We start from the raw sequence: 72089 nt of genomic DNA, 5'->3' as shown, positions 1-72089 counted from the left end.
ACTCTTGTAACGACCACTGGCCTTGTACCTGCAACGTATCCAGATGAGCTCCCCATCCGCTCAACGATGCATCCGTCACCACCGTCTTCTGGAACTCCGGTTCCACCAGAGGCATTCCTTTCGTTAGGTGAGAAGACGCTTTCCACCAGCAGAGTGCTTGTACTAGTTGCTCGTCGACGACCAGTCTGTCGGACCAGCGACCTTGACTCTGCGCCCAACGGTCTGCTAGAAATTCCTGGCAAGGCCTCATAAACAGACGGCAGTTGTTTATCAACGGAATGCAGGATGACATAGTCCCTAGCAGGGACATGTATTTGCGCAACGATACCCTGGTACCGCATTGCCATTCCGACGCCTTGCTTTGTAATTTCTGTACTCTCTCGCTGGATGGTCTTACAAGGTTTGTTTGCGTATGAAACTCCGCTCCTAGAAAAACCAAAGTCCTCGAAGGCTCTAAGGAGGATTTGCTGAAGTTTATCGAGAAGCCCAGTTTCTGTAAGAGGGACAACGTGGCCCCCAGACTGTTTCGTGTTTGTTCCGTGGACGAACCTCTGACCAGCCAGTCGTCTAGATAGGGATAGACGTGGTGACCTTCCTTTCTTAAATGGGCCGCTATAGGGGCCAGACACTTGGTGAACGTCCTGGGGGAGGACTTGAGACCGAACGGGAGGACCTTGAACTGGAAATGCTTTCGTCCGACGACGAACCTTAAATATCTCCTGTGTCGTGGACGTATTGGGATGTGAAAATAGGCGTCTTGAAGGTCCAGTGACGACAGATAATCCTTGGGTTGCACCGACCTGATAACCTCCTGGAGCTTTAGCATTTTGAATTTTAAGCTCTTTAGCCATTTGTTGAGTACCCTCAGGTCGAGAATGGGCCTCCATTTTCCATTTGGCTTCTTGACAACGAAGAACCGGGAATAAACTCTGTTTCCTTCCTGTGCCACAGGAACCTTTTCTACCGCTCCATTTTTTAGCATAAGCTCCATCTCTTGTCGTAGGACCCGAAGGTGGGGCTGGGCCGAAAACACCGGCGGAAGACGTGGAGGCTTGTCTTTGAATTGTAGCGCATGACCCATGCGAATCGTGTCCAGAACCCATCGATCTGTGGTGATGCATTTCCATTGGTCGATATGATGAGAGACTCGGCCCCCCAGGACGTTCCGAAGGCTGTCATTGGTTGCCGGTTTGCTTGCCCTTCGTCGAAGAGGAACCCGAGCCACGTCTTCTGGAGGCTTGATAATCTCTACCTCTTCGTGCCGACTGGGATGCACGTCTGAAACCTTGTGAAGAGTACGAGGACCTGTTAAATCCACGGTCCCTAGAGGCTCCAAAGCGGGAGTTTCCAGAAGCACCCCTGAATGGGCGAAAGGAGCGAAAATTTCTACCTGTCTGGAGGGCTCCCAGAGACCTAGCAGTATCCGTGTCTTCCTTCATCCCCTTCAAGGCTTCATCTACCTTTTCTCCGAACAGATGTTCTCCTTCACATGGCATGTCAAGGACTTTGTATTGGACTTCGGGACGGAAAGTAGTACATTTGAGCCACGCTTGTCGACGAAGTACTACGCCATGATTGATCTGTTTGAAACCAGACTCTGCTAGGTCAACTGCAATATTAATTGCGTGGTTCGAAGCCTCTTCGCCATCTCGTACAAGTAACATGGCTGCTTTTCGGTGTTCTTCTGGCAGATGTTCTAGGATAGGTGCTAGTTTGTGCCACATTTCTCTATCGTAGCTTGATACGATAGCCAAAGAATTGGCTGCCCTTACCGTCGTCACGCCAACCGAGAGCACCTTTTTTCCAAAGGCGTCCTGCCTCCTGGCCTCGCTTTCTGGTGGGGTCGAACATTTTTGCTGTACTCTGGCCTTCCTAGCCGCTGCCGCCGACACCACGGAGTCTGACAGAGGTTGTGCCGTTAGACATTTTGGAGTGGACTCCGGAGCTTTAAACTTTTTCTCAATACGCCCCTTGATAGCCGGCTCCGAGAACGGATGGCGCATCGTCTTGAGGCCTTCTTGCCACACGTGGCCCAGAATTCGGATGGCAAAAACCGATTTCCTCCTTTGACCCATATGATCAAAGAGAAAACAGTCTTTCTTTTGTTCCTCAGGAATCAAGCCGAACTCGGAACACGCCTTTCCCATCATGGCGTGGAAGGCTCCCACATCATCCGGAGGAGACGGTTGTGCCTGGCTCCTCGTAGACTCTACCTCCACATCCGAATTCCATGTTGGGTCTCTCGACGGTGACAGGGAAATGTCTGACCCTGAGTCACCCTGGATAGAATCAGACTCCGATAGCTCACCCTCCTCCTGCGCTCGAGGACGATCCTTCGCCACCTGGGAGGCCGATGGGCTTTTGGTCGTCGAGCGGGCTGTTTGAGCTTGTTCGTCGACGGAAGGTACAGGAAATAGCGACGATGAGGTCCCAGGTTGAGGGATCTGCGTATCCAGACGCTGTAGGAGCTTCTGCAGCGTATTAAGCACATCCAGAGACAAGACCGTCTGGGGGGTCAGCAACGTCGAGGATAGAGGGACCATACCCCCACTCGCCGTCGTCGTCGTCGAAGTGGAAGGCCGTAAGCCCAAATCCGACGGCTGTAAAACCATGCCACATTCCCCTTCCGCCGACAGCGACGACAAGGCCGTGTCCGGCTGCAGTAAGACTTCAGGGGGTACCGGGTCGTAGACCTCTGGTTACCAAGCCATAGACTGAGTCGCCGTCGACGAAGGAATCCCCACCGCTGCAGCCTGAACAGTAATAGGCATCGTCAACGACACCGGTGTCGACGAGCAAGTAGCCAGCGCCGAGACTTTAGACTTGGAAGCCGATTTCGATGCCGATTTCCCGGCTGAAGAATCCCGACTCACGGAAGACCTATGACGGTCCCCTGAGGATTTTGACGTCGCTTGCCTCACCGTCTTAGATAATGAGGGGGAGGAGGACTTTTTGTGTGATGAGGAAGACCCAGCATGCTTCCCCGTATGCTTGTCATCAGGGAGGTTGTCGACCGGCCGTACCTTCTTCGAGGGAGGTTCCGACTTGCTCCTGGAGGCCGTTGAGCCAACTTCTGATGCCGGATAGGCACCCGCTCCATCGTTAAGCCAGTCGACCAACCTTCTTTTTCTGTCTTTAAGGGTTTTTTGGGAGAAACCCTGGCATATCTCACATGTATCCGCGGTGTGGTGCGGGTGGAGACAGTAGATACAATCCATGTGGGCATCACCTTCATAGACTTTTTTTAGTCTACATGTCGCACAAGGGCGAAATAACGCTTTTCCGGACATAATTCTCCAGAATATAACGTCGCTGAAGCGAAAGAAAAAACAACCTAATTTCTACTAGTAGTAACCACGAGGATCCCAATACTTTGAAAGACGGTTGAAATCTGAGGGAGCGCGGGGGAGGGTCCTGTATTTATATCATGGCGTCCTGACGCTGCGGGCACGCATGATACAAAACGAGGCGGATAGGACGCATAAGCGTCGAAAAAGTTTTCCTACGGGAAAGGGTCTATATAACCTGACGACGGGGAATATTCTAAGCATGTGAATCCATGAAAGATCCAATGCTGGAGAAGGGAAGGTTAGTAAGAAGCTAATCCCGAACGGAACGAGGGCCGTACTAGTGTCGGGTTGGTGCACTCTGGATAGCGTTTGTTAGTTCAATGCACAAAACATAATCCTGAATTCTTCAAAATGATGAGCTTTAAAGTTTTCACTGGAGTGCAGTACGTTATTCACCCTGAAGTATTTATCAAGTCTCAAAGATAAATATCCTCTGATGAGGAATTCACCATCAAAAAAACTCACCCCGCTTGGGATGAAGTGTTACATCAGACAATTGAATTGGAAACAAACAGCAACTAATAGCACTTCCGTACTTCCAGAAGTATAGTGGATTCAATTTCTTTCAATGGAATGAGTCTTGTACCTTTGTATTCAGTGTCCGTCCGTAACAGCAGAGACTCAGCCCCTGGGAATCCACAGTAGACACAGCTTCTGGCTATGGGAGTCGCAGTGTAGAACAACCTGCAGCTGGAGGTCAATGCGGGAGTAAGTGAAGCTGAAGCCGTCTCGCGTAAGAATGCAGCAGACGTGAAAACGCTGATGAACAACGTGGCCGGCAGGGAAGCCGCCGAGGGAATGAGCGTATGCTAGAAATGCACACAGCCGGCTGGGAAGCCGTAGCGTGAAACAGCGTACCTCGTGGAAATGGTGTAGATGAAAGCCCTCGGAGGAAAGACCTCAGGAATATCCAAAAGTGAGCGAGGCGTCCGGAATGGCATGAAACAGAAGGGCAGCAGTTCGAGCGTGACCGCACTGCCCGAAATAACTTCAATCAGAAGCACTGAGCGTTCTGAAGAAAGGACCTAAGTACGTGTCACCGCCACGTGACTGGTCCTGTGATCAACACAGAATCGACACAGAATCAATATCTTTTGGCCGGGAGTTTGGAGAACAGTCTCCATTTATTGTAAAATGGTTTGGCTGCCGTTCGAAAAGCATATGGATTCCGCCCCACAGGTGAGTGCATGACACCTGCATGCACGAAGTCATAACCAGAGTGCTTTGCAATAGAAAAGGTAAAGGGGTGAAAGCATGTCATATAATGTGCAACCCATCGTCTTGTCTGTTGTGGATCAAAGAGTCTCCCTGGTTAATTGTAAATGAGCTCTTTCTGGTTCCTGATTAAAGCGGCAGGTTTCCCTTGAAGCTGCGGCATGACCAGACGTCCTGGCTTTTGCAAACCATTTCTTGTTCCTTCTGAATGGGGTCCCCCTGTGGGGATGACTACTGTAAATGGCTGTCCCAGACATGACAGTTCACTGTCCTTGATACTGAGCGGCGGGAGCTGGCTTCAGGTTGATACAGATTAATATCAATGGTTGTTTGGGATTCCTGTCTCCTTTGTTAACCTCTGCAGCCAGGCCCCACGTGGGCCTGTTTAAAGTATACTTTATTAGCATGCTAATTATGTTAATTGCTGCCACCATTCTGCAGGGCTGAACAAAAAGACAGGGCACATCCATGGATGGTGCACTTCGATGGTTAATTAAGCTGGCCATGGCAGGAGGAAGGTTTTGCCCTCCCCCTTCTGAGAGGACGGGATGTACTCTTGGCTGTCATATCCCAACTAAATATGACCGGGGGGATGGCACCTGTAGGCAGTGTCCACCCAAAGTACACAGGTCTATGTGCATGTCGTGCAGTGAGCATAGGAAAATGAGTACAGATTAGCGCCACACATTTTACAGTGGCTGGTGTACCATCATTCAATGTCATATAAAATTTCAAAAAAGCGAGGTCGCGCACAACCCACCGTGTGAATGGTCGAATTCCTCAAAATGGTGTGGTCAAAAGGCACGCCCCACACAGAGGGCACAGTTGGTAGCATAATGTCAGTAAAAAACAAACGTATTCACAGAAGAACAAGTTACTTACCCATGGATTGGATGTTCCTCTCACGTATTCCTCATCTTATGATAATATGTCTCTGTAGCTTCGCTGCTTAGGAATTCTTTTTTCAACAGAGGGTGCTGTATGCAGAGTCACTGCGTCGATGTACCTTGGGGAGCTCTGTCGACCGCCGATGTCATCATCAGCATAAATAGGACATGCGGCGCCCGTTGGCTTCAGTCCTGTTTTCTCAATCGAATGAACGTTACCAGGGGTAAGTAACTTGTTCTTCGAATGGATTGTGTCCTCCCACGTATTGCTCATCTTATGAGACTCCCAAAGCAGTAACAATTTGGAGGTGGGAGTGCCAATTAATTTAGATTCAATGATGGACCGAATGGAGGACGGCTTATGCAAAATGTTCTCCCAGACTGGAGGAAGAATCCAGACAGTAATGTTTTACAAATGTATGGATAGACGACCAAGTGGCCGTTGAACAAATATAATTTATTGGGACACCCCTTTGAAGAGCCGCAGAGGTTGCCATATCCCTTGTGGAATGAGCCCTTAGGCCCTCCTGCGGGTCCTTACCTGCTAGTCTTAAACATTTGCCAATAGCCAGGTTAATCCATCTGGATATTGTTTGTTTGGTGACTGCAAGGCCCAATTTGGGACCAATATATCCAATAAAAAGTTGATCAACCTGGCGAAATGTTGCCATTCTTGAAATATAGAAGCTTAGAACCCTTTTTGGGTCTAGTCTATGTAGTATCTCCTCTTCTTTACCTGAATGAGGAGGTGGATCGAATGTCGGCAAGGTTATTTTTTAGTGACAACTGGAAGTCACAGACTACCTTCGGTAAAAAAAGAGGTTTTACCCTGCGAATGACTATCTTTATAGAAAGTGGTATGAGGAGGTTTGCAAGAAAGAGCCTGCCACTTGCTTACCCTACGGGCTGATGTTATTGCGATAAGCAAAACAGTCTTTAATGTCAAGAGCCTTAAAGGGCATGAATGTAAAGGCTCAAATGGGATACAAGTCAAGAACTTTAATACAAGGTTTAGGTTCCAAACAGGTATATTGAATGGAACTGGAGGGTATACATTAGTAGGTCGCTACAAGTCCCTGTACAATCAAAGGGATTTTAAAATACAAATCATTTTCTGAGGAGCGCTTGAAAATGGAAAGCGCTGCTAGGTATCCCTTAATGGTTCCAATCTGGAGCTCCAGATTGGCTAAGTGCAATAGAAAAGAGAGCACCATGGCTGTGTCACATTGAAATGGATCTATATCCGTATCCTTGCACTAGTTGCAGAACTTATTCCAATGGCAAGGGTACAAAGATGTATTTGCTGGCCTTCTGGCCAAAAGCAAAATCTCCATTACGTCATCCGGGAGGTCCCAATCCTTGTATCTCAGCCTTTCAGAAACCATGCGTGAAGGCTGAGTGTCTTGACCTCTGGATGGAGAACCTGACCTTCCTCTTGCGAGAGAAGATCCTCTCTTTGTGGAAGATGTATTGGAGGGTAGACGGACATGTCCAGAAGGTCCGGGTACCACGTCCTCCTACCCAATCCGAGGCAATTAGGATCATGGGTTACCCGAACTTTCTCAACTTCCTGATCACATGAGGAATGACGAGGACTGGAGGAAACGCGTACAGGAGTGGAAACTTCCAGTCCACTACGAATTTGTCTCCTAGAGCACCTCTTGGTAGAAAGTTCCTGGAGGAGTACTGTTCGCACTTCGGTTGACACCGGTCATGAACAGATCCACTTGAGGGGTTCCCCAAAGGGTGATCTCTTGAAGGACTTCCTGAGCTAGTTACCACTCGTGGGTGACTGTGCTCTGCCTGCACAGAGTAGCCACCGCTGTGTTCTGCTCTCCTGCTAGGTGAACTGCTGACAGAGAGATTCCTACTTGTGTTGCCCAGAACCAGAGCTGCATTGCCTCTCTCCACAGTGGTAGTGAGCGTACACCTCCTCCCTTTTGAGGTAGTACATAGCCACTGTGTTGTCTGTCATTATCAGGACATTATTTCCCTGTACAGAAGGCAGAAAGGCCTTCAGTGGTAGTCTGATTGCCCTCAGCTCCATAAGGTTGATGAGTAGTTTTGACTCAGACAGAGACCAACAAACGCTGATTGTCAGTTCGTTGGTGTGGGCACCCCACCCTGTGAGTGAGGCATCCATCACTACCATTATCTCCGCCCATGGTTGCAAAAAATATTCTCCCTCAGAATTTGCATTGACATTTTTCATCCGCAGTCAGGGCATTTTTTAAAACCCGACTTTGGTATCAAAGGAGTAGATGAAGAAGACATTTTCCTCACAAAAACCGAAGCGCGCTGTCATTATTTGTAGTGTAAGCTTGGAAAAACGGAACTGAAGCCAACGGGCGCTGCATGCGCTATTTATGCTGATGAGGACGTTGGTGGTCGACAGAGGCCCTTGGAGGGACATCGATGCTGCGCCTCTACATACAGCGCCCCCTGTCAAAAAAAATAATAATCCGAAGCACCGAAGCTGGAGAAATATATTATCATAAAATGAGGAATACGTGGGAGGTGACAATCCATTCGAAAGAATTTTTGTCATAGGACGTTTATGTTTAAGTAAATCTTTTTTAAAAAAAGAAATTAAGTGAACAAATGTTCTTAAACTTAAAACAAAAAAGCCCACAAATTTGCCAGCTATGGTTTCAAAAGGAACAATAGCTACTCAGTGCTATTGTAAAACAAATAAAATACGGCCACTGCCAAGCAAAACTCATGCCTCTATCTATGCCAACGGAAACAACATGGAAGCAAACCAGCAGTACCGCGCCTTGAAAGACTTGTGCATAGGCGCGTTATAAATGCCATATAATATCATGAAACGGAGCTAAAGGAGAACACATGGGACCACAAACTGGTTTGGGTGGTTTTAATGTAAGAAACAACACGTACACCGTAACAAGTACAGACATGATATTGAAACCCCAATTTCCGAGGGGAATGTCACAAAGGGCGATGTCACACGCAGTGCATGTTGGTGGCTGAGGGATGGTTGCGGCAAAGCTACGGTTCTTTTTGAAAGATAACTGATTATTTAATGTTTTTGTTATGTTGCAAGCATAATGTCCCTTTAAGAAAGATTATTCACTGAATGTCTATTTTTAAGAGAAACATAACTACAATTCTTTAACCAACGTCTGTTCACTAAAAAAATGACAGATCGAAGTTATGAAATATTTATCAAAGTCATGATGGGTTTATAAGACTTGAAATAAAACCCTTCGCCCTGAAATGTGAAAGCGGAATTGGCCATTTCAGCCAAGTTGGACACAGAACATAGCCACCTGGTAGCCATTACTGGAAGTTCACCTCCAATTCTGATCCAAATGGGCAATGCATTGTGGGTATGCAAATGAGCTCAAATGTCAAGTCTTTGAGCCAGGAAAATGTCTTTGTTTACAGGGCAGTGCTATTTTATACATAGCAATTGTTCCAAAACAGACAGCTGTCAATGATTCAACCCCCCTCCTTCCACTACCCCCCCCCCTCCAACACACACACACACACACAAGCATTATCATGGACCCCTACTACAGTACGGTCTGCACACGCGTGGGAATTATGTATTTTGCTGTTCACTGATTTTCAAGTTCTCAGGTCACCATTGTTGGACAGGTTCGCATCACAAGTACTTTTCACTCCTCAAAACCGCCAGGGATAGCGCAGAAGCAGCTCTTTCGAGGCGCCTGGTAAACCTTAGATCAGGTGCGCGCAGGGTTTCACTCAGGATTCAGACTGGAAGCGCTTAGAAACATTTGTGCTAGAAGGAGGTCTCGGCCAACTTGAAATAGGTTTTTGCATTTCCAAACCAAGGGTTAATTGCTTGTTGCCACTTAAACAGGAAGATGGAAGCTGAAATACGTCTTTATGGGTCAGAGAAGGCATAGTTTGTACCTAAACGTGTTTTCACTGTTATCAGATGTTCCGTTTTTGCGCTTGGCTTGTGTTTGCCTTTTGAAATGAAAGAAATCACAGAGGTGTCATAACCCGATTATGTATGTGGGATATAATTACCCCTCTGCAAATCAACTTAACCCCCCCCCCCCCCCCGGTCTCCTATCGGCCTCACGGAGGCCACCGGGGCGAGGTACCTATCTCCTGAAGCGGAGGGGTGGGGGCACGGCAATGGTCAGCGCGCCTCGTCTGCCCGCTCTCTGCACTAGACACGATATTCAATTATTAAAGCTGGCGGGGTTACGGGGTCGCTGCCCCCCCCCCCCCCCCCGTCCGTGGCAATGCGGCCGCAACATTCCCGCTGGAGAAGGTGCGCCAGATTTACTGCGGCCATTAGATAGCAGCGGCCGCGGTCCATAATTCATGCCGCGGTCCTATAATCTCCCCCTTCTATTATTTAACACTGGCGAGAGGGAAGGGGCTGTTTCTACGGCACCGGGGACTCTCGCCCTAACCCCCTGCCATTGCTGCGACATTTCAGGGGCATGTGGCCCCTTTCTTCCTGGCCTGGTAGCTTCCTCTGAGTTCAGTCCTAGGTGTCCTGAAAGCACTGCTCTGGTGCACGCTCTGTGAAGTCGCCTTGTGTCCGCAGCGGGCGCGGGGTGCATTTTAAAACAGTGCCGCGTTTAGCATGGCAGGATAAAAGAAGTGGTTTCATCGGATTCCGCGAAGATTTGCGCATGTTTGCTCCGGACAAAGGATGCTTTACCAACTTCGGGTGTGTAAAACGCTTTGGCGAAAGCGCTGTATAGAGAGCGCATGATTGTGGTCATGGAAGCGCGGCTTCTCTGCGGCCTCACTCTATGGCACTTTCCATGGGGTTTCATGAGGGAGGAAAGCGCAGCAGTTACGCCTCCGGGCACCTAGCGCCTGGATGGAAACCCGAGACGGGAACAGGTTGATAGGATGGATGGGTAGAACCAGACGAAGCGCTGTGAAAAGAGACCCCACCTATTATTTGAGATAAACCAGTGAGAATGCAGCAAAAGAGGCCGCACACTGAACGCCTTGAATTTAACGGGCCGGCATAAGGGACAATCCGACACGAACGCCACCGAAACAGGCGGCCTTGCAACCTCGCATTTATTTCACTGTTTGCTACAAGAGCTCCTTGACTCGCTAAACTAGGAGCTAAGTACAGATCCAGTAAACGACCGCCCTTGCCCTTCTTAATGTGTTGATTGATCCATATCCCCTTGTGCTAACATCAAAGGAAACCAACCGTTAGGCATAGCGCCAAGAGGCCGTGCAAGCAGCAGCGGGCGCTGCATAAACCCAATAACACACACATTACCCAAAGAACGGCTCTCAACGTGCCATGATGCGCTCTCTCCTTGCTGATATTGCCTTAAAGTCAATGCTCTCATCATCATGACCTTTGTGGCGTCATGAAGGTGATGCCCCCGATTCAGGGGTGGCACAAGCGGCTCCACTTTAAAAGCACAGGCGCGAACGGATCTGTGACACCCCTAAGACTCGGATAATGCCTGTCTCCAGGCAACGGCAGACTATGAGTGCTCTGGTTCTGTCCGGAGAATGGCGGGTAAATATTGAAGTCTGCATTTGTTTAAGCGTGCTGGGGTGGGGGGTCTAGGGGGATCGGGCTGGCGGCACAGTGAGCCCTGGGAGGGGGAGAAAGCTGGAATGAAGGCATGTCGGGTGTCAAGGCAGGGCTACGGGGTTGAAGTAAGGTCCCTGTTCCTTTGCCATGTGGATCATATGACCCTTCGGCCGCGGCAATAATAGGCCGCACTGCATTCACCCCTCCTGAGCTTTAAATAATTTAAAAGTGAAGCGTAATTACCGAAAAGAGCGTAATGAGCGCAGGGAGGGCGGGCATCGGCTGCAGCGGGGTCGCCTCTTGTCTGGGTCCTGGGGGCATTAGTTGGACCTCGAGTCCAGCCCCGGAGGGGGTCCATTCTGCACATGCTGTTAAGATGCCCCCCTTCCAGGACCGGGCGACTCTCTGAAGGAGAGGCCACCCTTCCAGAACGGTGATGCCACCCTTCCGGGGCAGGAATGCCGCCCTTCCTGGACGGTGATGCCACCCTTCCGGGGCGGGAATACCGCCCTTCCTGGACGGTGATGCCACTCTTCCGGGGCGGGAATGGCGCCCTTCCTGGACGGTGATGCCACCCTTCCAGGGCGGGAATGCCGCCCTTCCTGGACGGTGATGCCACCCTTCCGGGACGTGTGCTGCTAAATAGGCACTGCTGTGTGTCCACATACTTGGCAATCAGCACGACTGGCAGTATTTTGTGCATCACATGCTTGTGCGCGCAGTGCAGACACACACGAACACATGCACACGTGTACAAAGAGAGCAGCGTGCGCCCTTGCACACATGGGTGGGTATATGCAGACTAATCGGTATGCAAGTATCCGGTATGTTGATAAAGTGTGCTCGCAGGTAGGAAGGCCAATGGGACGAACTCCTCGCATATGACCCAGGAGGCAAGAATAACGCAAGGGACACCCGCAGCGCAAGCCTCGGCATCCAGGAGTGTCGTGACACACCTGTGCATATAAACACACACGCACACGCCGGACACCGATATTCTTCCGCACGGAACAGAGCGAGTACGTCGCAGATCGGAGCCCATAATTATTTACACCGCGGAATGAACGGGGGTTGGGGGGGTGGGGGGCATCGGGTTTGTTACACATTTTTAAAGAGCCTTCAGTCAGAACCGTGTGGACTTTGATGAAGCGGAATTAAACATGTCGGTGCCGAATAGTTCTCTATCCGGGTGGGATAAGACTCATTCATTTACATCGCTTTACAAATCGTCCCCAAATCAGAACGACGACTTAATTGTCAAAGTAAGACATCGCCCGTTACGCCGCCGATAATAAGCAGAACGAACATTGGCATTGGGGTGGCTGGCACTGCCGAAGGGTGATAAAGCGCGGCTCCCAGAATTTAGAAGGACGGAAAAGCCGTGAACGCCCTGAAATAAGCAAAGGCGAGAACGCAAAAAAAACCGAAAGATTTATGTCGGTAAATGTGCTTTCAAGGACAAATCGCCGAAGCCCCTGGGGCCCCTCTGATTGGAATAACAATGCTTGTTTTAATATGTAACACATATGTTGGGCCGGGGCAGGAGCCTGCTTAACAAAAGTGATAGCCCGGGGCCACCCCGGCCGTTATTAACTTCTGTTTGATTAGGGTAATTGTTCACATTTGGCCTGGACAGTATGATTAATTACAGTTTAATTAAGGTGTCCATAAAGAGCATTTGAAGCCATAAGGCGTTTATATGAAAGCGCCTGCGGAGCTGCGTTCGGTGGAAGCAAAGGTTGCGCGCTCAGACGCGCCCAATCCATCACTGCCCGACAAAGACCGCGCAGTGCGCGCAGTAGAACAGCGCTTTCCCGGGCACACGGGCTCCAAAAACGGGGCGCTGGCAACTACCCCCCATCTCCGCATCGTCCCAGCTGAGCGGTGCTGCCTCCCCCTCTTTATAGGCAGACAGAGCAAATTATATCAACTGTTATTACAGCGCTTTGATGCCCTAGAGGTGAGCTAGCGCTATATAAATACGGGTATTATTACATTCTGGGTTTTAATCCTCCCTCCATGGTCGATAGGAGCCGGTTTTAAAAAGGTCTGCACTGGGGGAGACGCAGCCCCCCCCCCCGCCCCCACCCATCCCTGGACCCCGACCAGGAGAAAGACAAATGCAGCGCTTCAATATTTCATGAGACTTTTTAAACATTCACTTAAAACGCCCACCTGGTCGCGCTTCGAGGCCACTGGTGCCCGTGTGTAATGCAACCTGCACCTGTCCTGACCCTGACCTGGGGGGCCTCGATAAAATAGCCACGTTTACCCAGCCATTTATAGGCCCCACTAAAATATTCATTCGTCCTTTCTTCTGCTCGTGAATACAGTTTAAGGCCCCGAGTCCGGGTCCTGCGAACCCGATGCGGCTCGGGGCCATGGATAGCTCCCAGAAGAGCCCGGGCTGGCCTATTGATCGGCGGCGCATTAATAGTTAATCCGGGGCGGCTCGTGTTCCACCACTTCCCAGGCAAGAGTGCACACACGGAACGCAGTGTTTGCACACAGAGCCGGAAACATATGGGGCCGGCACAACATATCCGGCCCCCTCGGACTGCAAAGTTTAAAAAAACAATCCGCCCCCCATTTGAAGCGCCTTGTAAGTATACCGCCTAGAAGACCATTAGCGGTACCAGGGAAGGCACTGCGGCATTGATTAGCGACCCCCCCACACTCCCACAACCCCCCCCACCCCCCAAACCCCGTCCACCGATAAATAATACATCGGGGCCTTCTTTCTCTCCCCATTGATTGCCTTGATGTTAGGGGTGGCATAGACCCGGCCAGTGGAGAGCGCTTTCTTCCAGCACCAGGCGCTTTGCAGATGGAAGGGGTGGTGGGACAGACTGGCAGCCGCAGAGCCCGCCCAAACCGAACGGAAATTGGTGTGAAACTGGCCCGCGGGTTCCTGCTCCGCAGCCCCAGGCCTGCTTTCTTTGGGGGGCAGGGCTGGCACTAACCCACCTCTATATTTGCAATGTTGTGGGCGCCAGAATATAGGGTATATGCAGGTATATGCTAGAAAGGCTTACACAAGGAGAGCTGCACACTGGCCGCCGTGGAGAGCCATGCTATCGGCCGATTCATGGCCTGTTTTGCACGGTTCAAAATGGCCTTGCACTGCTGAAAAGGGACTTTGCACTGGCGACACAAACCCCGATTCATGGAACTGGGCAAAGTGTATTTTTGCAGTGCAACGTCGGTGCATAGTCACTACATAGTCGTTTTGTACTGCAAAAATTACGTTGTACCGACGTTGCATTGCAAAAATATACTTTGCACAGTTCCGTGAATTAGGGTTTGTGTCGGCAGAGCAAAGCCACTTTTCAGCTGTGCAAAGTCACCTTGAACCGTGCAAAAAATGCCAGGACTCGAGCCCCATGGACCTCACAGACCGTTTTCCTATGGGATTGCGCCTTTATAAAAAAAAGCTTCTGTGAATCACAAGCAACAGTGCTTGGTATAAGAACTTTTAACCTGTCTGTAACCCACCCGATGTGTCCTCCCCAATGTAACTAGCGCCTAGATGCCATTGAGTTTTGTGCGCTTCAATAAAAACAAACAATAAATGTAAACATAAGATGACAGTTTTAGCCGAGAGCGTCACTGCACAGTTGATCAGGACCCACCACAGCCTGTGTGCACGCACCCCGTGCACGGCCCACATCCCTCCAGGTTCCACATTCCCAGGACACGGCGTCGCCACTCACCATCCGAGAGCCCCGTGCACTGGTGATGTCCCCTCCTTACACTTCCCCTGCTCTGAGATATCCCCCGCCCCCACCCTCTCCCCGAGCCGGCCCCCGCCTTCTTCTTAAAGAGAGCAGCCTGCATGGTGGCTGCCTCGCCGGCCCGGGATGAGTGACGTCCCAGAGGGCCCGGCAGGCAAAGAGTTAACGTGCATATGGCCGCGCTAAGTGGGAGCGCCTTCCCCATCCCTCGCCCTGTCACTGGATCATTGCAGACCATCCCGGGCACAGAACAGCTCCATCCCCAGCACCTGCCATGTGGCCGCTCTCAGGCTCGGACCCAGACTGCCCGGCCCGGTGCTAGCAACCGAGGATTGCTGCTGCCCGGACAGAACTTCTAGCGCCGTCTCCTGTGCCCTGCCGAGGGGCTGCCTCTCGTACCCGGGGGCACTAGCAAGGTAAGTGTCCGCCCCGCAGGCGTGCGTAGGGCGGCGCGGCACCTGCTGCCAGCGTGCGCCTCCGAAACCACTCTTTGGCGGGGTGAGACTTCAACGGCAACCTCGGCTTCCACCCCGACACCCAAAGCATTCCCGAAGGCCCCGCCGCACCCCCGTATCCGGGGGCCCCGCGTCTATTTCGCGTTATTGCCAGGAAAGCGCCTTAGCGCCTGATCCCTGGGAGATAAGCTCATTTCTGCGGCGGAAGGGTTAGAGGCTTAAGTGGCACCGTTAAGTAATCTTCCTGCCCAGTAATCTGCTCGAAGGGCATTATAAAGAGATGGACGTGGAGATGTTTACATTGCAAGACCGCAGGTTAGAGCAGCGAAATAAAAGTGCACGTGTAAGGCGCTTTACAACGAAACAAAGACGTGACTGAAAGCAGGTCCCCGCGGGTGGGGTCTGGAGCAAATGCCCCAGATGTCCCCGAGCCTCCGGCCGCCTGCCCCTCTGGGGGTTGGGGTGGTGGGGGGCTTCTGGCCTGATTTACAAGACGTGTGTCAAGGGGATTGCGCCATTGTAAAAGGCTTTGGTAAATCGGGCGCAGGGAGTTTAGTCAGGAGCGCGTTTCCGTGTTAGCCTCTTGGCGGCTATTCCGAGGGGGAAGTCCGTCTGCCATGGCGTTTATTTTGCGGACCCCCGCGAGTCTCCCCGGTCACCTCCTTGTTTCAAGCCTGCACTTATCAAAACAAACAAAAAACATATACCCTGACGGTCTTTTGGATAGCAAGCGCATGGCGCTGACGAAAACAGCAATAATAATTGCAGCTGTGTTACGACAGAGCCGGTTTCTAGGCGCTACTATAATGACACGAGGACTACCCAGCCGAGTGGTACCCCCGAAGATGAAATAGGAAGTGTGCAGAAATAAGCGATATTTGGAAAGCTGCGCTACTGCAAACAGTCCGTTCACGGGCAGAGAAGCATTACAAAAGGGTCCACGTTTGCCTATTCGCGAATGATTGTGAAACATGTAAATACATTTAAAAAATGAGTCGTTTTAGCATGCAATAATATAATTAAAAAATCGGAAATAAGAACGCCGTGTAGCGTCTCATTCTCCCAAGTTTTCGGAGCTGCTCTGGCGGGGTTGCTGCCAATGCGTGTAATGTTCTGTGGGAAGGGGAGGAGGCCTGGTTCGCGACCACTCTCGATTCTCGGAAAGCTGTCCTGTACCCAGGGAATCTACCATCAGCCTCTTTAAAGACCACCGCGACACACCTGAATGTGGGGTCGGGTCTGAGGGGCCACAGAGCCTCCTAGAATAATGATGTATTTCTTCGATAGCTCTCAGAGAAGAGGTTATTATCCCACAGAGGGTCTACTCGGTGTATAGGCCACGGGGCGAGCGCTTAGCTCACTGCCCTATCTGACAGGCTAACGGACCCGGTGGCCTTGTCGGTAAGGAAGGGAGACACCTCCCTAGCCAAGAACTCAGGAATATGGAGGCGGCACGGGAGGCTGCCCCGGGCCTGTACATATCTGCCCCCAGGATCCGGAATATTCCGATCACCCGTCCAACCCCCAACCGCCCGCCCCCTGGCCGCCATATTGAACACGGCCATTCTGATCCGCATGCTTTGTCACCTCGAATGCCCAAACACCCCGAGATTAATAAGAACAAGTCCCCCAATTGATACACTGCACCGGTTTTCCCGAGCTGGTCGTCTGGCGGACACCGGGTCATGTGCCCCCGGGACCCGCCTCACTTTAAGCCAGCGGGCGGCAGCGATTTATTGTCCCGGTCGATGTAGCCGAATTACCCACACTGAATTTCAGATTCTGGAATACTCGCAACGTCCGCGCCGCATTCCGTACATATATGACCCACCAGAACATTTAACTTGTGTCCAAATACTATAGCAAACCCAGAGACTTGAAGTTCGTGAATACGAACGCCTCAGATTCTCCAGGCCTACCCGTGGAGTGCCAATAACGAGCCCCCGCCCAGCCTTGGTTCCAAAGTGCTCACGTTGTCTCTCCTTCTCACAACTGGGGAGTGCGCCCGAAAGCGTGACCTAGTGGTGGGCACGGAGCTACCAGGGGCGCTGAACCCAGTTGCGCGCGCATCATTGAGCGTAGATGGCAATTTAAGGGAGGACACCAAAAAGTCTGGACTTCAGTGGTCGATGCCCTCTCAAGAGAGGCCCCGCCACCTGTACATGGGAGACACACAGCAAGCGATAGGCGCCTCACTGCAACATCCGGCACAGCACCGAGAATATGTAGGCTGCTTTAGCCTTAGGAATTAGGCCAAGACAAGTCTCTCACCAAACCATGAGGGGGGGTGGGGGCGTATCTCACATGTGATTCCCAGAATCTGAAACGGGGTTCACAGAAAGGGTGGAAGGGAGGGCCGCCAGCCCTAAAATGGATTTCACAGCCACCCTCGACGTAGGGAAGGCGCATTTGCCACACCTCGGCTAATGGTGCCCAACAATGAAGGGTGGCACCAGTCTGTAGCCTGCCATCTCTGCATGAGAAGAGCAACCCACTGAGCTATTTCCAAGACCTTGTAATCCCTGGTGCAGAGGAGAACATATAATGGATTTAAAGTAGAAATACACAACTATGACCGCATTATTTCTGGAACAATTTCTATGCAAATGACCGGAAACGTGTTGCCCTGCCTCGCGCAGAAGAGGGCGGCTATTCCTCAAGCCTGGCTCCTCAACCAATCAGCCCTCAACCCCACAGCGCGGGACTGGCCTTCCACTAGAGCCAACGTCTCAACCTCCACACTCTAGAAAAGAACGGGGGGCTTCTCTCGGACCACCGCAAGGAAGACGTATCCCCGGAAACCACCCGAATGCTGAACTCAGAGGCGCACATTAGCACGGATACTAATCCGAGGGCACCTTTCATACTCCCCCCACCCTTCATATGTCACCCCAACCAGCACACCCTCCACGACACCAGAGCACACCGCACGGTCGGCCCTCATAGGCTTAAACAACAGCATAAAAAGATCTCCCAACTATGAACAACACCCCCCCCCCCCCGCCCTCCTTTGAGCCCTACTTGACTCCCCCACATTAGGGGGGCAACACCGCACTGTCCGCTTTGCGATCTCCTGTCGAGGTAACACACGTCTAAACCACACAAAGGAACGTGGTACTTCCGACCTGCACCCGCCACACCGCAGTTTCTCATCTGTAGCCAGACCAAGAAAATGGCAGAGGGGTGCTTCACTATAAACTGGGGAGCAGTGTCTCTTTGCACTCTGAGAACTCGTGGCTGGCCTTCTTGGCCATGGTTGGTGTCTTACAGGGAGTACAGGGCAGAGCCCCGTGTCCTGTGCTGCCCCCCTGCCCCCCACAGAAAACTGAAAATCAGCCTCATTACCAATGATGGAGGCAGCCTCTTCAATGCTGCCCCCAGGATATGGCTCCATCGAGGGGGGCAACATATTAAGCTCGGTGCTCAGTAACTGGAAAGGGGGTGTGCTGCCATCACAAGAATGACATCTAAGAGCTGTCTTATACCCAGCACTTGAACACACAACACCCAAAGCCCGGGACGGAGGCTGTCAATATCAAGAGCTCCAGCCACGACATGGAACTGGGCACATTACAACTAACACGTATGGGCATGCAGTCTCTTGATCAGCAACCGGGCACGAGAGCTGCGCCTGTCAGCTGGACAGAGAGACGATGGCTCTGGCAGTATGGACTCCACAGCCAAGAATGCTATGGAGACCGTCTCACGGGTGCCAACAAGAGTCTAGACCTGGCCCCCTCACACCCATGAAACGGGCTGCCCTAAACTCTACCACCATGGAGCTTACACCCAATAGTGATGGGCATTGCGCTCGAGTTGGTCTGGACTTTTACCCCCACACGCCTAATAGTGAAGGGGGCGCCCTCTTCACCTCTCTAGCCTGGGCCAGGGTTTAGAGCTAGTCTTGCACCCAACAATGACCGAAGTGCCACTGGATGTGGTTAGCCGGGAAGTGCCCTGGAAAGAGGAGCAGGAAGGCGGGATGTGCAACTGCTGTCCTCTCACTCATGTGTGATGACTGCGTGTTGCCACGTGGATGATCCACGATGCGGAACTGGGGGCCCGCCAGATTAAGAATGGCAACGGAGTCCTAGACCCCTCCCTCCCTTTGGAATGCGCCTTCCATTATCTGGAAGTAGGGCGCACGAGCCACGCACGGGGTGAGATCGCTCGGGGTGCAAGTGGCTTAAGTCTGGGCAAAGCACTCGCCTAGAGGCGGCCGCAGCAACCATTCCACACTCTAGAACATCTCCTAGACACAGTTTGATTAGACAATGTCAAAATGCTGATTTCCAAAACCAAAGCACTCACAAACCGCCACACAACTCTTCAAATGTGAAGTCTTCCTAATGCATGTCTGTCAAACTGATAGCACCGTTTTTATTTTAAATTCTTAGCTTCTTTGTAGCGATGTGAAAATGCATGTATCCTTCAGCACGGCTGGGGCATTAAAATACACATTATACACAGACAATGATATTCTCTCCGATCGCCACTGTAAAAAAAAGCAATAGTAGCAATCAATTCTTTGGATAATAAAGCCAGTGTATGGGCTTCGATACAGCACGATAACTGCCAATGCTCTGATTAACAGCAAAACCGCCAATAACCGGGAGGAAAACGCAGCGCATTCACCGATAGTTGCTCGAGCATTGACTGGTAAAAGGGCTTTAGAGGATGTAGGACTGGGATGCCTTGAATGGGAAACCCAGTGGGTGAAGTCAACCTATATTATAAGACCATTGACCGGTAAAAGTATTTTACAGGCTGTAGGGCTGGGAGGGGCTTAGAATAGGAAAGCCAGTGACTCAAGTCAACCTATATTGATATGATATGATATTTTATGTATATCGCGCTCGTACACAAGTGTTTCAGAGCGCGACCAGGCGAAGGGAGAAGAGCAGGAGACAAAGAAAAAAAAGACAAAAAAACAACGATCTTACTAGGCCCAGTGACAATGAGAACGCGCAAGTGCATGGGAAAAGTGCATGGAAAGGGGGAGAAATTGGAAAGTGTGGAGCATAGGAGAGAACGAGAAAAAAATTATAATAATAAGTCAAATAAATAAATAAAGGTGATAAACAGTGGTAGTGCAGCTGGTAAATGACAAAGTGCTAGGTTAGTCAGATAGGGTGTATCTGATAAGTGCAGGAGTAGGGTGGCTGGGGGGCTGCATGGGTACAGATACAGGCCCCTAGTGCAGGGGGTGGCCCAGAGGCAGTGCAGGAGGGTGGCAGGGTGAGCAGGTACCTGGGCCCAGAAGACAAAGGGTGACCAGGTGCAGCATTGCTGAGAGAGAAAGCAGATCAGCAGGGGAGAAGAGGGGCAAAGGCAGAAGCGAAGAGGACGGTCTTGAGGACCTTCCGGAACCGTAGATGCTTCTCCTCCATTACTCGATCATTGACTGGTAAAAGTGCTTTACAGGATGTAGGACCAGGAGGCTTCGAATGGGAAACCCGGTGGGTGAAGTCAACCTGTATTTATGTTTTTCTCTAAAGATCATTATACCGTGCGAGGGTAGCTGGGTTTTTCAATGGGCCTCATTTAACAAAAATGTCCTCTAGTGCACCAGGGGTAAGGAGTCGAGTCATTGGTATCACACAGAAACAAGCTTCGTGTTTGAATAACAACTATTCTAAATATACTTTGTGATGCTTGCCTTGATGAGAACTATGACTTGTTGTGCTCCATGTCACCCGATGTTTCTTCAGTAAGTTGTGTATGTTTTCTCTTTGCAGGGTTTGCTGGGATGGAGGCCATCACCCCTCAGCTGGGAGCTGGCAGAGAGGTGGCACCGGGAGGCTCTCCTTCGTCCCCTGCCTCCAAGCAGGAGCTGCATCCATACTCCAGCAACCTGAAGCCAAACCAGGTGGGCGAGACCTCCCTGTACGGCGTCCCGATCGTGTCTCTGGTCATCGATGGGCAGGAGAGACTGTGTTTGGCCCAGATCTCCAACACTCTCCTCAAGAACTATAGCTACAACGAGATCCACAACCGGCGGGTGGCCCTGGGCATCACCTGCGTGCAGTGCACCCCCGTGCAGCTGGAGATCCTGCGGCGTGCCGGGGCCATGCCCATCTCCTCCCGCCGCTGCGGTATGATCACCAAGCGCGAGGCGGAGCGCCTCTGCAAGTCTTTCCTGGGGGAGCACCGGCCCCCCAAGCTGCCCGAGAACTTCGCCTTCGACGTGGTGCACGAGTGCGCCTGGGGCTCGCGAGGCAGCTTCATCCCCGCGCGCTACAACAGCTCCCGCGCCAAGTGCATCAAGTGCGCCTACTGCAGCCTCTACTTCTCGCCCAACAAGTTCATCTTCCACTCGCACCGCACGCCCGAGGCCAAGTACACGCAGCCGGACGCCGCAAACTTCAACAGCTGGCGGCGGCACCTGCGGCTCAGCGAGCGCACGGCCACGGAGGAGCTCAGCCACTCGTGGGAGGACGTCAAGGCCATGTTCAATGGTGGCACCAGGAAGCGCACCTTCTCCCTGCACGCGGGCAGTGCTGGCAGCGGCTCCAAGGGCGCAGGAGGGCACGCGCAGCACCACCACCACCACGCCCACCACCCACATCATGCTGCGCCGCAGCCACATCACCACCCAGCACACGGCCTGCACCCGCCGCCCACCTCTGGAGACCTTCCACCCCCCAAGACTCTGCGCTGCTCTTCCGCAGAGGATGAGCGGCCTGCCCCGGCCTCTGCCCCCGCACCGTCTTCCTCGGCTGGCCTGCGGCCTTACCCAGTCATACCCGTGCCCAGCAAAGGGGGCTTTGGTGTTTTGCAGAAGATCCCCCCTCCGCTCTTCCCGCACCCCTATGGCTTCCCAGCCTTCAGCCTCTGCCCGAAGAAAGACGAGGGCAGTGGACTTGGGGATCCTGGCAAAGCGAATGGGGGCAGTGGTGGGGGAGCTGGTCTGCCAGGCATGTTCTGGCCAGCAGCCACTGCCAAAGATGCGCTGTACCCGCCATTTCCAATGTTCTGGCCGGCAGCAGCGGGGGCCCTGCCCTATCCCATAAAGAGCGCTGTGGGGCGGGCCCCAGAGACAGCAGCAGGTGGGGAAGAGCCAAGTGGCCAAAATACCCCCAAGGAGGCTGGGGATGGCGACTCCAGAACAGAGGACGACCTGCAGCGCTCTGGAGATGAGGATGTGGGGAGTGGGCCCCCGCCACCTCTGACCCCACGCAGTAGACTGAGCTACATATCTGCCTTCCGGCCCGTGGTGAAGGACGCAGAGAGCATTGCCAAGCTCTATGGCAGCCGGGATCTGCCCCCGATGTACGGAGCCCGTGGCGGCTACCTATCCCCGGACCCTCTGCTCAGCGAGGGCGAGAGCCTCCGCTCGGCCTCGCCGGACCTGCGGTCTGCCTCCCCCAGCACCGACCTGCGCTCGGCCTCCCCTGGCACTGACGTGGACGTGGAGTCCAACCGCTTCCCGGACGAGGACGAGGAGGACGAGACTGAGGAGGAAGGCAAACTGGGCCGCAGAGACCAGGACGTGGCTGCTGAGGCGGAGGGGGACAACGCCTGCCCGGAGGAGCCCAGACCAAGCCCAGGATACCAGGTGAGGGGGCAGGGACGGGGGCACCACATGACCACACATGTGTGTGAAAAAAAACACTCGCTGCACTCAGCCGACCCACCAGAGATGTATGCGCCAGGTATTATAGCGCTGCGAAAAATGCAGCAAAAGCGTTATCTGTGCTTAAATAAACTAATGATTCAACGAGCACTTTGCTTCCAAAACAACCTCACAGCCAGGACCCACAGCAACATACAGCATTTCTTATTCGGTGTGCTTTTTAAAAAAATGTATTTAATGCATTTATTTTGTATTTAATTTTAGCTTTTGCTAACAATCTAGCCTTTGCATATATATAACAGATGAAAAAAATCGAGGTAAAATAATAATGTTGTATACCATAAAACAAGACCGTTTTTCTCTCATGTTACAAAACACAATGAATGATAAGGCAGTGGGTATGGCCGTAATAACTGGAAATGTGTGTTTGTTGTTTTGATTGTAATCGATAAGCACAAGATACTCTATGAGGAACTCTGCAGGCCACTTTAATGGGATGCACAAAAGGCCCACAGCTCCAATACAACCTTTAAGGCACGGTTTACAAAAATGGCTTCAATGGGACTTGCCCATTTGAAAACATTTGTGTAAGAGCGTATTTGGCTTCAGCGGAGAAACGCACTCCGCATCTGCACGCTGTGGAAAGCACCGTAAGTGGCATGGGTAGGCTGCCACCAAGGGCTGGCGTGGGTGTTTACAGAGTCACAGATTACCCGTGCCTATGTTTCAATATATTAACTATTGGAGATAATTGTCTGCCATTAACAGGTTGACATGATATATCTGTCATGTGAATATTGTCTTCTTGTATTAGTGTTCTGGTTTTAAAATAAATATTTCCACTACTTTCAAATTGTTAAATGAATTAATTTCAAAACACAACTATGTTGGTCAAAGCAAAAACTCATGGAAAAACTATTACCAGAAAAGGATAAACATCAGTTATACAAAGGCAACAGTTAGAGTTAGTCCCTTGCAATTAATAACAATGATACTAACACTTATCGGTGTATTTAAGAACATTCAGACTTTGAAGCTCATCTAAAAGCATCCAATAGAGAAGAAGAAGAAGGTTTGCCAAGTTGTCGCCTCGCACGACACTGGAAATGTGCTCGCTTTAGACGGGCAGTTGCTTCCCAGTGCAGAGCTGATTGGCTTCAGAACGGGTGCTCCGAAAAGCCGCTGGCGTTATAACACGGCGAAGGACACGTTTACTAGCGTGCACGCAACCGGCGGGGAACACGGCGTTTACATGTTGCTAGACTGGCCGCACTTTCCCCCGGATGCACACGCCCCTTCAAATGAACTCTGGGAAAACTGCAAACCGGGGTTCGCCGCTCGTTTAGGCTAGCATAAGCTGTTGCGTGCATTGCCTGCGCATGAAGTCACATCACAGCTAAGCAAGAGAAGGGGTCACAGCGGCCCTTCCTGTGTGGCAAGTGCCAGTGTTTGTGTTCTCCCGGGGTTGTAATCTGGGTCTGACATATTGCAGTTGCTATAAGGAGCGGGACCTGTGTCCACGAGCGCCTCGCAATAAGTAGAATAAAAGGAAGGCGCGGATAACACGACACCGAACGCGCACGAATTTCCGAGAGTCCGCGGATTGCCGGCGTGCAAACAGAATGAGGTGCGTGTGGGGTTATCCTTGTGATGCGATGGAGAATCTAAACGTATTCAGCTATAGCAAAAAAAAGTGTGCAGCACAAAGGATTATGGGAAAAGACATAACATGTGCTCGGATAAAATAAAAACAAGACCAAGTGGGGCCTGATTTACAAACTGGAATACGTTTTGGAAATCCAGCCCCGGGTCGTCATAGTGCACGCACGCCGTAGTCCTTCCATCTTCAAGCAATAACACCTGTATTTGCTGCACACTGTATGTACCGAGAAAGGGTGAAGGGTGAGCCGTCTTCTCTTGTTATGCGCAGGTAGGGGTGAGCGCGTAACCCTGGCTGGCTTGCAAAAGTGGCCTTCCATTGCTTCCTTCTCGCTTGACACAAGGATCCGGCGCCAAAGAAAGCTTGAAGGCAGACACGATAGGAAGCTATCGACTAGTCCCCGAAGAGAGCCTCCGCAAGGGCGTGCCTGGCACGTGTAGGATTGGGGGCAACAGCGAGCCCGAGCGAGGTGTTGCAAAGTGAGCTCCTTCTGCTGCATTGGATGGTGGGGGGGGGGGGGTATTAGATTACCCCCTAAACCCAGAGTAAAGAAACGCCGGCAATATCTACAGGAGCCAGGACAAGTATTTCCGGCCCGAGACAGCATGATGAACACGCAACTACAGGGACATCCTTTGGTCCAAACATGAGGGTCATTCCTTGTGCACTGTTGCGTGCAGCATCGCTCTTCACGTGTAAAGCCAAGACGTGTGTGAGGGAAGGCTCCTAATACTGACTGCCGCAGCCCACCTAGGCAAAAGTGCAGGAGCACCTGGGGTCAAGTGGCTCAAGACAAGACAGGGCAATGGGCCAAGCACAACCGATTATTTCATGACCTTTACTGAACGGCCTCGTCCGTCTAAATAAGGTCAGGGCTGCTGCTCACGGCAAACGCAGCTCTGGGCATGTGGGTTATGGCATGTAACTGGGTCATGATACCAACCTGCAAGTTACACGCGGATCTCTGCGGTGCTAGCCCGGGTTGCAGCCGGGTGACAGGCTGCACTATAAACACAAGGACCTTGCTGTATTAGTTGGACGCAAATGTCTGTGAAATCCCATTGAAGCGTGTTGACACTTATGTTGAGTAATGGGACACACGCGTCCGTCTGCTTTGATGCCCACCTGCGACTGGCCTTCACGGTCTCGGCTGCACACTGCTGTCTACAGGGCGATGCCCTGGCTCACGTGTGCCACCCTGGAGCCTGACTCTCACCCATGCGCGCGTAACTTCTCCGGAATACGGGAGCATTGAGTTCCACGCCCAGGAGTGGTGCCCCGGGGCACGTCCAATCTATCAGTGTGTGGGGCAGAGAGGAGCGCCGACCTTTGAAGCCTTGTCGATGAGCTATGTGCTTTATATCAGCAATAACCCAAAGTGCACGTAGACAGCCATCTGGATGCGCGAGTGGCAGGTGTTGGCACGTCGCAAGTGCCCGCGACGCTGCGCGTGGCACAGCAACTCGCTGCATTATCCAACTTACAAAGCAATCAAAAAGTCGCGCAAACATCAAAGGCCTGCCAATATTTGAAGTGTTATGTCATGTTTAATTAAAGGTGTATTCGCTGTGCAGGGGAGAGCACCCGGTGGGCCGGGCTAATATGAAAAGAGCGTTTCCAGGCAGGCAGTGCCACCGGGTCAGAGCAGAGGGCAGCGGGTACAGAAGCCCCTCCCAGCCAATAGCCCCTGTAGCCCCTGGTACGCTAGGTGCCCAGGCTGGGCGGGGGCCGTGGGGGCAATTTAACCCTAGCTTCTGCAATGCCCTTACCGCAGTTGGGGCCTGATTCGCGAACATGTTTTCAATGGGACACGTGTGTTAATCGGGACCTTAGGCCACGAGGGAAATATACAGAGCCTTCGGGCACACCGCTTCCCCGGCTCCACACCAGAACCCCTGGTGCCCGGAGAGGGCAAAGGTCAAAGTGCCCCAGCACCCCTCGGAAAATAGAAAGGACACGGCTCAAGAAATCCCAGGACGCTCTGCACCCTAGGCGGCCCCTTGCGCCCTAGTGGCAGAGTCGCGAAATAGCAGCGGTCAATACGCACCTCTCGGCGTGTGCAATGAAAACAACTTGCTGGACTCGTGAATGAAAATGAGGTGCAAGTTAGCGACAAACCTTCATTGGGGAATGGGGGTGGCACATTAAAAGCGACGTTTTTGGCAATTGGGAGGATTCGCTTTAGATCAAAGTGAACTCATTAATACGCCCTTACATTTTATACATGTATTCATGACTTATATCAACCTCTTCCAGTTCTTTCTGCCTATTCGGGAGTTGCGGGGCCGGGGGGGCGGAGGGTTCCCCGAACTTCACCGAACTACGAGGACAATTCACACATTTACAAACACCGTGTATTTTGCGCAAGCACCGCAATATTTAGATACGCATTAAAATATTATATTTACATTTTTAATAGTCTAAATGTGTGTGTATGGTTGCATTTTTTAGCCAGATATCCGTTTTTTATTTTTGTTATTTGTGTTATAATTTGTAAAGTAAGTCTCAACAATAACAGAATGTAAAATGTGTCATATATGAGCATTCATTTTATGGAAACCTTGGGAAACAGGTATTGCTGGGGAGGGCGAAACGACCCCCCAAGCCCCACGTGATGACGCCGGTCACACCTGCGGCGGCGGGGAGCTGAATGCCCAGGGTAAGCCCCGCATCGGAGACCCGTTGCCGAACGTTAAAGATATGCCCCATGAACACGTGGACGCAGCTGAACTGAAAGCCCGAAAGCGCGCAATTGTAGAGCGCGTTTGTAATGTTAAAATGCCGAGCGCAGGATAGTCCTAATTATTATCTTTAATCTCGGGGCTCCGGGTGTGCTGATAAATGATATGCTTAATCCTTTGTGCGCGCCGCTGGAAGGGGCTTGTGAATGGCGTCAATATGCAAGGGAAATATGGGGCAATTTGGACATGAAAGAAAGGCCCCCTGAACTGCGGGAACGGCTCCGAGTAAATATTTTCCCCGCCTGCGAGTTAACATCTCCAGGCGCAGAGTAGCGCCGCCACTTAACCTGATTAGAGTCGCGGCGCCCTTTCATGTGTCTGAAATTACCCGACTGGGGCTTTTACTGGGGCCGCCGCCTCTAAAAAGCTCCCGCTCTCATTTTAATAGGGGCAATTTTCGCTCAAGCACCAACAATTACATCTAATACACCGGTTGTACTGGAGTGCTACGCGGATGACAAAACCTACCCACAGAGCTTTCTCTGCACCCCCACAGAACCCACCCATACCACCCCCACCCTGCCACGTGTGCCCATTTGCTCTTTCCAGATAAACAGACGTGTTTCTGCAGACCTTGGTGCCGCCTGTACACTAACCCACCGCGCCTCCTTGTGCTTCCCTCTGCAGGTGTACCCCCAGGACAGAGATCCGGAGAACAGCATTACCAACAGGTCGCCCCCACCTCTGGGGGCCGCCGCTGCCGCCTACCTGGGAAACCCCGAGGCGACCGGTAAGTGCCCACAGCTTGCCAATCTGCGCTGCCAGAAATCCAAGGATTTAGGACAGTCTCGCCGCCTGCACAATTACGACTGGAGATGTTTATAGCGCCAACCCTAACGCGCCACCTCGCAATGACACGCATGCACGCGCGATTTCAGCCAGGAATGCGGGCAATAATTGCTCTTGTTGCAGGCAGTGTGGAATCGGAGGCGACAGGCCCTACTAGCGCTGGATGCTTTGCGGGGACTTTAGGGCCTGCTTTGCAATGCGGTTTTCAATGGGATTGGGTCATTGTAAAACGCTTTTGTAAATCAGTCCTGGTGGTTTGCTGCTCACCTTGCGCTTTTAGGCATGAAGTTGCGTATAGCGCTTACGCACCTCGAAGCACCGTAGCGCCCATTTCCATGAAATGAGTATGCATTTTGCAGCTCCCCTATTTTCCGTGCGCTGTGGTCTGGTTCCTGGCGCCGACATTAAGGCGCCGCACATGTCATACACATGTGTATTACAGCACAGCGTTCTAGGGTCTCTGGGCCTGTGGGGTCGGGTTCAGGCGCCGAAGTTAAGTATGAAATCCTGGGCAGTAACCTCGCCCAGACTCGGGGTCCCCAAAGCCCATGCAGGGGGTGCTTGCCCTTAATTCTGTATGCATGAATCGCACCATGGCCCCACTGAGAGCCGAACATCTGTGTGTTTCCCGCCAGAGACGGAGGACAGTCATTCGGCGGGAGAAGATGCGGAGCTGCGAAAGTCCTTTCAGGAGCAGCGGGGCCACGTTGCACAGCCGAGCCCCCGAAGCCCAGAGAGAGGTGAGCCACTCAAAAGCCCGCGACATGGAGCATGGCGCTTAGGCATAGGCCGCTCGCAATGCCATGCACTTTCTTTACCTGGCATCCACTCCACACTCCATCTCCACTGGTCTCCCTGCACCAGGACCCAGTTAACAGAGGAGTGGAGGGAGGGGGAGGGGGGGGCTGGAGGGAGTGTAGTGAAATGAACCTATATATAATACACGCTTGACAGCACTATTCACAAAGGAAAGCGTGTGAATTAAATCACCCATAAAAAGGGTGTCCCCTTTAGCTTGAAGATTTCTCCAAATGAATATTTCGCTCGTTTGCTGCCTTGCCGTTCCGCCGGCCTGCCGTTATTCTCGGCGTTTTGCTGTCGTTGGTAGGGGGTGGGGGTTTCCAGATATTTGAACAATTTCTCGTCCCTCCTTGTATAGTTTGTTTCCGCCTCATGGCGTAGGTTCGTTGGGTGGGTTACACTAACTCACGGCAGCAGCATCGTGCTTGAATAATGTAATAAACCAACAGCATTGCTTTTGTCTGAGGGACTCTCCTAATACTGTCTGCCCTCCGCCCCCTGCCCCCCTTCACAGGTGAGGATGGGGGTCGACTCGAGCATCCCGGCACCCACGTGGTGGAGAGAGACATCGAAAACATGGCAAAAGGTGAGATGCGCCCCCGTTTCCTTATGCAGATGGCGGCGTATTTATTTTCAGGATTTTGGGGGGGGCGGGGGGAGGGCTCTCTAAACTCGGCTGTTCTGCAGTCACGCGCCATTCGTGTTTTGTTATTGGGGCGTGTTTCAAGTTTACATGCATGTAATAATGTAAATAAACACGGATTAAAATATGCCAAACATACGGAAATACTGGCTAAAATACCCCCCCTAAGCAATGCACATGGGGAAAATTAACCCAACAAGTAAAGAATCTCCCGGCCCTGCATTTGAACCTATCAGTGCAGTTCTGAGTACACAGGGTCTGATTTACCAAGCGGGTTTCACTGGGAGTGAGCTATTGTTAAACGCGTGTGGAAATCCGGTCGATACTGTCCCTGGGGGCAACATATTCTTGGGGATGGGGTCCAGCTGGCCCCTACGCCCTGCACGCCACAGGGCACCTGCCTGCATCTTCCTGGGGATGGGGCTCGGCAGGCCCCTACGCCCCGCACCCCAGGGCGCCCCTGCCTGCATCTTCCTGGGTTGGGGCCCGGCAGGCCCCTACGTCCTGCACCCCACAGGGCCCCTGCCTGCATCTTCGCGGGGATGGGGTCCAGCAGACACCCACTCTGCCTGCATCTTCCTGGGGATGGGGTCCGGCAGGCCCCTGCACCCCACAGGGCCTTTGCCTGCATCTTCCCGGGGATGGGGTCCAGCAGACACCCACTCTGCCTGCATCTTCCTGGGGATGGGGTCCGGCAGGCCCCTGCACCCCACAGGGCCCCTGCCTGCATCTTCCCGGGGATGGGGTCCAGCAGACACCTACTCTGCCTGCAACTTCCTGGGGATGGGGTCTGGCAGGCCCCTACACCCTGCACCCCACGGGGCCTCTGCCTGCATCTTCCCGGGGATGGGGTCCGGCAGGTACCTATACCCTGTGCCCCACGGGGCCTCTCCCTGCATCTTCCTGCGGTTGGGCTCCGGCAGGCACATATACCCTCTGCCCCACGGGGCCTCTGCGGTCCGGCAGGCACCTATACTCTGTGCCCCACGGGGCCTCTGCCTGCATCTTCCTGAGGATGGGGTCCGGCAGGCCCCTACACCCTGCACCCCACGGGGCCTCTGCTTACATCTTCCTGGGGATGGGTCCGGCAGGCCCCTACACCCTGCACCCCACGGGGCCTCTGCCTGCATCTTCCCGGGGATGGGGTCCAGTAGACACCTACTCTGGCTGCAACTTCCTGGGGATGGGGTCTGGCAGGCCCCTACGCCCTGCACCCCACAGGGCCCCTGCCTGCATCTTCCTGGGGTTGGGCTCCGGCAGACACCTACTCTGTCTGCATCTTCCTGGGGTTGGGCTCCGGCAGACACCTACTCTGTCTGCATCTTCCTGGGGATGGGGTCCGGCAGGCCCCTACGCCCTGTGCCCCACAGGGCCTTTGCCTGCATCTTCCTGGGGATTGCATCTGGCAGGCCCCTACACCCTGCACCCCACGGGGCCTCTGCCTGCATCTTCCTGGGGATGGGGTCGGCAGGCCCCTGCACCCCACAGGGCCTTTGCCTGCATCTTCCTGGGGATTGCATCTGGCAGGCCCCTACACCCTGCACCCCACGGGGCCTCTGCCTGCATCTTCCTGAGGATGGGGTCCGGCAGGCCCCTACACCCTGCACCCCACAGGGCCTCTGCCTGCATCTTCCTGGGGAAGGGGTCCGGCAGGCCCCTGCACCCTGCACCCCACAGGGCCTTTGCCTGCATCTTCCTGGGGATTGCATCTGGCAGGCCCCTACACCCTGCACCCCACGGGGCCTCTGTCTGCATCTTCCTGGGGATGGGATCTGGCAGGCCCCTGCACCCGGCACCCCACAGGGCCTTTGCCTGCATCTTCCTGGGGATGGGGTCCGGCAGGCCCCTGCACCCTGCACCCCACAGGGCCTTTGCCTGCATCTTCCTGGGGATTGCATCTGGCAGGCCCCTACACCCTGCACCCCACGGGGCCTCTGTCTGCATCTTCCTGGGGATGGGGTCCGGCAGGCCCCTGCACCCTGCACCCCACAGGGCCTTTGCCTGCATCTTCCTGGGGATTGCATCTGGCAGGCCCCCACACCCTGCACCCCACTGGGCCTCTGCCTGCATCTTCCTGGAGATGGGGTCCGGCAGGCCCCTGGACCCCGCACCCCACAGGGCCTTTGCCTGCATCTTCCTGGGGATGGGGTCCGGCAGGCCCCTGCACATCTTCCTGGGGATGGGGTCCACTTTAGCCTTCAGGCGGACTGTGGCTGTTCCTAGAAAGGTACTCTCTCCCGCTTGCTATGCTAAAGTGCCCGCCACCTCCTGGGGCTGCCCCTTGAGGGGCGCTCTCCCCTTGCCAGGCTCAAGCGCCCGCCACCTCTTGGGGCTGCCCCTTGCGGGGCGCTCTCGCCAGGCTCAAGTGCCCGCCACCTCCAGGGGCCCTGCGGCTGCCCCTTGAGGGGCGCCCAGACCCCGTCCGCTGCTGCCTTGATGGATTTGTTATGGCTAATAAAGCGGAATAAACGACTCCATGAATACATCTGTCGCAGCCGCTGAGTCCTGCTAAACAGGAAGTGGCACATGTAATTGGCATGTAAGAATGGCCGGGCCCGTACACATGGAGGGCGGCTCTCTCGCCGCCCTACAGTAAACGGTGTGCCCCCGGCCAGCCCCAAGTGAAAGCCTGGTGGGCTCACGTTGTGTTTTATTTTTAGCGCGAGTGATGGAGCGCCTGCGGGCGCGCAGCGATAATTAATCTTCCCTCTGCTCTGCGCGCAGGCAGCAGCGGCTGCCACTCCAACGAGGGAGACTTGCCAGGGCATCTCCCCCTTCTGGGCGACAGCTTTGGTGTGGGGGCCCATTTTAATATGATCTCTGCCCCTCCCCCTTGCTTAAAGTGGAAATCAGGCACCCGTGGGGTGCATTTATTATAATTGAGACAAATAACTACAGCCGGGGGTAAATAGCCGCTGATTATCCGGGCTTGCCAGTAGAGAGCTGTAACACCAAGTGTCCATTGAGAAGCTATATAGCCTTCTTTGTATGGAAGGTGATAGATAACACGTCTGTATAGGCCGGGGAAATGAAGGCCTGAAGGGCTACAACAAACGTAGCTTGTAATGCAAGTGCTTCAAAGTGCACATTTAAAGCCCCAGAAAGTAAAATAGAAATGGCCGTGTTATAAGACTGGCTGAAAACATGGGGCAGTTCCTGGGGGCCCTCCTGAGACTGAGGCCCCTTTCACCTGAAAAATGTGATAGGCCCTGTCGCCGTCTCTGCTTCGGGGTGTTTCTTCTATGGACTGATATTAGAAGGCCATGTGCGTGCTGGAGGCTTTTTGCCAAGAGGGGGGGGGGGTAATTGGCCGTATTTCGCCCATGTTCCCAATTCTGACCACCAGTATTGGGAATTTGTGCCTATAACTGCAAAAAACAATAACTGCAAAACACATTAGTGCGGCTCGTTGTGTTATATGACGAGAAAGGAAACATTCCAAATCGATTACAAACGCAGTTGAAAGAATAATGTATGTGCATAGCAAGGTTAAATGAGAGCAAGGCACAGGCCGTGCCTGCAGGGCGCCTGCCCGATTTGCACTAACGCCTGTGTAATCTGCAAGCCTAGGCCTGATTTACTAAACCGTTCAAAATACGCGCAAAGTCCGCCCGATATCTGCGTGTCCTCCGGCAGGCGGTAAATGCACTGTCTCGGCGCTCGCGCGTGTACGCCCTCCTTACTGGGGCTCATTGTAACTTTCGTCTTTTGTCTTCCGTTTTTTCTCTGAGCAGACGAGTTGCAGAAACTCCTGGTGGAGCAAATGGACCTTCGGAAAAAACTAGAACGGGAATTCCAGAGTCTGAAAGGTACATATCTCGTGCTACCCCGGCCAGACACACGGAGCAGGGAAGTGACCCCAAACTAGTACTGGTTACCCCAAATTATTAAATGATTATAGTGTCGCAGGCAGAAACGACTTATTGCTGTCCAATCTGAAAAGGTAAAACGTATATCTTTTAATGTGTGCACCAATCGGGTGCAGAGAAATATGTATTACAAAAACATGTCTGCTTTATAGTGAAAATATATTGGACACCCTTATAAACAGGCTCCCACTGGGAATGGGGCTTACTTTTTTACTCCCACAACAATCATAGTACTCAAAAAAAAATAGTGAGTGAAATACTTGCACCTCCAAATCTTAACTAGAGCGCCAGTAATGATACTAATGATTGCAATCATTGAGGCCAGAGAAGCAGGCTCACCGCTGCCTTCACTCCCCGCAGATAACTTCCAGGACCAGATGAAGAGAGAGCTCGCGTACAGGGAGGAAATGGTCCAACAGCTGCAGATTGTCAGAGGTAAGTGAACCAAGCCAGGTTGGGTGGAGAAAGAGGGGGGCTGGCTTCCCTCTCTAATTTTGTCGATGTAACTGATAGTCGTTTAGGTTTAAATGGAAGGTAATTTAACAATTATTTGTTTATTTAATATCCTTTGTACACACTGCGATTAGCCCCAGAATGGCGAGTAAATCCGGCAAAGGGCTGCGAGGCATCGTTACCAAGGAGTGATTAGGCTCCCTCACACAGCTTTTTCCATGGGTTTCTAAATTAAAAACCGAGGCGTAAAATTACCTGAGTGGTAATGCCCAAGTTTGCTTTAATTTTGCTGCCTTCCATCTGCCTTAAAGCGCAAATCCACAGCATTTGCTTCCCACTGTAATTCAATCATAACAAATTGCACTCTCCTCCTTTCACTTGGAGTTGTTTTTTTTGTCGTTGCTTAAATGCTTCTGATTAAAACAGGATGCGTCCCTCAATATGAATAAAAGAAGACCTCTGGGTCTGCCCTGCTTTCTTTCTTTTTCTCGCAGACACTCTCTGCAACGAATTGGACCAGGAGAGGAAAGCTCGCTACGCCATCCAGCAGAAACTAAAAGGTATTTTCCTGCACTCCTCAAGGAAGCGCTATGATGTTTCGCTGACCAGAAATCACAGCGCACTTTGCATGTATAATAACTTCAGGGAGGGGCGGATGCACGCACCCAGTGCAAGGTTCCTGCTAGGGATTCACGCCCCCAATATTAGCCGTGTCGCCGATCCTTTAAGATCTATCGAACGCTTTCTGCTATGCTTAAAAACAAGGCTTCGTAGCGCTGTAAAGAAACTGTGTTTTTATTAACAAACATAAATAGTACTTATTTCTCTATATCGAAAGGAAGAGGCAGAGGGCCTGGTTCACAAAGCATTTATAAAAACGCGATGTGAATCAAGGCCACAATGTGACCTGCTAAAATTCAGCATGAGACGTGTAAGCTGCGGGGACATTTCTGCAGCCGGTGCTTTGACTCAATGAGACGCCTTACAGCAGCGAAGATGCTGACAAATACTCGAAAGTACGCGTTGGTTTACTGAGCTCTTCGAACTGATAAAACAGTAAAAAGTCAGAGAGATACAATAAGAGGGGTCCGCAAACTTTGTCTCTCCAGATGTGTTGCACTATCGTGGGCGCTGTAGTCCAAAAACCTCTGGAGAGCCACAGGCTGCAGACCCCTCCAACAGCAGATGGACACATCTTTATTTCTTGTAAAACCACATTTGGGACAAAGGAAAATTGGCATTACACACCGTAATAGAAACCTTGATCAAATTGCACATGGGCACGCTGCAGAGATTGTGCATAGGGGCGGACTGTGACAAGAAATAGGCCCGGACACCAAAGAAAAAGGGACCGACCTCTCGCCCAAACAAGTGGCCCACCCTTCGCCTCACGACCCTTGACCTCTGTTGACATCAATGGAAGTGATATCATTTGACCCCACCCGAAAGTGACATCCCGGGAAGCGATGAAACACAACCTTTCACCCCTTGACAAAACAGGAAGTGGCATCAAATAGCATTGTGCCTAAGTACACTACGAAAAATATGCTTATGATTTCTCTAATGTGATATATATTTCATACAAGAATGGATCACCATATGTATCATTAATATCTGTGTGTATAGATCCATATTGGCAAATTACTGTGAATGCAAGCAGACGACCAAGGCCAAATGATAATATGCTATTGTATAGCTCTTAGCTTCAGCTCTTTTTTATAGAACAAATATACATACAATATCACCCAACCTTCGTTGGTACTCATTTATCGACCTCAGAAGGATGAAAGGCTGAGATGGCCTTGCTGGGATTCAATCCTGCAACCTGCAGATCACACACACATCGCAGCAGTAAGCGCTGAACCCACTGAGCTATCATACCGGCTATACTAAAATTAGCATTTTTGAAAAAAAATGGTATTACTTGATTCAATTGTTAAAACAAAAAACAATTTTTACAAGATTCCTTGTCAAGAATCGATCTCTCAGTCTGGAGTCTTTGCAATAAGTCCTGATCGAACCAGCCTCCACCGTCCAGAGGAGAAATGTGTTCCCCTCATGCGCATTTGTTCTGTAGTAAATACCATTAAACTGGTAATTGATATTTAACAGCATACCAGTTAAATTAATCTGCATGTGTGGTGCAAAGCTGGCCGCATGCTGCAGCAGCATGTGAATGATGCATGCATCATGCATGCAAATCAATCATCAAAGCAAGGTAACATGTGTTACCTTGCTTGCATGAATTATGCCCTTGCAGGTGCTTTTTGTTTGTTTGAAAAAAAAAAAAAAGGGTTTATTTCCCAAACTTATTTTTTTCTTTCAAACCGGCCCAGACGGGGGCAGAAACCGGCCTCCAGGGAGTACACATGATTTCGGCCCAGCCATGGGTTCGAGTGGCAGATGAGCCAATCCGACCCTGGGCCAACGGCCTACATGTACTTTCCACCGCCATTGACAGTTAGGAAAGCACCTTGCTTGCTATTTTACCGCCATCAGTGTTGCACGTTCCACTCAATGCACATGGCTCGGGCTTCCTGAAAGGCGCTTTTGCACACGCCTTAATTGCTGAGGTGCGTTACCCTATTTGAGACTCCTTACTTTGTGTGGAATAGGTTTAGATAATAATAATGATATTGTTATACTTTGTTATTTATATAGCGCTTTTATCCAACGCGATTTACATTGGACATATTTACATACATTTGTATTATTATCAATACCCAATCGAAATTGGATAACTCGAGTACTCTGGGTCAAAGGTAGACCACTGCCCAGACACCCACATATCAGCATAACGTAATATAGAAACCAGACCACCTGTATGATTTGGCTGTGGCTGTACTCGGCTCAATTAACTAAGTTGACTGCAGTCCTTGGCAGTCATTCCACGCTTTCACAGAAGAGTCTGCTGTTGCTCTCTATTACTTGTGGGAGGACCCATTAAAGCCCTACAACCACCGTGGAGCTGTCCACAGAGGTGACCACAGTCCTTGGCAGTCCCTGGAAAGTCAATGGAGCCGGCATCGCCCGACGCGGACACTTTCACGAGGAAACCCACGATGGGAAGCAAGCCGGTGTACGACGCTGACGGGCGCCGCCTGAGAAGCTATCACCCTTGCATGGAGAAAAAATGACCGGCCCATGCGTGAAGTAAGCTTCGCTCCATTTCTGATTCCACCACTGGTTCGACGCAAATGCTTCAGCAAGCAGTCGATCCGTCGCATCAGGAAGATATTTCCACGCCTATGCCTATTCGAGGGGAAGCAGGACTGGAATCCCGCAACCTCCCCGCTATGGAGACCGCAGTTGCAAAATGCCTGGCCCCAGCATCCACCTGTGAGGCCCAGCAAAAACCATCAGACCCACTGGCCTCTCCACGCACTAACCGCCCCCTCAGGGCTCCTTACCAGTGAGCAGCGACACGGCAGGACTATCGGAGGTTGGTCTTTGGCGAAGTCTGTGCCACGGAGGTCAGGGGTGACGCGTGCAGCGGCCGAGGCTTTGGGCGGGGAGTGTCGGAGGTTTGCACAATGTCTGGCACGAGACCGACGCGGCGGCGTCTGAAATTGAAGCACCTCGTTCTGAGATACATGGAACACTGGACATTGAGGAGGATGACAAAGTGGAGACGTTCTTAGTCCCCAAACAAAGCTTGCCCAGGTTAATATCCCCCCCCCCTTTCCTTGGGGCGAGTAGTAAACCTGGCGGGGAGACCAGATTTAAACATCGTAGCCTTAGTCCACGCGGACCCGGATGGAGGCTCAGCCTCAGAAATCCTGGATATATTAAATTCAACCACAAAGAACACTGCAATTCCCAGCTACTTGTCAAACGCGTGAGATGGACTTGAAACAGATTCAGATTCAGATTTCTGTATAGAAGATACCCCAAATGAACGCTCAACCAAAACAAGTCAGGTACAAAAGCACCCACTACCCGTACCAGAAATAGAGCGCACCTCGTATAATCAAGCTAATACCAACCTTCGAAAAAAAGCACTAGCGAAGAAAAGAGGGAAAGATAAAGTACAATGTATGTCACAAGCGGGAAAACTCAAAACCCGGTTAAAAGGCAATTTGGAAAACAAAAACCTGAGAGAGAAAAAAACACAACAAAATAGAAAAGCAGAAGCATGTAAGAAGACTCTCCCAAGTCCACTGCTAGACTTTAAGAAGCAGTACAAAAGGAAATTGGACTCGTCTCTTGAATAATCGGATGCTGAAATCCTCAAGGCTGTACAAGCAAAGCTCCCAGCAAACAAAACGTGAAAAATGGAGGTCCAATCTCCAATGAAAGAGTGTGCACTCACATCAGTCCCTCTTTCCCTCACAACAAAAGTCAACCATTCACTGTCACCCCAACACCTGGACAAGTGAGAGGATTTGAGGGCTTTACAGATAGACACGCAAGACAGAGTGGGCCAAAGCATTCAGCACAATCCAGACAGTGTTTCAGTGTAGTATGTGTCGCTGTCTGCCCTGCCCCGTTCTGCAGAGGCAAGTGCCCATTCAAAAACATGAGTCTGTGGCAGACTCAGTGCCGGTGATTGCCGCAACTCCAACATGGGAAGCAACTAATGAACATGTCCTCAAGCCAACCAGCAGCCAATTAAAGGAGAAGGTGAAAGTAACCACCGGTCCTATCAACGCAAAAACCGCTGAAGCCTTAAACGGCTTAGTACCCCAGAACATCTCTATAGACAAAGAATTTCCCCTAGCTAAACTAAACTTAGGAAAAAGCAAACTACGTGAGGCTACTAATACCATCCAAAGTATTAGCCCTCATCTCACACCACCGGTGTGTATGCCGCCTAGGAACAGAAGATTGAGCGACATTCCTTCTATGTCATCAAAAGATACTCCATCAGAGAAACCAGATCTTCTGACTGTCATGTCAGCAGTAACAATCGCACAGGCGCCTTTCAACAAGCTTTATAAGTCGTTAAACAACACACTGAAAGACGAAACAACCATCATTGCCATGAAGCATTCGAAGCTCATTTTTCTGGAAGGCTACATAACAGCTCTAGAGCAAAAATCTCAAGAACGACAAACAATGTGGGAAAACAAATTCCTTTTGCAAAAAGCTGCAGCGAAACTTCGATCCCCAGATCGACTGAAGCCAATACAAGAAACAGAGATGGAAACGCAAACGTCCCCAGGGTTATCCCTTTTGACAGCACCCTTTATACAAAAGGGATATGTGAACAACGGAACTCAGAGAAAACAGAAGCCTAGTGATCAAGCTTCACACGATCAGTCTGTTGGAAACCTGTGCAAACCACCTTTCGAGCAAAACAGTTGCCCAACCCTGAGTACATCAAACCAGGATTCTACCCATAAGGATCCGAAAGTCCCATATCCGGGCGTGATTAAGGTTATAAGTTTGGCAGATGCATCTAAAGGTTTTCCTATCTTCGAAACCATGAAAATAAAGGCCAAATTCGGAAATGACAAGAACCGTCAAGTCTGCCTAGCAACAGAGGACAAAACTGCTTAAGGCAAATGGACACTCAAAGGCGATCGGAGTGCCCATCAAATTACAACTAACAAGCAGTGCACTAAATCAAACGTCCCAAAAAAAAGTCCATGCCGGATAGTGGTGCGGTTGACTTGGTTAAATCACCAAAAACAGTTGACGACTTTGACTGATAAATCTCTAATGGACATAACGCATCACTTGGCCTCAGACCTTGAAACACGGCCGGAGGTGACCTCTTCCTCATTGTCATGCGAAGTACCTAGCAAGCTTCGGACTGGGGAAGACGCATCGCAGCAAACGCTTGGCACAGAAAAAGAAAACCTTGAGACCCCTTTTACGACTCTTGAAGATAAATGTAAAAATCTAGGTAATTCCGCAGATTGGACTTCCACTTCTAAAAAACTAACTAGGCAATATAAAAAGACAGATCCTTCTACGCAATATAAAAAGACAGATCTTTCTACCCAGCAAAACTACCAAATCTCACCGACACTGAGTGGGAAAAGTGACCACTCAAGGGCCATGAAACTGCGCACAGAAAAGGAATCAAATGGTGGAAGTACATCCCGAAGAATTCCTAGAAACTAAACCCAGTCTCGTTCAAACCATCGAACTGGCCGCACTCGTCGGGGAAACATCATAGACGAGAAAGAGAGTCAAACCACTGGAATCCCCAGTCACACGTCAAAAACCATCTTAAACACTCTACTGAGATCCGAATCTTCAAATTAGAACAAGCCACTAACAAGGATGAAGACCTGGTTCTGAATAGAAAAACTGTCTTATACCTACTCAGCAAAGTGCGCAAATTAAGATCTTTAAAGACTGACGACTTTACACTGGTCGAACCTTATCATAGGGAGCAGAAAGCAAAAGCCTGCTTACACATAAAAGCCTGTGCAGTGCAGGACCTACCCAGAGAAGTGGACACGGAACTTCAGCAATTGGGATTTTGGCTCATCGAATTAAGAGAAAAGCATTCTGAAAACCAGGGTTGTTCAAGAGGCCAGGATGCCACGACTAATAATTACTGCTACGTATCTAAAACAGAGGTGTTATACAAGAACAATAAATGGGTAAACCAACCTAGAGCAGCTACGGACCAAAGACATATATTGATCTACCCGCAACTGAGAGGACTGAACCTGGAAGATCAAACTTCCATCTAAAGGAAGAGAACAGATTGAGATTAAGACCGACAGGTTCAGTGGAAAGGGATGGCACGAGGACTGAAGATTTGCATGACAAAAGGAAGACCCTGAGAGGACCGGAGGCCCTAGAAACCAAATCTATTGATCGTGGGTTCTAAGTTGGACCCTGGAAGGCACAAAAATTGAAACCGTCGACCAATTTAAATGCCTGGGAGTTATGATTGGCAGTACAAGATTTGAAACCAAAATGCAACAAGCCCTATGGGACAAGATGCATAATCTTACATCACAAACCAGAGCGACAGATAGAAAATTTGGCAGGTTTTCTTTGTTGCCTGCTATTCAATTCTATAAAGCAAACGTGATTCCATCTATTCTCTATGGGATGGACGTAATCCCCAACATCCCAGTCGCAATATGGCCAAAGCTGGACGGATATCTGTGGAGATTAGTTCTCAATGTTCCCAAGAACACTTCTATTGCAGTCATAAAACGCAAACTTGGCCAGCAATAGTAGAATCGAGTAGCATGCAGTTCTACAGGAAAACCTTGATGAAAGAAAGTCCGCCAGTCTACCAGCTGATTGCTCAGGAGATTAAAGGAGGTCGCTGCCAAATGCTAAATGCCTAGGTGACTGCAAAAAAACTCAAATTAGAACTCATTGCTTGCACTGGGGAAGATTTCATTTCCAACCCTTTGAGGGTAAAAAAAAAAAAAATTGAAGAATCGGACTGGATTAACACCCAAGAAAATGCTGTGAACAACAAATTGTTATCCCACCTTCCAAAGACGACAAAAAACGAAAGGAAACGCAAGCATACATCAACAAATTCCCAGATAAAATCTTGAGAAGCATCTTTATGAGAGCCCGGCTGAATCTTCTGCCTACGCACAAAATCTTGGAAATAAGATCTTTGTCAAAGTCAAATGAATGCAGACTATTCGCAGATCAACAGCAACGGAAGACAAGGCACTTGTTGATGTCTTTTCCAGAGACCAGAGCAATGAGACTCACATACCTGACCCCGCTGTTTTCTGACTGCAAGCTGCGGGAAGAGGAGATCTGGTGGACCCGCCTGATCTCGGGTGAAAAGACAAGATGGACCATTGCTTCGGCAAAGATCTTAAAACATGCTATTGAAAGAATAGAGGCCCTCAGCGACTAGACAGAAGGACCCTTTTTGTTCTTTTGTCCTTGTAAAAATCAAAGTGATTAAACACAAGTAATACCATTTTTTAAAATAAAATATAGAAATACACAACAATGAGTACATCTACACCACCGAATACCACCTAGCCAGCCGCCCCACCCCACCCCCCGCCAACCAAGCCAGCCTGTATGCCGACAAGAAAGGGGCACTGAACATGTGGTGTGGCAGGAAAACGCCATCTGCGACCTTTATTAGGCAGGAGTGAACTTGAAGGAGCCCCATATAGTGGCGTCACAGTGTCAAGCTTCTATCCCCCCGAGGTCACCTGGGGTGCAGCCCCCAGGTGGGCCACACGAGCACTACCTTCAGAGAATCCCGGTCCCTCCCTGAAAGATCTCCCTAAAGGATACTCCCACTCAGCTCGCTTTCCCAACGCGCATATTTCTTGCTTCCTTCTCATGTGCTTCCGTGGCACCCCCTTTCGAGCCTGCAGTCTTTGTGTCACGTTTAGTCCCCTCAAACCACTCGCAATTACGCTCCCAGTAGCCTCCCTGCTGGTATCTGGGTCTCGGCTGTGCTGAACCTGTGTACTCCCTGCCAGCACTGTCTGTGGATGCGCCATGTACGGGATATAAAGTTAAAGATAAAAGAAAACATATTAGCAACACAACAACAGGTACACACCAACGGGTGCAAAAAACCTACATTTCGGGTGGGGGGCGGCTAACTGGTGATGAGGAGCCACTTCAGAAACTGGGCCGGGCAAACGTGGAGGCTCCGCCTCCTCTGTTCTATCCCAAGGGTTCACTGGCATGGGGAACAAGTATGAAATTTGAAACACCAATTGTTGTATAAAAGCGCCTTACAAATAACCAATAAATAAATAAATAAATCAGCTACATTTTAAAGTGCAATATACCAGTGAGAACGACAAAGTGATTGAATTTAAAGACAACATTCACATTTGCTTGCTTTGATAATTTTATATCCAATGCCAGGTATCGATCAGGCATCACCCTTTAAGCAAAAGTGACCAGCAGGGGACATGGCAGCAGTACAGTGTGCCACAAATGCAACTTCCACATGAAATATAAACCATACATTTCTGTTGCTTATACCGTTGTATCTATGTTCTATTTTGCTTTTCTTGTAAAGCACAGCTTACACTGAAAGGCAACTGGGCGCTAGAGAGGCTCCCAGCAGATACAGTGACAAAACAGTCCCCTAAAACAGATGCGTTTATAGCAAGCAGCCCGAAGCACACCGGGGAGCTAGTTCCACAGAGAGGCTACAGCAACCAAAAAGGCACGACTGCCCATCCTAACATGACGAAATCGTGGAACCTGCAGAAGGTAGGCATCAAGGGAACGAAGGGTACCAGAGGGAAGAGAAGGACAGAATTTAGACACACAACCTAAACCGTGGAGCAGTGTCTTGATATGATAGACCCAGCCGGACGATGATATGAGTATCATCGGCATAGGAATAGCACTGGAAGTCGTGGGACAGGATTTATTTAGCGAGGGGCTGGACGTAGACAAACAAAATGGCAGAACCTTGAAGAACTCCACACGTGCGTAGAGTTGCAATTCACTGATAAGGCATGAAGAAGATCGAATGAGCCTCATCCGAAAGAAATAATTGAAACCAACATAGTATGGCGCCCGTAATGCCGGTCTACGGCAACTGATTGAGCAAGATGGAATGCTCAACAGTGTCAAAGGCTGCAGCCAAATCAAGTAGGATCAGCACCCCAACACCACCCTGATCACAGAGGCGGGTGAGGTCATCAATTACTGAGACCAAGACTGTTTCTGTACCCTGACTGGGACAAAAACAAGATTGAAAGTGTGAGATAAGCACAACAGACTTGTATTACACCCTTTTTAGATGTATACAACCCTTCTACCATTGCCCCTATGCAATGCAGAATCTCTCCTATCAGGAGTCAATTTCATACTCGCTGTAGCGAGTGTACATTTCAATTAGGGACTTCACTTGATTTCATTTAGCAAGACACCTTACTACCGCACACCCACAAAAAAACTGACATTCAGTGTACATTTATCACCCCTCTGCTTTAAGGCCAGGGACACCCCTTCCCTTGAGGGAGGTTTGGAGTTGGGAATGAAATTAGGAATAACCACTCACTTTAAATGACTATGGGCCTCATTACACGGTAGGCGGTAAGGGTTTACTTGCCAAAATGCCAAGGGTCTACTTCCATATCCCATACCCTTTCTATATCACCCAATAATTTAGGGGAAGGTATCAAATCAGACAAATCCCCACACTTGGTTCAGTTGGACACATTACTTACATAGACTGTCTCTGGGGCTGGCGCTCGGAAAAGATATCAGCATTTATGGACCCTTTCTTGGGAAAAACAGGGATCTGGTCAGGCACATCAGTCATGCATAGCAACCAACATTCCTCCCTCTATTTGGCTCTCCTTGCAAAGATCCCAGCATCTGTCTCCATTTCCCTGGTTTCCTTCAGGACTCTCATCATCAATTTCACCCCAGGTAGTGTCAGTTAGTCTTCCAGGCAAGGTTACATTTTGCAACCCTTATTTATTTTATTTATTTGCATTTGTATAGCGCACTTCCAGCCCAGGGGCATCGAGGCGCTGTTACATGAAATTAGTAAGAAAATTTGATTAATTTGATACAAGGGACCATTTGGTCTCTTGGGTACAAGTGCATAGCAAATGGGTGAATTCATACATGACAGGTAGGCGACTTCCTACATGATCAGGTGAGCAAACAATCAGTATTACACATCAGAAATAACATAGCATAAAAAAGTTAGGGAGGCAGACAAAGAGCTTAGTTTTGATGGCTTTGCGGAAAGCTTGGTGGGACCCGATCATTCTTAGGTGAGAGGGAAGAGCATTACAGTGTGAAGCATCCACTTGGGAGTGATGAAAGTGTTGGCATAACCCTTTCTGAGGGGTCTTGTGGATGTGTGCTTAATGATTCCTTGGGCAAGGTAGCGTGGTGCCAGATCATGAAGGCATTTATGTGTAAGCGAGAGTGTCTTAAAGACGATTTGCTCTTTGACTGGGAGCCAATGAGCCAGTCTCCTCCCCACGGAGATGTGGTCTTTCCTCGATGTGACCGTGGCAGCCCCCAGGGCGTTGTTTTGCACCAGTTGCAGTTTAGCCAGGTTTTTGCAAGAGGTCCCTACGAGGAGGGCATTGCAGTAATCAAGCTTTGATCAAATTATTGCCCTAACAATGGTAAGGTAATTCTGGCAGGATAAGAAGGGCCTGGCTGCATTGAGAACTTTGGAGTAACACCCTCTTTCAGTATTCACCCAGATGATTTTTAGGCAGCTCTCCACCTCACCCATTGTGCGACACCCTTTAACCTCAAAATCACACATCCAAAATATTAAAATTAGGAGGGGCTAGCTTATCGACCTGAATTTTTATTGGACCCTTACAGTACTCTCCATCCCCAAAGCCAGGCTCTCTCTGGGGATAGGATCCTGTAGTTATGAAACAAACTATGGGAGGGATGAATCCACCCAGTGGGGTTTTTATTTACCCATGTCAAATTTTGCACTGGAAAAGTCCTACATGGCAAAAACATGTATTTTACGCCTACACCTAACAATACATATATTCTGGGTTCCTCTCATCATGCCACACTTGACAAACTATGTCCCATTTCGGCAAGAGGTTGCATGTCCAAATGGCAAATTTTGAGAATTTACAAACATTTTTAACAGTTATCCACCCAACATTTTTGCGGCTGATATCTAATTTAATAAACTACCACCTCCCTCACTTCCAGCTTTGGGACATTTTCTGGGGTGCTAGGAACTCATTTTAGGTTGTAGCTTGAGTTCTCAAAGTCCAATTTTGATCGAAGTTGTGGCAACAGAACAGCCTTGGGATAAGCTTTAAAATGATAGTTCAGTTATTTTTCTGCGACTTACGAATCTCAAGGAAATTGACAAAATATGATTTCCCCTGTAAATCGACAGCAACATAAGTACATACACATGATTCTGACCATCAAATGACACACTAAGTTTCATTTATTGTTCGATGTTTTGTTTCCCTCTTAACAGGACATCTACTCCATTGTTGACCAAGGCTAATGGGAGATCTCTTGCTTATCTTAGATAGCAGCCCCTCATACGTTCCTTCTTGGTCACTGCTTGAGTGTTCTGAATAGAAACTGAGCCCTTCTCAGGAAATAGAAATTTAGTCATGTTTCTAGAAAGCGACACTTATGTTTGTGAAGGTTACATTTCCTTGGGCACATGAGGCCTTATGTTTATTTTTAATATAATTGTGTCTTGCCACCACTGCTAATTTTCCCAGCATGATTTGTTTGCTTTTATCTGGCAAGGGAAACATTGACTCTATGTATTAATTTCAAGCTGCAAAATGCACACATTTCCATAATCAGAGTTTCTGTGTTTGAAAATGCCATGCTTTCCATGTAAGGTAAGCCTCAGTTTAGCAATGCTCACTTAGTAGTGTATTTCTCCTTATTTAAAGACAGCCTTCTAATATGTCGAATGCAGTGAGACATTGCCCTTTTATCTGTCAGCCAGCAGTGTGTTTTCCAAGTTCAGCACTTTTTTGGACCAACATAGCCAAATAAGTTTCCTTTTTCTTGGGCAGTATATATCCCACAAAAGGGGTCAAAGAAAAGTGTGTCCTCAAGAAACCTACTCAATAAAAGAGTAACCAGGTATTTCGGCAGTTTCATCATAAACGGCAGGAGTGAGATCGCGCAAAAATTGGCCGGAAGAGCAGGGTCCAAGGTAGATTTTATTTAGGAACGGGATCACCAAAGGGTGCTTCAGGGAGGAAGAGATATGCCCTGAGCTAAACGATTGATTTACAACTTGAGTAACCAGTGGTGCAATGGGTACCCCTCTTTTCAGAATCCCACATGGGATGGATCCAAGGGGAGACTGATTTCAGCTGGCTCGTAGCGGCAATCACCTCAGGACCTAGCATGGGGTCACCTGTCCCAAGACCCGACATCACCATTTTCTCGTGAATGGTGGGAATTCTGCCTGTGAAATAATCAGACAAGGAATCACAGAGAGCCTACAAGGGGGGGGGGCACCACAACTGTATAGCAGAATTGTTAGAGAGTGTGTGCAAATAGCTTTTTAGGTTGATTAAGTGCAGATTGGACCTTGTTGGTATAGAAATCCAATTTAGCCTAAAAAATGGCTTTATGGTAGATGACAGTGGCCTGCTGAAAAGCAATCCTAGTGGCAGAGCAGTAAGCCATTCACCATTTCCATTCTAGTTGTCTATGACAAAGGCAAAGCTCTTTAAGGTGGGCATTAAACCATGGTTCAGAAGGGCGGGCATATGCCTTGGAAGTGGACAGCAGAGCGAGGGAGTCAGCTGTGAGCAAAAAAGCTTGTGAGAGTAGACAGGTCAGTAGGCTGTGTAGCTATGCAGTGTTCATTAATCTGAGCCAAGCTCATAGCCCCTTCCACTGAGTGCCAGCTGTGCTGTAAAGGGCCTTTAGTAGCTGATGGCTTGATGATAGACTTGACGTCAATAGAAAGTGGAATAATGAAATAATTAGTCTGGGGCACTAGAAGAGCTGGATACGTTTTTACTGTTGAAATAGACAACAAAACGAAATCCAGTGTGTTCCCTAATTGGTGGGTAGGCTCAGTCACCAGTTGTTAAAATTCTAAGATAGTGGTGATTAGCCTGTTTTTTGTGTGTATATTACAAGTGGTGGGAGGCGGTGTAAGTCCCAATTTTTTCGAGTCCATAAGACTCCATGGGAATTTTTATGGAATTACTGCCTGCGCTAATTCCACTGCAGTAATTCCACCAATTTTGCCATTTCTTGGCAGTAAGGTGGAAGATTTACCTCCAGCATTTTGATGGAGGAAAATCCTCCACAGTACAATGAAAGTTGTAGTACAGAGTTACCTTTGCATTACCACCATTGTTCTCTGCATCGATGTACTCGTAATTAGGCCATCTATAACGGGGCAGAGAGTCACTAAACTGTCTTTCAGCCCAATTGTGGCTCATTTTCAAGTTCCCCCTAATTTGGGGGCAGGGAGCCGTTACTTGTAGACATAAAGGCGGTGTGTATGCAGGTACGCCAACTTTTGCCCTACACTTTTGCGCTCCTTAGTGCAATTAAATTAAACACTGCCTGCCATGCATGCATGACAGCCAGCGTTTACAATGGAACCCTATGGAGTACGCTTGCTTTATACTGGAGCGTAAAGCCAACTGTTTCCATAGGAACTCCCAGCATTAAAATTGATGCTGGTGCAAATGCTGCGGCATTTGTATGGGGGAGAGGAAGGGAGGCGACAGAAGTGCAAGTTGCGTTCCGCTCCACCTCTCTGCCATATAAATGACCAAAAATGGGGTGTGATGTTAATGGAAGGCTTAAAAGCCCTTAACGTTACACTTCTCACCAAAATGAGTCCCATTGCTGTGAGGGGTCTGAAATGTGAGGCGCACAACTTTGTGAAGGTTTCTCAACAAATACCTTTTTATTAGATTAGAAGGTTGGATAAACACCTCACTATCCCTACCCTAATGAGGATTTCCCTGCCTAAAATAAACTACAGGAAACACTCTAACAAATGATATCTGTCCCTAACACGCATACATACAACAAATAAACAAGGAAATGCATGGCAGTTCAAAACAATAATGATTAAGTTCATAAAGTAACCAGAGTCTCTCTTGACTATCTGGGCAAACACCCCTTCCCCAGGTTTAAATGTGATTCTGCTTCACAGTTGAAGAAAAGAACACAAGGAAATCCAGATTTGCAACAAAGTTCCAAAACAATTCTTTGCAACTTCAACTCGTCATCAGAAAGTTCCAACACTCCAGTAATTCAACAAAGAAAATAGAAGGGTCTTGTCTTCCTTGAACAAGTATACGATTTATCCTCCTTAGATAAAGGACAATGGGCCTCATTATAAGTATGGCGGTAAGGTAACCGGCACTGTTGCTACCGTACCGCCATACTAGGAGCTGTGCTCACGGGTGCCTGCCAGCCCGCCAGGTCTGCCCTGGCGGGCAGAGCGGCACCCGCAAGCACAGCAAGTCGGATGCACCGGCACCGTTGTAAATGGTGCATTCCGACATCCCCATTCCCATTGAGCCCTATCGGGCTCAATGGGAATGTACCAGTTCCGGCACCCGCGAAAGGGCAATTACCGGGTCCAACGGGGCCGGAATACCCCAGTAATTACCCATTTGCAGGCGCCGGACCCGGTTGCGAGTTTGGAGGTAGCCTTGCCGGTTTTACCGGCAAGGCTACCTCCAACCTCATAATGAGGCCCAATGTCTCAGTTCATCAATTGCAACAGTAATAGGTTTGGTCAGGATGATTTGCCAAAACTGATACGTTCTAAAGGAATACAACTTCTTTGTAAAAGCTTTAAACAGTTTTTCCATCAGCACAACAAACATAAATTGTCTTTGTCAGAATGATTTGCCACAAATGATAGGTTCTAAAATACAACTTTTTTGTAACAGATTTAAACAGTTCTTCTTTCAGCACTACAAACAAAATAGCATGTCTCAGGACCACTTTGTAGCACTTCATCAACTTCCACCTGATTTACTCCCATGTCAGGCCTACTCCTTCAAAGGTTTGCAATTCGGGTACACTCTCTTGCCCGAACAGTGTTTCACAACAACAAGTGCTTTTGTGGTTAAGGTCAACTGACAAAAAAATCAGCTTCACAGTATTCAACAGTTTGCAGCTTCAAAACCTTTAACAACTCTTCAGAGGAAACAAGAAAGATTCACAGTGGTGCTCTTTAATACTCTCCTATAAATAACACTCCTCTCCTTCTGACTATCCTTTCCCTGAAGGCCAGCCTTTTTGCCACTCTTGTTTCACCACTGCATAAGAAACCAAATACTGACAAGGATAGGGTCTTATTCTGATTCCCCTTTACCTTTGGAAATGTGAGTTTATACTAGCTTTTACCATATGTTAGACAAAGTATGGGTAACAAGTTTCACCACTTATGGACCTTTTATTAGCCCCCTTCTGCCATTGGCAATATCGGCAGGATTGTATTTGCCTTGATTTTAGTCTCCCTCTTGGCTTGGGCAATGCTTGTAGTTATTAATTCTTAACAATATCGCCCCTTCGGGTTGTTGGGTTTTCACACAGACTCACACTTTTAAAGTTACAGTCATTTGGCTTTGTTACATAAGCTTTCGCTGCATTTCAACAGTTTGTTTTTCAAAATTACTTTGAGAACCACTTTCACTTATACGCGAGTACTGCTTTTTCTGCTTTTCAATAGTTCGGTATTCAAAATTACTTTCAAAACTACTCTCACTCATACGCGAGTGCTGCTTACTCGCTGAACGCCTGCCTTGTACACGCGAGCGTGTGCGGAGCGCTCCGGGGTCACTACTAGCTTGTGTATTCACTGGGTAAGGCGTGCACTTACGATCCGCTTGCATAACTTCTGCACTGTGGCTCCTCACGCCCCGGCAGACTGCTTGTCTCAGTTCGCCTTTGACCGCCCCACCTGTAAAAGGAGCTCCTTTTGCTCCTGAGGCTCTCTGGTGCCATCTAGGCACCAGAGACAGCCTTGAATACTCGGGTGCACGCCAGCCACTTTAGACAGCCTCCTGGGAAGGAAGGCTGCTTCCCGCTGCACAGCCTCTGCAAAACAGATCTCCTGAGGGTAAGCTTCCCTCTTGCACGCTTCCCGCTGCATGACCTCCGCACTTCAGGGATCAGGAGGCACAGACGCTCTCAGGGCCGGAAAATGATAGCTGCCGGTGGTCCCGGCATCTTCTATCTCCTCCAACCTCGGTCTAGGTGGCCTGCATGAAACACGCTGCTTCTTGCTTACTCTGCTCTTGTCTATGGCCTGCATCTGAGGGGGCCTTTAAGCCTCTCTGTCTCCCTCAGGTGTGGGGCATCTGAATTAACAATCTGACCACTCCTGCAACATTGCACCTCCTTAGCCCTCTTCTTCGTCCCAGTACTTAGGGAATTTCTTTTGGGACTTGAAGTCCCAACAGAAAAGGCTAGATTTTTTAGTTAGATTTTTACGTTTAAACCCAAATCTGTTACTTATAATATTCTTTAAAGGAACATCACAAGGATTAGTCACCAGACTTGATTGAAAAGGGGAAGGCAGTTCTTTTAAGCTGTTATTTATAAATTTCCTTTCACTGTGCCTTTGGTTATTAGGGAGGTCTTAAGCTTTGCAAGTCACCAGGATTTTGGAAGGACTTTTATTTCTCCCATGGCCTAGGAGTCTGTGATTGTTTTCCCCCCTTTTTATATGTGTATCTTGTGAAAAAAACATGGTTATTACAAGCCACTATATACTTTGAGATTTGTGAGATGTCCTCTTCATTCCACAGAGTCCTCTCATTCCCCAGGGCCTTTTCTCCTCCCAGGGGATCCTCCCGGAGGACATCACTCCCAAGGTCAGGATCAGAAAACGTCTGCCTTTCCCTGGCCACCTGGCAGGAGACTTTAGGCAGGGAATTAGTGAGGAATCAGCGTTCTGCCAATCAGGCTTGGAAAGGGTGTTTTCTGTTCTTCCGACCTAGGCCGTACCATCACTGCTGACAAGGGCCGAGGCACAAGCTGGTGAATCACTTTGTCCTCTTGGCCACTGCCTTGAGTAAGTATTAGTACGAGCCAGAGAGGTGCCGGTCAGATGGCCATGAATGTGACTCACCTGGGAGATGTCCTAGGATGATAATAGTGTTAAACAGCATGTTCAGCGGCAGACATGGGCAGTAATGGCCCTGAGCTCTAGCAAGGTCCTCACTGTGGTCGAAATTACTTGGGCTGGTTTTGCTGGTACGCTCTCTGTCCACCATTGAGTGTACGGCTTAATGCTGTGCTTTGAGTATGCCCTCATTGTGGAGCATAGAGCCACTGCCCTGCAAGACTTTGATCCTATACAGAAGGGAGATTTGTTTGAATGCAAAACCATCTTTTTCGTTTAAGAGATCAGTGAAAGAAACCCTTCTCCGATAGGTGGCGGCTAGGAATTTGACATACTTGAAAAAGAAAAAAAGGCCTCGGATTATGTTACTTGGTGGATTTACTAGAATCTGCTTTTTTGTATGCAAGTGACTTATCGCCTGCACAGCAAGATGCAAGTGTCCCATGGCCATCTGTCTCTCATGGTACACACCGCTTTTTATAACCTAGCTTTCTAGCGGAGACCGCGTCTTTGGGATTTTGCAGTCCGTTGATATTCAACTTGAGTTTCTTTCCTCCTTCTGTTGGAGGCCTTTTTTCACTCACGTTCAGAGGCTGAATTTGTGTAGCCCAATAGACAGAAGCAGACTTTGTGTACCATTGTAGACAGATTCACTGTATTATTTTATTTGTGATCATAAATATTTGTTTTGATGAATCATTTATTTTCCCTTCTGTATCGTTATTTACTATTGATGAGCATTGTGTGGTTTCCCGTTGAACCCCTAGCGTGAGCACACATTATCAAAGCTACTTTGCTATGATCTACCTTTCCTGTAGATGCAGCATACTTGCCAACATGACCCATTCCAATCTGTAGGTGATTATCCAGTCCTGGTTTTTTGTTTGCATTCTGGCACTTGTAGTCCGAGTGTTATATGCGGTATTGAACAATTTTCTCAGTACTGACAGGCCCACTTGTGTGTCCGCTCTTGTGTATCCTGTAGTGTTTTTTGAACATGTATACTGAATTAAAGTTTGTAGCCTTATGATGGGATCCAAAGCACCTCTGTTCGGTCCATATTTCATGTCTTTTCTTTTGTGAACCAATCTCAAGATATTTGGGTGTGGAGTTTAGGAAGGACAATGCCTTTGGAGTCTACGTCCACCTTATTCCTTTAGAGGATGGTCCTTCCCACTGTTGTGTTGTTCCTGAGCGGTTGTCATTCCACTTGTCCTGTTAAAATAAGTTACTCGTCTCTCACTGCTGCCTGGTCAAGTTTGACATGAGGTTGAATGAGGTACAGGATGCAGGTTCAGACTTCCCACTTTAGCGGTTGTTACTGCAGTAACCATTGCGCCTCTTCCAATTGGGCATCCAAGGGACTTGGATGCCTTATGACTTGGTTGTCCTCATCATTTTGAAGTTGATTGACAACTTAGGTGTACACATATTACCCAACTAATCTGAATAGTTAAGGAATTTCAGTTGTACACCTTTATCCAATTCTTCACTAAAGTTGAGTCTCAATCTGTGTGGAAAGTGTGCTTTGGTGCTCAGCTCTCCTGTCTCCTACTCAAATCTGCTCCGTGTGTTGCTGGTTTACAACGTCCCGTCGTCTTACAAGATGGCACAGGTTCTGTCTAGTACCTCAATTGATGGCTGTTGGTTGCTTCATCTAATGGCTCCCTCTGTGCTTCTGGGGGTTGTTTGGGTGTGCTCATTTGGGTGGAGAACTGGGTGCACCGTCACACACTATCAGAGTTTGATGGAGTTTTTTTCTTCCACGGTCGCTAAGTATATCAAAGTCCGATGTACAGATTCTGTTTTTAAGCATTCTGTTATAAACATTGAACACCCCCCCCAAGCATTTCTCAACAATCATTTGGGTGTCACACAGATGGCAAGGGATGGCCTCAGATGACTTGGACTGCTCTGATATTTGATACTGATGTAAGGGCAGTGACGAGAAAAAACAAATATAAATCCTACTGTTCACAGTGGTAGATTTCTTCACTGCCCTAATACGGAGCAATCTGATCCGTGACAAGGCTATTGTTAATTGGGTTTCAACCACAAGAAGTAATATGTGACAAGGATAGGGGTTAACATGTTTTTGTTTTAAAGGATTCAAGGTGTTGCTCGTTTCCTGCCGCAATATACACACATTCTCAGCAAGCATGGATTGTGAGTAGACTAAGTAGGACTCAGTGTAAGGCAGATTTCCAGTAATAAATTGGGGCAGGTCTATCACTGCAAGGTTCTCCCTCCAGGTCTCAAATTGACTTGAAGGGTTTCTTTTATGGACCATGGTGATGGGGTTTAGCATGTGTGAGTACAAGGGATAAGGGGTTCCTTTCATTGGATGGCGGGTCTAAACCACCATGACATTAGTCATGATTGACAATTGAGGACTTATCCTTCGACCTCTTCTAAACCCAGTGACTCCAGTGTAGTAAAGGACAATGCCAGCTGGTTGTAGTTCTTTAGCCTTTTTGTTTTCGGTTATGTTGTTCTTCACTAAAATTAAATTTGGCAATCGCACTCAAATGTAAAGGTGGTGTGTGGACAACCCCCTTCCGAGAGTGGTGTAATAAAACAATACGGAAAGTGCACTATGTCTTTCCAGGTGCCTAAACTAAAATGTAGTCCAATATCCAAATGATGACCTTTCAATTCACAAAGTTACAGATACTAAGTGATTGAAAAGTTGTGTAACATGGGTTGTTAAATTTCCCTTTGTCAAGTGCTGTGATGGAAGCAAAAACCTCCTTGCAGAATTACTTAATTCAGTTGCTAGAAAATACAACAATTCAAAGACGTACATGGAAACGTTTGCTGAAGTGTAAGCTTATCTCAAAGAAAGCACGTCTGCAGAGGCGATGTCTCTGCCGCTTGTGTGATGTCGAAAGAACTGGTACTATAGACACACAAAAAATATAAATATTTGTAGTCAATAGTATGGCTAAAAAATGCTTGACTCGAGGGAATGGGACAAACACTGGGGGTGGGGGAACCCCCTGTTCCTGTACTAAGCTCATTTTATGTATTCAGACTTATGAAATGCTAACGCCAAAGTGCTGTGCAATATGATTAGTAAGCGGTGAAAACACTGAACTAGATAACCATGAAGGCACTTAGCTAAAGGCTGCATTTAATGTGAAGAAACAGGCAACAGATGGAACTGAAAGGAGCAGGAGTAAGTGGCGAGCTCAAGGGCAGAGAAAGAGCGTTCCGAACTTCAGGGGCCTGCAGAGGAGATAACCGGAAGCGGGAGCAGGGGGCGGCCAAAAGGAAGAGGGAATAGGAACTAAGATTCCAAGTGTAGGAGTGACGTGAGAAAATAGAAGAAACGTAAGACAGTGCAAGGCCATTTACAGAAGTGAAGGCAATGCACAGAAAACGAAACTTCAGAAAGGCAGGGAAAGAAAGCCAGACAGAAGCATCAAGACAAGGAGAAATACGAGATAAGGTCGCAACTGGCAATTTCACCTTGAACAATCTAAACTATTTCATGTTATAGCCACATTCCAATGCTCTAATAAAGCAATAGAACCGGAGGAGGGGGGCAATACTGGTCTGTTAATGCCCCTGTGTTGATAGTTACAAGCCAGAGCAAAGCTTTAACGTAGTCCCTTCTCCCTTTCCATGGATGCATTTCAAAAATAGGAAAAAAAGTAAACCAAATTGCTGCAATGGAACGAGAGAAGGGACTACACGTAGTCCCTTCTCCCTGCCCATGGCAGCAGGGGATGAAAGGAAAGAAACTCTGAGACTCGATGCTCCGAATGGAGCACTTCACATAAGTCTTACCTGGCCAGCTAACGACCCAGCAAGGGCCAATAAGATTGTTTGTAATAATCTGTTTGCTCCTCGCTGTGTCCTAATCTTCTATAGCACCTAGAAATAGGAATACTCCACCTGCTTTTTTCACTCATTTGCAGCATTTCCACATGAAGCGCGATGCCATCTCAAGGAATTAAATACAGATATGCCTGAATACCAATATCGGTATGGTGACCCTTCGAAACTGGTACAAGGAACGTGGAAGCAAATGCAGGAGATTGAGGCAAGCAAATATTTTAAGCTGTTATCTTTCACATAAGGCTTCCCAAGAAACACAACCTTTTGATTTGGCTCTCGGGATGGGGCTGACATCACAACCATTCATCATTATACTTGGTACCAGACTTTGGACACTCTGGGCCTGATTTACAAAAGCGTGGATCAATGGAAAGCGTTTTGTAAATCAGGGCCTCTGTTTTTTCTTCATTGATGGGCTTGCCGAAGCACTGGGGTTGTGGATGACAACCAGTAACCTTTTTTAAAAATGTTTTTAAATGAAAGGCTTTCGTAATGGGGGCCTCAGTGGATTTCTGTTTTATTCTGTTCCAACAGCAAACAGAAGCTCGCTCCTCTGCTGGGATCTAAATCTCTGGGAGCTGTTTGAGTCCTGCTTGTCGCTTGGAAGAGCGCCACTAACTTAATATTGACTTCTGATTATTTTTGACTCCAAGACTATTGGTGCCATACTAATTACAACTGCCTTTGGCATTTAGGATTCTTGAGAATATGCATCGTAATCAAATTTCAGATGTTGGTCATAAGCCTAATACAGAGCAGATGCTCACTGATTTATCTTGCTTTTTGTGGGCATCATTTTGAGCGCAGGAGTAGAAAGTTTTCCATGCATTTTTATTAATGTCCTATGCTTTGGAGCTACTTTCAGATGCTCCGAATCAACTCAAATTGATCTCTGCTCTGATATGAAATCGGGCAAAAGTCGGTAGTCAGGTACTTTCCCCTTTTCCCCATGATAGACATTGCATTCCGGTTGATTGGCACCACGACAGGCATTGTGGTACCACCACCATAAAATGAAGCCCTTCACTGCATAAGCGTGTGATCGGTACTCACCAAAAGATGCGCCTCTGTGGGCATGGGGGACAGACATTGCTATCACCAGACCTAAAACCTGGAACTCGTTACCTATCAACATTTGTCCCAGTCCTAAAATTTCAAGAAAAAGTAAAAAACCAAGCTGTTGCTGTGACACCCTTATGCGGATGACAGCCCATCTTGCACCTTGAAGCGATTGCGATTTCAGTCTTGCAAGCTAGAAATACAATTGAAAGACCTCATTTTTATCACTTTCATTTGCCCAGGTTTCCTATTTTGGCTCTGCCAAATGTTTTAGGTAGGCTGAAAAAGCTACTCAGCTGTCACCCTTTCTAGGTTGGCAAAGCACAGAGTTCTTTTGTAGACGTAGGCTGGTGCGTCACATGAATGCTAGCTGTCAGGAAGAGACCTGGCAGCCTATGGGGGAAGAATAGCCGAGCACTGGCCAGTGAGGATGAAAAAGCTTCTTCAAATGTTCTGGTTTGGAGGACCTCGCAGTTGACGTGCACTTGGCTCACCCTTGGATAGTTCAGGTAGAGCTCAAACCTTAGTCTGGGTGAGATGATGGGGTTTCAAGAATGAAATCATCAATGAAAAGGCAATACAGTCAAAAGAAAGCGGAAAGTAAATTGCAAATAAGAGTCTCTTCAGCACTTACTGCTTGTGTGTAAACCTTTGCTTCCTCAGAGAATTGTATATTTTGCAAAATTTGTGTATTTAACTTCGTTGGTTAATCGAGACTCATTATGGTCGACAATGCTTCATGGGAATATAATTGCTTTGAAAATTAGCCTTATTGCGTTCTTAAGAAATGTGTGTGATTTGACCTGAAAACAAGTCCCTAAAGTAGGTATCAAAGACTACAGATGAGTTTGCTGTTTCCAAGAGTTATACGACCGTTGGTCATTTTACTTCATTTATATGATATTTTGGTGTTTGACCTGAAAGCTAAGCTTTTTTATTCTGTTGTTATATAGTTTCTAGGAAGTATGTTGTACATTTTCATTAGAAAAATACTTTCTTTTATGGAGATGAAAAGAAATTGTTAACGATTAGAATATTGTTTTTGAATTTGTTGTTATCTTTTTGTAAAGGTTTATATTAACCATAAACAAAACAAATAAAAAAATAATAATTTGCAAATAAAGCCAACACCAATTGATGCAAATGCATTAGCTAATGAAACAAAAAAAAAACGTTTAGACAGTAATAGTAAAAATGGAGTAAAGGCACAGAAATGATGTCAGAAATATCTTGCAACCTTTGTTCCAAGTGTAACCACCCATTTCTTCATGTATATAGCATAAGTGGGGGACCCAAACTATAACCAACACTACCATTGGGTGTTTTATGCCTTGTTTTATGCCTTGCAATGGCATCTTCATATTAGAAGTTGGAGAGAAAACGTTTTGTTTTAAGGAGGAGGAGGCTGCAACAGTTGTGCATTTGGGAGGGATTGGACAGACGTGGAAATATTTCTCAAGCACTCTAGACGTGTCTGAGACTCTCACTGTGGAGATGACTCCCAAGTGGGTAAACCTCTTTTAAAAGTCCTTCTAACATCACTTGCTAATTGCCCCTCAGAGACCAGCCCTCTTCGAAAAATGTGCATTGCTTGAGTGTATTTCTAGGACTTGAAATTGCGGATAATCAGATACTAGAGAACGAAATGTATCTAGTTACTTTTTGGAGAGCAGTTAGACACCCACTTCATAGGAAGGCTGTATTGTGTAATTGTGATCTCATAGATTTTTATGAGCATTTCTAATCTATTTATTTTTAAAGATTTGTTATGGTTACTATTTTCCTTTAAAGTGTCTTGGGTCTTACCTTTTAATGTGGAAGATATTTCTAATGGTTTTGAATATGAGGACGATACATATCAATTTAAAAGTTAAGTAATTTTTCCTTGCTTATGAAAGGGAAGTCTGCAGACTCTGCTATTGATGTCTGGGGCCCCATCACCCACCATGAAGTGAAGGGCATAGCAGGTGTTTCCAGGGGGAAAAGTAATGTATTGGTGGTATCTGTTCTTCTTCAGAGGCCCATGACGCTCTCCATCATTTCTCTTGTAAGATGCTGACACCAAGACACTGCACCGGGAACTGCTCCTTCAGGCCTCCTCTCTTGCCCCAGTGAGTCACATCTGGATACCTCGGAAGGCCATGTTCCACAGCACCCTATAAGGACTGGGGACCTGCGCTCAAGACACCATCACCTCAAGGAAGCAAACAGAGTCAAAGCCATTTTTTTTTAAAAAAAGCACCATGTACATACTCTGGACCTTTGTCTCTGGCGCATGCAGCTATGAGTGGATATTTCTTAAACTTGTAAATATTTGTACATTAAATTTAGGACTTCGGACCACAACCCTTTACTGGACCAAAAATGAGTGAAAACACAAGGTCCGTTGTACATATCAACACAGATTGTGAATAAAATATACATATATAAATATATATACAGTATATATATATCAAGGACTCTTGCAAAAAATGTATGTGTCCATTGATTGACTGGAGTCTTATTCATACTGTATGTCTCTGTTTCTCGAAAATATTGTTCATACATGAACAAAGTGGCTATGTGCAATGGATATAAATGTACTGTGAATTTTTTTCCTGAGTCAGTATTTGTTGAATTTTTATTTATTTTGTATATTTATTTACATTTACCATCCTTTCTACAAGATTGATGTAAACAGCACTTTAAACAGCGATTCACAGGCTAATGTACAAAATGATAGTTGGGTTTTTTGGGGTGGGGGTGAGGAGAATCTCTGTGTAAGTGATTATGGTTCCTAAATAAAAGCGACTGTGCAAGAGCTACTGCTGTTGTTGTTTGGGTGCAAAAGGTGATGGTAATACATACATGCATGAGAAAATAAAAGAAGGGGGCACATGTTGAATCTGGTTATTAAAGAAGCAGTGTGCAATATACTAAAAACTAAACATCAACGGCATATAAATAAATGGATTTGTATTAAATTGTTTATGAAAAAGCACTCACACTCTACCATCTGTTCATTCCCACTGAGACTTCTAAATGGTTTTATACAAAGGTGCACTCGATGTGTATTTTATAGCAAGGCATCCCCATTGCTTGATATAGAAGGACATATACAACAGACCTTAGTAACCCCTGAAGTGTTTTAAGCAGCAATTCATTTAAAATGCCTGCTGTTGTATTTGCAATGCAGCTTCCGGATTCTGAGGGGGAATGGACAGAGCAATCGGAAAGGAATAGCTAAAAATGTGATGGGTATCATTTATAGCATTTAGTAAAACAACATCTAGATAGCCATATATGTGAAGCATTGAGGGTAATTCATTAGGGTTCATGAGCCGGCCAGTATTGGCATTAATGGCCCAAACACCTTTCAGAACAGTAAGGTCTTTCAACATTTTCGGTGATCCACTCCAAGGTTTAGTTCCGGGGTGACATTGTTTCACAGCAGTAGGCCTTTGCCCGCAGAGGTTATTCCTCCAGTCCTCTTGCAATGTTAAGATGTTTGGGTAAGTCTGTTTGGGAAGGCAGACTGAAGATCCTGATGAGACAATTAGAGGGGTATTGTGTTTATTATGCACTGAACATGCATTTCACAAGGCTGAACGTGTGCCAGGAAATAATCCTCAGGTAATCGATCGTAAGTGATGGTATTGCACAAGAAATTTCAATGCCAAGTTAAATATATTGTAGTAGTTAGAAAGTACATGAAGAGTCAACACATAACCATGTATGTACGTGCCAGCGTTTCTCCTGTAAAAAGGCTTTCTCAAGCATGATATTGGTTCCGCTTATGGATTACAAGTAATAGTCTTTGATCTTTCATGATAAAATGTACAGAGACCTTGTTTCAGACTTTTACGGGATTCCGCATGTTTGTTATGTATTTCGGGCACAAGTCCTAGAATGCTCTGTGAGAGGTGAAAGCAAGATAGCATCTGAAGTCCTTTCTAAAGCCGCATGTCCAACATCAATTTATGGCAGGAAATGTAAATATGGGTACACGGAAATGTCTCTAGTCTGAGAGGATCCTTGGGTTCTCTGCCTCAGAGGGGCCCTTAGTCCTGAACAGCTCATCTTGGAAGACTGCTTGGGTCTTAAGTGTCAAGTCTTCTCTATGTGGTTCCAGAGCTCTTGATATTCCATTGCAGCCGACCCCTTGCATCTAAGTATCCCGCTTTGTGAGGGATATTTTGTTCTGAACTGTTCATCTCAGAAGGTCATGGAAATGAGCATTTGTGAGGCTCTGAAGGATTCTTGTGTTTTAACATCTCCTATATGACATGGATACATTTTCCCTCAGGATGGTTTGTGATACTACTTACTGAATACAACCTATGTATGTTAGGCTCCAATGGAAGAAGCTCGAACCTGCCATTATTTCACACACTAACCTCTAATATTCCCAAGTACAGTATGTGTCTTTCAAAAGCCTTACAGATTGTTATTTATGGAGAAGTTTTGTCTCATTCTGAACCTGTGACCCACTGGTCACTTCATAGTACTGGAATTGTAGTTTGCATTTGGGGTACCCATCCCACCGTTGTTGCCAGTGTAGTGACACAAGTATCAGGAAACATCAAGTAGACATAAAGATGCTTTATGGATGGACCCCACCGAAACAGACTGTTTCTTGCTGATTGCCTCCAAACGCTTCACTTGAAATCTCTGTCCTAGACACGGAAGAATCCAAGGAATGTAAGCAGCTATGTGATAGCCCTAAATGTAACAAAATACACGATTTGGCATGCCATCATCATATTGGTTAACTATCAGCTTCTATACATTTATAGTATTCATCTGTCTGGATGAGCGAGTAGGTGATGCATCAGCTTGGTCATTGTCTTCGACTTGGATGTCGCTGTCTTGATCAACTCTGTCTTGCATCGCCTGCTGTTGCAAGCCCCTGTACAATTTCCCTACTCAAGACTTGCTCCGAGTAGGTCTTATGCTCTAGAGAATGCCTGCGATGCTCAGTGTGGTGAATTTGTCAGTCGTCATACCTGGAACCTCTGCATGCCTGGGCTACGCTGTAAACTATAGACCGGAAGTTGTTTCAAAGGACATGGATGACACGGCTCTGTAACTTAAGTGCTTACAGAGGAGTGAATATCTATCGATAATGAATGCGCCCATGGAGCAGATGCAGGGACTGGTATAACTAGAAATGCCTCCTATGAACTGGAGTAGTCAGGCAGATAACTTTGTCCTTGTCGTCATCCAAAAATCCCTCTCTGGGACTTCAAATTCAGAGTTGATTTGGTGCTCTAGAGTTTCTTCTAGAAGCGCCTCAGCGTTTGCGGAGTGCAGGATGCGGATATGGACAGAGACAAGATAACATCCCCAGATGGACTAAGCAAAAGCGATGACAACTGTGGGCCTCTTCATGCAGACAGTGGAGGATCCACCGGCAAAGATCCAGGTAGAGCTATGGTCGCAGATGGCCTCCTCTTCGATTAGGTTAATCGATCTGTCAACGCAGCCTTGGACTGGGCTTTTGCTGCATGAAGCTTTATCACAATTCACAAGGTTGACAATGAGGTGTAAATTGGAGTGGCCAACTGACAGAGTGGATGACGCCGTCTTCATTGGAGAGTGGCCTGCTGACAGAGTGAAGGGTCCCACTGTCTTGGGCATTGATGGCCTCACCGTTGAAAAAACTTTGTCGTTGACATGTTCTCTTTTGTTGACAAAGCCTTCAATGACAAATGTCTAGCAGAATGTCATTGGGCGACTGGATCCTTCGTGGATGTATAGCCACCTTCTGTCATTAAGAGAGCTGTGACAGAAGCAGCAGAAGCAGTCGCAGAGAGGACCATAGTTTTTCCTTTATGTGTGGGCACATGAAGGTCCTTGGGTGCCTGGGACAGGTGTGCACCCTTACCTGTTTGTCTCTGATTGGTTCATAGTTTTGAGACTTGGCCCTTTTTTTTAATTTTATTTTTTTTACAAACTCTATTTCTCAGGAGCACAAGCTACAAACATCATTTCCATCCTCGATTTTGTTGCATAAGTACTCATGAGTACAACTGTTATAACACCCCACCCTCGCCCCACTTTCTGCCGTTTAACATCCGACTTTGATTACGGCAACACGACAATGCCCAATATGAAAAGGTGCGTTGTATACCAATTCATGTCATTAATGCACAGCGTTCACAGGATGGAAACCTTGTGGAGGTAATTAGGCTTAAAGTACATTTGTTCCCTATCTTCCATAAACTCGTGGAACGGCAGCCATGTGTTCTGGTGTTTCGGGAGAGAACCATAGGCCAGTGCTGTTACCTTTTCCATGGCCATCACTCCCCTCAGACTCACCCACCATCTGGCCACTACCAGCCCCTGTTTGTTTTTCCATGCTTGTGCTATGTTGGTTCTAGCCAAACTCAGCATATGGGTGATGAAGGCAGCTCTATACCCAGTGTTCGCATAACACCGCTCAACCGCCTTTCCCAGCAGGATTACCTTTGGATCTAGGGGAAGTTATATGCCCATCACCTCTTTGATGTGGCATAGGATTTCCTTCCAATATGGCTCCGCCATTGGGCAGGCCCACCACATATGGATTACATCTCCTAATTGCCAACAACCTCTTCAGGATGTTGGGGGGTATTCCGGGTTAATGGAGTGCAACCGCTGCATCGTCATGTACCACCTCAAGTGCATTTTGTACGCCGCCTCCCAAGTTGAGGCACATTTGGAGCCTTTCGTGGCCCGCCGCCATATTTGACTCCATACCTCCCAGGGTACTGGCTCCCCCACATCCTGCTACTATTTCTGCAAATGCATTAAGCTCTTCTCAGGGTCCGCTCCACTCATCAGCTTATAGAGTCTTGACACCCCTTTCTCCGGCATCCCCTCCTTCATGGTAAGTTCTAGACCTACTGGGTCCCGGGTTGACCATTCCCTTGTTTTGGTGTTTGTGATCCAGTGTCTGACTTGAGTGTAGCGAAAGTGTTCCCTCTCTGGGATTTGGCATTTGTCCCTGCATCCCTCAAATGTCAAAGGTGTCCCCTCCACGTACAAGTCCCCCAGTGTCAGGGATTGTCCCCCTCCCCAGGGTGTCCAAAAGCCCAGCTGCAGTCCCGGCGTGAAATCAAAGGTTGTGTGCCACTGGCACGAGAGGACCTCCTCTTATTTTTATTCTTTTCCCCCACAGCGCCTTGTCCCAATACCATGGTGTGGCTTTGGTCGTTTCCAGGAGTGTTCCTCCATTACCTCTATGCCTAGCTGGCAGGAATCCCAGGCTCTCCAGAGGGAACTTAGTTGCCTCCCTCTCCAACATTATCCACCTATTTTGGTTTTCTCTAAACGCACATTGCAGCATTGGTGCCACTTGTGCTGCCCATAAGTACCTACGGATTTCTGGTACCCCCAGTCCCCTAGCGCATGTAGCCGATACAAAACCTTCCTAGGAACCCAGGGTTTTTTCTTGTTCCAAACGAAGGACATCACTTCCTTTTGTAGGTTTTTAATCGCTGGGCCCGGGATACGTATTGGGAGCGCCCCCATTACATACAGGAACCTGGGGAGAAGGGACATCTTGACTGCCGTTATAAGAGCAAGCCAGGATAACTCCTGCATGTCCCAACGCCTACGGTCCGCTATTAACATTTTCAGTAATTCTGGGATATTAGCCCTATATAGCCTCCCATAATCAGATGCCAAGTATATCCCGAAGTAAGTCGTAGATTTCCGCTCCCATTTCAGTGCATAGCGGCTTTCCCATTCTGACACATGATCTGGGTCTTCAGTAATGTTAAGGGCCTTGGATTTAGGGTAATTGATGTGAAACTCGGAGACTTTGGCGAAGCTGTCAAATAGTTTTATGGTCGCAGGGAGTGAGTGGGTTGTGGCTTTCAAGAACATCAAGACATTGTCCACATAGAGTGCAATTTTCTGGGGTCCCCTGGTTCCTAGCTCCACCCTTGGATTTCCTGGTCATTGCGGGCTTTCTTCGCTAGGGGCTCTATGGCCATAGCTAAAATCAGTGGTGACAATGGGCACCCTTACCTCGTCCCCTTAGTAATCGGTATGCTATCTGTAAGTTGTCCATTAACCATTAGTCGTGTGGTGGGGTTCCCGTAGTTGGCCACGATCATACGAGTGAAAATTGGACCGCATCCAAATTTTGCAAGGGTCAGTCATAGATATTCCAAATTTAGGCTATCAAAGGCTCTAGAAGCGTCTAGGGCCAAAACCGAGAACCGCTGCCCTGTCCTTCGCCCCCATTCGATGGTGTTTATAGCCCTACGGATGTTATCTTAAGTGTGGCGCCCTTTCACAAAACCCACCTAATCCAGATGGATTATTTTGGGGAGAACGTTTGCTAATCTCTGGGCCACAATTGTAGAATACATTTTTGCGTCCCCGTTCATTAATGAGATGGGGCAATAGCTCACGCAGTCCGATGGGTCCTTGTCTGGCTTTAACAGGAGAACAGTGGTGGCTGGGCCCATATCCCGGGATGCTCGCCACGAATCCCTTATGTAGATAAACAGTTTTGTTAAGGGGCCTACGAGGGTGGCCCTAAACGTTCTATAATATGCGTTACAAAACCCATCCAGGCTGGGGAATTTATGTCCTTTCAGAACGCCTATTACCCTTCCCACTTCTTCCTCCGTTATGGTTGCTTCTAGCATTTACCTATCCGCCTCTGTAATTTGCGGTAGCTCCACCTGTCTCAGAAATGCTTCTTGTGCCTCCTGGTCTAATCCATCCTCCTTCAAATTTCACGTGTAGTATGAGTGCATTATCTCCCTTTCCCCCCCTCAATAGGTTGCCATCGTGGTGTCTAAGTTGAGTGATGCGGTTCCTATTTTTCTGGTTTCTTAATTTGGCCGCAAGAAATCGATTGGCTTTATCCCCATGTATGTAGTACAACTGCTCGGATCGTGGGAGGAGTTGAGTAGATTTTTCTGCCAGGTGTGCCTCCAGGGCCGACTTGGCTTTTTTGAGTTCCCCCCATGCTCTCTGTGACCCTTTATTCTCATAGTGTGTCTGTGCGCCCCTTATTTCAGCTTGGAGTTGCCACTTCACCCTCTCTTTCCACTGGACAAAATGTACCGTATGTGTAATGAATTCGCACCTTAACACCGCTTTACTAGCGTCCCAGATGGTTCTGCAATCGACCCCCGTTTGGTGTTTTCCAAGAAATAATTGTTTAGGGTTTGTTCTATGTCCCCTCTCAGCGCCAAGTCTTTTAAGATTATTTCATTTAGCCGCCATGGCTTCCGGGTTTGCGGTAGGGGAGTAAGTAATTCCACCATCAGGGAGACCCGAGCATGGTCAAGCACCGCACCCCTATATCTATCCCTGTAATTTGTGGGACCATGGTATCTGAAATTAATACCATATCAATCAACGTGAAGCCTCTATGTGCGGCAGAGTAATGGGTATAGGCTTTGTCCTGGGGGGCGGAAGAACAGCCAGGTTTCGATCAGATGTAGTTCTCTGAGGAAATCGATCTAGGGCTAGTCTATAGGGGCTGTCATTGGAGGTGGCTGGGAGGGTTTTATCCATCGAAGCGTCCATTACGCCATTGAAATCTCCCCCTACCAAGATCTGCCCTATCCTCCACTCTGCAATCTTGGGCAACAGCCCTAACAGAAACTGGTCCTGTCTATCATTGGGAGAGTAGATTGCCACCAAGGTAACCTGTTGGTCCATCAATGTCGCTCCCACTACCAGGTATTGGCCCTCTTGGTCCCTTTTTACAAAATGTCCCTCAAACCGAATTCCTTTGGCTATCAATATGGCTACTCCCCTCTTCTTGGTCCCGCTTGAAGCCAGGTATTGCATGGGAAAGGCTATATGTCTTCACTTCGAGGAGCAAGTGTGTTTCTTGCAGCCACACAGCTGCCGCCTGGAGATCCTTGAGTCTCCTCCTTATGGATTTCCTCTTAATCTGGGAATTAAGCCCCGGGACATTTAATGTCACAAACTTTAGGTCAGCCATGATTGAGGTGCGGTTGAGGGTCTTTTCGCCTATTATAGAGCCCATCCACCCTCCTGTGATTGTTGCCTGAGTTGTGCATGCCTTTAACCAAATGATTATATTAATTTACCTTGCCCCTAACTCCCAAACTTATAACAACCCCGCAAACTTTAACAGTAACTTCCACCATGATTACCACAGTGGATCACCAGGTGTTTGTGTACTCCTGGGAATTTGGGCATCCTAGATAAACCCCACCCTCCCAACATATTCTCCAGTGCTAATTCCTTGCTATTTGTGGTTTGGTTTCCCCCTTACAGCTTACACTGTAAGCATCCGGAACATGACCATATCACCCCTCACCAAACTTAACATCCCCCCCGCTCATAATTCCAGGTTGACCCTCTCTATCTTTGGGGGATAATCATCTGGTTACTCCATTTGCAAGCGGCTCTCATGTGGGGTCAACAGGTTTGGGAGCTTTGTAGCGGCCCTTCGGCCGAGTTCATGCTGGTCTCCATCGTTCCCTCGCCGGTCTGACCACTCCTTCCTTGTTTGTGGACGAGGTTCCATCTTTGTCCCCGTTCTCAGCTTCATCCCCCTCCCTCATAAGATCATCCATATCTTCCTCCTTCGTGATTGTATATCGCTGTCCCTTCCAATCAAAGCGGAGCCCCGCTGGGAATGCCCACCAATATTGTACATTTCTGGTTCTGAGCCAATCATGACGACCCTCAGGCGCTTTCTCTTCGCATGGGTGGTCTGGGCCAAGTCTTGGTAGAGCTGGATGGAGACAGATCTGAAGTTTGTTGGTTCTCTTTCCCTCGCCGCTCGCATAATGTCCTTCTTTAATTGGAAGAGATGTACCCGGGTCAGCACATCCAGAGTCAGGTTTTTGCTAAATTGGAAGGTGGAGTATACCCGATATGCGCGATCCAGTACAATCTCTCTTTCCTCTGCCATCCCTATTATCTGCAGGAACAGGTATATTACATATTGCTGCAGGTTGGCGTCCGCCGCCGATTTCGGGATCCCTCGAATACGTATATTGTTATGCCTAAACCTGTTTTCAGCGTCCTACTGTTTGGTCTGGACCCGGTCCATCTGTTGTTCCAGTTCTGCCACTCTTCTGGTGAGTTCATTGTGCTCCTGCCCTTGTTCCGCCACTGCCGTCTCCATCTCGTCGACCCTTTTCTCCATCGCCATGACTCCTCTACTGAGATCCGCAATGGACTTGGCTACTTCGGAGGCACTATCCTTAATGTCTTTTTTGAGCTATTGGAGCATTGCCAGCAAATCTGATTTCTTTATCGGAGGATCCTCCGGTTCATAGGCACTTCCTGGCGGCGGAGAGTGTATCTGCGCAGTTGCCTGTTGTTGGCTACGCTTGTGGGCATCTACAGACTGCATCAGTGCTTTGATGTCACCAGACGAGGCTCCATTCAGTTTTGTTGATTGTTTGGACATAGTGGTCTGTATAACTGTTGCCCGTGCCTCTGCTTTAATTCGTGCCCTCACTCGTCATTGCCTGTCTTGATCTGCAGCCCCTTCTTTGCTTCTGGCCCGCCGTTGCTTTCAACCATGCAGGAGTGCAGGGACGTAGCTCATTGCCGTCTCAGCTGCCCCCCTATTTTTACTACCTCATGGGTGCCTCCCGTGTTGCTGGGCTCACCATTCCTCTGTTATGCAGTGTGGCATCGGGGGTCAAAGGTCATGCTGTAGGTGCCCATTGATCAGTGCTGTAGGTGCGGGCGGCTCTCAGAGTTTGTGTGTCGCAGTTCGCAGAGGGGGACCTTGTCCTATTTGTATGTGCAGCTGGACCTTTTGTGTCACTTATCATGCAGTTCTGAGGATTCCTGTGTAACCTGTGAGGAGGGGCTGCCAACATGGTCAAGTGTCAATCTCCGGGCCCTCAGTGTTCCATTGCGCCCCCGCGGGGGTTCCAGGCCGCTTGATTGAGGGCTGAAACTTGGAGGTAGCCAGGATAACTCAGTTTATGCCACGATTAAACTCTTCACTGGCTGCCTCTGGTGTAAGATCCCTGCAACCACGCTATTCCTCTGGGGCGAATGCCTACTGCATCTGCTGCTTTTCCCCCTTGCCGGCCATGCGGCTGCTTGCACTCACTCTCTGTTGTGCTCATAGCCCTTGATCTACTTCCCCTCCACCCCCTTGGGGACCGCCGCAATGCTCCGACGATGGGCCCAGATGGCCCTGCGCTCCAGAGTGTGCCTGACCATTCACCACCTCTCACTGCGCTCTCAGCCCTCACAGACCTGCCCGGCACCTCCTTACTTGTGTAGGCATCTCGCTACCTGCCGCTGTTGCTGCAGCCGCTCCGGCCTCCCCACAGTCAGTCTTCCTGCCGGCGGTGCATAGGGTGGGGGAGGGGCACAGAGCCGCAAGCCAGGACAAATACACCACGCTGGGGAGGAACCCGGCTACACTCCCCAACAGCCGCACGCTGTGCAGCCCACAGCAGGTCACCGCTAAATTTCTTCACCACTGGCGGGCCTCATTCAGGGCACCCCAGGGCTCTCCTCCGGGGTCACTGGCCGCCATCTTGGCAAGAGGAGCAGCCCGCGCTGCGGAAATCTTTACGGCTCCTGTTGCCAGGCACCTCGACATACCAAACTCGCCCAGCGGGTGCCCCGGATATTCAGACAACCCTGGATATCATTGTTGGGGGTACGCAACTTGATGGAAGGGGGTTCTGGGACTCGGGGCTGGAAAGAGCACAGATCTCACCGAGGAGGCATCCATCAGCGTCCTCAGTTGGCCACGCCCCCATTGACTTAGCCCTTTTTACAGCTGGGGCCTTCACCACAGGTCTGCCTGGCCCTGCAAAAGCTGTGCTCTTGGTGCATTTAGCCTTGGAGGTGACAGTAACACTATTATCCAGCCGTGCCATTAACCATCTTTGCCTATCTCTCACAGTCTTGAGAATGCCTGGCAGATGTCACAGCCCTCTATTGTGCGGTTTTACCATAGGCAACATAGGCATTAATTATGTCTGTCTTCAATGTAGACATTTTAGGGCGATATTGGGTTCAGCTTCTATATGTTTTTTAACCTTCTCAGCCTCAGGCATATGTTGGAAAACCATCTCCAGTAGCAAAGGCAGTGGCTTTGGTAAGACAAAATACACAGAAGCTATTCCGTAAAGAGAGCCGATAGGGCTGCTCTACCCTCCTCACTTGACAGCAGCCTATGTAAGTTTAAACTTCCCCAAAGCCCCACAAATAAGACAAGCATTGGCAATGCCAACAGTTTGGGCTTTTGCATAGGCTTGGGAAAGGCACTTGCCGGGCACTGCTGTCGTGCTATTAACTGGCCATTGCTGGTAGCTGGTGAACATTGTGCAAAAACCTGGGCATCTAATACCACTGCCTGGCAAATGCCTAATACCTATACACAAGCCAAAACTGTTGGCTTTGCCAATGCTTATTTTTAACACGACGTAATTGAAGGACACACATAGTGGTTAAACATTGAGTGGCTGAGGGCAGATCTGAGTAAGACATTTCTATTACAGAAGTAGCATGTTTACTGCTCCAATGAAGTGATTAATTCTCAGAAGATGGCTATATAAAAAACTGGCTGGCACTTTGAGTGCAAAGTTTGATGGAAAGGCTTGATCAAAGTGGGCTCAAAGAGTTTCCACAAGGAGATGTTTTGGCAGGGAGGCCCAGGAACTGTGTAGGAATCGCCATAAGGATTTACATGGCCATGGGCAGTCAATGGGTGGGCACATAACCAAACAACACCTACGAGCTGTGGGCCCCTCCTTTCATGCCATTTCTCCCTATCTCTACTCTAATGCAATGCAATCGTTCCAGTTTATAGGTGTCGCAAGAGCCACCTAATAACCTGTAGAGGAGCCGATGTATGTATCCGCAGGAGACCCTACCCCCATGGCTCCCTGAATTGGAGCCTTGAAAGCGTGCCCTGTCTAACATCAGCTACTGTACCAATGCTGCAACGAGCGGATGGAAGACGGTATCCATTGAGACAACCATATCGAATGTATCCTCGAGTTGATGACAGCCTGCAGGAGGAATTCCTTGAAGGAATATGAGAAAGGGCTGAGAAAATAAAATAATTACGTCATAAGAAAGTGTGCACGACATCCTGAAACACTGAATGAAGACGATGTATGAATCCCAGAGGACAAATGATGAAGTTAAGAATCGAGTGAACCTTAAGGTGTAAAAGAATATTGTACGTTAAAGTGCTGCAGAAAACAGAAGTTTGATGAATATACAGACACTGAAACACAAGGAAGTTCAAGTCATCGTATACGCTAGCTACAAGTAGTGAATAGAATGTAGGCAGATGCACCATTGTATAGAAACTGGACATTGGTATCATGAAATAAGAAGCCAGACAATCAATGAGAAAGAATGAAAAGCTGCGTCACAGTTGAATAGCAGATTACTGGAGCTGCGTGGAGAGGCTGTCTGGCATGAAGTCAACAACTGAAAAGCCGAAGTCAGCTATCTGCTCTGAAGAATAATGTGTGCACGGAGGATGAATCCTCTCACGATAAGGTGCAAGAAAGAACACAGAAGATGGCAAATTTTAATTCATTAAAACATTTAAAAACTTGCAGAATGAACAGAATCATGGTTTGTCACGTGAGTCAAGAATGGAAATAGGGCCTAAACTTGAAGTTCCAGAAACGATAGCGAGTGCCCTCATTCCCGTGCATTCCCAGGACAAGTATACTATGCAAGGCCAACTAAAAAGAGAATGTCATGGCAGAAGGCATGGGTGATGAGAGATGATGGGCTAATTGGGTGGCAGGGCAGTCTCATGTCCTATCTACTTGCACCTGGGTCTTGGATTACGTGCTAATTGAACCGAATGTTCCAGACATGGCGCAAGCATGCCAACCAATTGTATTAGTCCGTATAACAAAGGACCTTTTACCTTGAGAAACCAATGAAATACTATGTAACTGATTTGTCTTAAAATGACACGTTCAAAGAGGTAGTCATGAGTTGTCCACCTGATACCAGACAGCCAATAAGAAACCTAGCTCCAATATAATTGTATATCTAGATGTGTCCCTTAACCAATCCCAAACCTTGATAGGTTTTTCACTATTGCCACGTAGTATGATGTCACTCTGACGCATAAAGAAGTATATAATTGGATGTACTGCGGCAATCGCTCAGAAAATGGGAGTACGGCCGTTGATGTTCGTTGTAAGCTTCCTGTTTTAGATAATTGTTAATAAAACAGCAACCTATTCAGCTGTAATCCCATCCGGTAACAAAATGCACGTTCCAAGAGCCATACGTTCATGTGGTAGTGGTGCAGATGGTTTCAGATCTAAACTAGTTTGACTGCAGAGTTTCAGACGATAGGGCATCCTCTGCCGTTAGCTGGAAATTCGTGGCGTTTATTGTGGAGAGCGGCCGATAGAAATAAACTTGCAAGAAGAACCGAGACGGTGGGCCGGTCCCTCTTTGAAGAAATCCCTGCTTGGTTTCCACAGGTGCTCCGCGGACGGAAGGCAAAGTGGTCGGATTGGAGGAGGCGTCGATACCAAAGGCCTCAAGATGATTAAACGGATGTAAGTAGACTAAGGGAAATGACAATATAAAAGAGGTGTGATTGTGATATTTTAACAAAGTTACTCACTGTAGTGACTACCTTACTCCTAGTCCATAGTCCCCTTTCCTCCATACTTGTGGGACATTCCGTCCTTCGGGACGGGACCGGAGCATTTATGTTGAAAAGGAAAGCATCACAAATTAAATTTTTGTCCTCCTTTTATTTTTAAGTGGGGCACCACACATGGCCGTAACCCTGCCCTCCTGAGCTCTGCCCCATGCATCACCCTTCAGTCCTTCTCTATTGCCAGGTCTGAGACCATTTAAGCAACAATAGAGGATACTTTTTAGAGGGGACGGGGGTGTGCGTATGGAGGAAAGGGAACTATGGACTAGGAGTAAGGTAGTCACTACAGTGAGTAACTTTGTTATACTCCTACGCCCCATCCCCTTTCCTCCTTACTTGTGGGAGATTCCCAAGCACAAACCATAGGTAGTACAGTTGGAATGAAAATCCCTTTACTGGAAGAG

General features: G+C 48.5%; 1 protein-coding gene across 2 annotated transcripts; it reads left to right on the top strand.

Annotated features, from left to right (window-relative positions):
* The first annotated feature begins 14944 nt into the window (after positions 1–14944).
* Positions 14945–59021, top strand: SKOR1 (SKI family transcriptional corepressor 1). Of its 2 annotated transcripts, none has more exons than XM_069625122.1 (9): positions 14945–15123; positions 20901–22720; positions 27767–27869; positions 28564–28668; positions 29244–29315; positions 33107–33181; positions 33602–33676; positions 34189–34254; positions 58131–59021. In XM_069625122.1, the coding sequence occupies exons 2-9, from the start codon at positions 20912–20914 to the stop codon at positions 58238–58240; spliced, it is 2415 nt and encodes an 804-aa protein (XP_069481223.1). In that variant the 5' UTR covers positions 14945–15123; positions 20901–20911; the 3' UTR covers positions 58241–59021. The 2 variants fall into 2 exon arrangements, with proteins under 2 accessions (XP_069481223.1, XP_069481224.1); XM_069625123.1 differs by having other exon boundaries at positions 58096–59021.
* The last annotated feature ends 13068 nt before the right edge of the window (positions 59022–72089 follow it).

The sequence above is a fragment of the Ambystoma mexicanum genome, chromosome 11, assembly GCF_040938575.1.
Source record: "Ambystoma mexicanum isolate Mex_15411 chromosome 11, UKY_AmexF1_1, whole genome shotgun sequence".
Taxonomy (NCBI): Eukaryota; Metazoa; Chordata; class Amphibia; order Caudata; family Ambystomatidae; genus Ambystoma; species Ambystoma mexicanum.
The sequence above is the reverse complement of the archived record's forward strand: the minus strand, read 5'-3'. Positions and strand labels throughout refer to the sequence as shown.

Bases quoted from the DNA above. Each gene is read 5' to 3' on its own strand.
- SKOR1 (XM_069625122.1), top strand. From the start codon at position 20,912: ATGGAGGCCATCACCCCTCAGCTGGGAGCTGGCAGAGAGGTGGCACCG. The intron at 33,677-34,188 runs GTAAGTGAACCA...TTTTTCTCGCAG, and splicing joins ACAGCTGCAGATTGTCAGAG to ACACTCTCTGCAACGAATTG. The intron at 34,255-58,130 runs GTATTTTCCTGC...TTCTCTTGTAAG, and splicing joins CATCCAGCAGAAACTAAAAG to ATGCTGACACCAAGACACTG.